Raw genomic sequence first — 72089 nt, 5'->3', positions numbered from 1 at the left:
TTTTCTTTAGTTTTATTTGTGTTTTTTAATTTTCACTACTGTAATTTGAAAAAGAACCGGTGTGCAAAATACCCTTGCCATAAGTTCACCAATCACTGGAAACAAGATGTCGTGGTTTAGCCCCAGCCGGCAACTAAGCACCACGCAGCCGCTCGCTCACTCCCCCCTGGTGGGATGGGGGAGAGAATCGGAAGAGCAAAAGTGAGAAAACTCATGGGTTGAGATAAAGACAGTTCAATAGGGAAAGCAAAAGCCGTGCACACAAGCAAAGCAAAACAAGGAATTCATTCACTCCTTCCCATGGGCAGGCAGGTGTTCAGCCATCTCCAGGAAAGCAGGGCTCCATCACGTGTAAGGGTTACTTGGGAAGACAAACACCATCACTCTGAATGTCCCCCCTTCCTTCTTCTTCCCCAGCTTTATATACTGAGCATGACGTCATGTGGTATGGAATAGCCCTTTGGTCAGTTTGGATCAACTATCCTGGCTGTGCCCCCTCCCAGCTTCTTCTGCACCTGGCAGAGCACAGGAAGCTGAAAAGTCCTTGACCAGTGCAGCAACAACTAAAGCATCAGTGTGTTATCAACACTGTTTTCAGCACAAATCCAAAACATAGCCCCATACCAGCCACTATAAAGAAAATTAACTCTATCTCAGCTGAAACCAGGACAAAGATATTTGAGAGAACTTAGTACATCAAGCTCAAGAAATTCAGCACTCATCAGTGCACTCATCTGAGAAGAAAATACCATTTTCTTCTTGTAAAAAGCTTTTTTTTTTCAACTGTAAATGAAGCAAAGGAAATTCCACTACTGAAAAATAGAGATGTGATTAACCTGCCGTGTACAGCAGCTGACTTTGGCAATATGGAAGGGGTGAATGCAACACTTTGAGCTCCACCTTTTCCCCATACCTCTGCCAAAACCAGATCAGTTTCTACAGCCATTTTTTACTATGCCTCATTCCACACATTAGAAAATCCTCACTGATTTTTACAGACTTTCTCACATCATATACATAAAGTTGGGTATAAGCACATCATCAGGATTAGATATGAATTGATGATGACTGTTCACTTTTATTTGATGGCCACAAGGCAAACTAAAGCAAAAGTCATCAAATACGAAAAACAGAGAGCAGAGCTAAAAAATGAAAGAAAAGGAATAGAAACTCATTGTTGTGGGTGATATGTGACTTTGGGCTTCCATCCAAAAAGCCAAACAGAGGGTATTTTTTTGCCCTGTTTACACGTCTAAAAAACTTTGTTCCTTTCCAATTATTGTTGCATAGCCCTTCAAAATATTACAGAAACAGAAAAAGTATAAATATATATAGATGCACTTGCTCCTCTGGAAAATAAAGCAGATAAAGCAGCAGTAAATCCAAACTGCCATCTAAAAATATGAACTTTTTCAAACCTTAAGAGGTTCGGGTGATAGGCTTGCTAATCTGTTTTGTTATTGCTGTGTATTTCTAAAATTCATTTCCTTCTTAGGTCTCATTGTAAAAATAACATGAAGACAGGTGTTCTCCAAAGGTTTTGCATGTCTGATTCTGAAGAGACAGACAAAAACCCCTTATTTATTGGCATATCTGATTTTAATATTTTTCCAGTTTGGTTTTAGTTTAAATCAGAAAATACAAAGATTTCATAATGCACAAGCCCTCTTGTTATTTTAGGTATTTATTCTCTGCTAATCACTATGGTATCCCATGTGCTTTTAACACTAAATATATCCCTCGGGTATTCTTTTCACACTAAATATATCCCTTGGGTATTCTAAACACGGGATTCTCTATCTCTTGCCCTTTACCAGGAAAAAACTAGGGACAAGTGGATACACTTCATAAGAGGTAAGGTAAAATGCAAGTGAACATAGTGCTTTTGTTCTCTGTCAAGAGTCCTGCAATAACTACCTGCAATATTCTAGCTTTTGATCTCATTCTGTCATAAATGTGGCCAATACTCTGAGATGTCCTGACTCCCAGCCCAGTGCTATAATCATGGTGCAATAACAACCTACTCTCACAGAGTATGTACATATATGTATATATGTGTGCATGTCTCTATGTATATAACGTACACATCCATCTCAAACATAGCCATTGATATGCCACTTGTAGCTCACTTATGACATACTAAAAAAGTAATGGTTCAGAAAAAAAGTTATGGGATTTACATTTTCATGACCATAGTCCTCAACTAGGATAAGTCAGCATATTTCTAAGTCAGAACGTCACTGATTTACACTGGCCAAAGACTACTCTAAATGCTTGTAAAAGGCAATCTATATGCCAACCAGCCTGGTTTATATCAGTACTATATTCCATCAATGAACTTTACAGTAATTTCTATTCTCCTAAGCACAATTACAGTCATTGATAAAACCACCATGACTTACATGGATTCTTAATAAATACAGCAGAGTCCTACAGTTAGATGCTTTGCTCTATGTGCAAACTGCTCCTTATATTGTCTAAGAGATTCATGCCTCGTGTAACTTAAGTAGGAGGTCAGATTATAGCTTTAATTTCTTCTTTCCTGTGTTCTCTGCATTGATGGATAGTTTTCTTGCTTAGCTGGGAAGTTGAAAAGGGAGTTTTCCTGTGAGGCCCAAGTAGGAACCAGTATTAATCCACTTAAGAAAAGCCAATGTGAGAGAAAGAAAAGATGAAAGGAGTTGTAACAGACAGTGACAATTTATGGGACAGGCCCAAGCCTTTGTCTTTTCCCCCTTCGGAAGTGAGGCAATTAATAGTCACCTCAGAGTATTACTTATAATGGTCTTCCTATGGTTGTGCATAAAGACAGTGGAAGAGGAATCTGATTCCTTTTGGACTGCCCCAGAACAGATCAGGTGTACATCCATTATCTGGACTTCCAATAATAGCGGAAAATCAATGAAGTTATTATGGAATATGACTTGGTCAAATTTTGACATTTTGTTAAGGAAACTATACTATATTCAAGTTTGTAAAGAAAGGTCCTTTTTGCTGAGACAGTTAAAAACACTTCTTCAGCCTAGGTATCCACCGCTGGGGATGTAGCAAGCTAACAGAAACACACATAACTCTATATGTAAAAGCTTAAAAAAATGACAATTTTAAACTACACAATGAAGTAGCAAGAAGAAATAATTGTCTGAACATGTTTCCAGGGTTTGTCCGTCTACTTTAGTTCAGAAGCAAGATATGACACTAAAGAGGAAAAGCATTAAAAAGGGAGGGATTAAACTTAAGTGTACATGGTCTAGATTCTAGTGCTAAAAAATATGGACTGTCATTAGCTCACCAATCAGCTAACACCAATGATCTTTGCAGACAGTGGCAGCTCTGATACACAAACAATTTTTAGGGAAAAGACACAAAGTTTATGAGCAACATGTAAGTTTACATGAAACCCGCCAAAAGAAAAACCTCTAACTTTCATCAATGGATAACAGGACCAGCAAATGCTGCTGTGATGATTTGTGCTGGAAAACACTAAGATAATATTTGTTTTTAAAAGTACCAATGTCTTGGCATTAAATTCACTGGCACTTTTAAATCCATACTATTAACTATGGAACAAAGTTCAGAGTTATAAGGATTTGATCACTGCTACCTGTTCAGTGTAGTTATTATTTACATATGCAAATACAGTTTCAAAGTTGTAATAAAAATTAAGCTTCTACTACGTAATTGACATATTACATCCAAATCACAAGTTTATTGTTAGTTTTGCAGTATTGGTTGTCACTTCCTCAGGCATGGAGTCAGCTAGGGGAGTCAAAGGAAGTGGTTAAACTCTTGTTTTTTCTTTAAGAATCAAGTTTATTTTAGCACATTTGTACCTTCACAGAAAAACCTTGAACATGTAAAGTCAGAATACTCAAGCAGCAGAAGACATAAAATCCCAGAAGGCATTTTATTGCATCTTATGATTTTTAAGTCATATATTTTAGTGAGGCAGAATTATGGTGTTTTGAGTGTCTGAAAGAATATTGTATATCTGATTGCTGCATGAATTGTGTCTGGGATAAGGAAACAGAAATCCAAGTGGAAAACCAGCTATGTTTTTGCCCCTCCGAAGTGAGTCAAACTCTTGCTAACAAAGCTGAAGGTGCAATATTGAAATGCATCTTCAGAGTCAGGGATGTGCTAGAATTCCAGGCATCCATATAACTGTTCTGTATTCCAAATGCCTTTTTCAAAGGAAAAGCAATAACCAGAACAAGCAAGAAAATGGAGATCTATGTTCCAGCCAAAGGCAATTTCCTTATAATTTTAAGAGTGAAATGCTAGGTTTCAAAGTTGTGTGATTGAAGACAGAAAGAGATTAACCTGCTTCAGAAGGAATTTAAAAACGGCCTTAATTTTCATGATCACACACAATCTGTGCATTCAGTAAATGACAAAACTGACAAAGGATAACACAATAGGAAGGATGATTACCTTGCATTCTGGCACTTGGGTGACCTGAACACAATTTCTAATTTAGACTTTCTACATAACCAAAGGCAATTATCTCACAACACACTTTGCCTCAATTTTCACAAAAAATGAGGCAATACCTCCAAATTTCATAGAAGCTTTCTGAGAATAAAATTCATTCACATGAAACATTCTGACACTACAAAATGGAGGGCTATGTACCTTATTTGCCATTACAGTGAAAGGATGCAAAGGTCATTTTTTTTGCGAGGGGCTGAAACAGTGGTTATGTATCAATAGTGTGTTGGCATGTCATGATGACAGGCCATTTTGTTTGATTAGCCTTCTAAAACAAGAGAGAAGTGACTAAAATAGGAGTCTCTAAAGTGATTCTTATGCCTTCAGCCATAAAAAAAATCCCTAACCCATAGTATCTTGTTAGAGCACAACACAAGTCTTAGAGCCAGAATCCTCTCTGAGCCTGCAGATTAGGTCCCTTTACAGTACTCCACTAAGAAAGAGCTGGTCTTGTTGGAAAGCTCAGAGAAGGATTATAATAATTCCTTTTAATGCCTTGTATCAACTTGTCTGGAATATCTTGACTTAATGATTTAGTATAAATAAAGCCTTGTCTTTCTAACCTGCTAGGCAAGTGCCAAAAAGTACAACCTATTCTAAATCAAAATGAAATAGGTAAAAGCAGCATGGTTTTAGAGCTATTTACTATTCCCTTGTATAGCTCACTTCCTCTCCCTTGCTCTTACCCTGTAGCTTCTTACAATCCAAAGATAAAATGAGCTATGCAAACTTTGAGGCTGCTCCATGTGTCAGAAAGTCTTCAGAAACAACTGAAATCTGCCCTGTGTCTGTGTTGGCAGGCATGGGATTGGAAAGACAAATGTTGTCGTAACCTCCACCCACTGGAATCTGGTTGTTGGTTTAGTTAACACATCTTCTGGCTATTTGAACTGGTCACTCGAGAAGTCAACAGTAAGTCAAGTTGTCATGCATTCCTTATTAGTCATTTCCTCCCACAGCTGGATCCTCTGCATTCATGTTTACAAATTAGCTGAAATCTTGTTTGTGCTTTGAGGATGAACTGAAGATATTAGAGGAGTATCTACTGCAAACTAAGTAGATTTAGGTTCCCCCATGCAAGCAAAATCCACCAATTTGCTGTTTGCCAGCTGTCTTGCTGCTGCTGAGTTGCATGGGTTTTTCATATCTGATTATTTCTTTTTCTGGGAGGGAATGACACAAACAACACATCCTCTGATCCCTTCTGCATAAAGTATCCAGGCAGGAATCTCAGCTATTTTCAGTGAAGGAAATGCTTGAGTTATTTAATGTAGTTTTTGCTTGACATGGTAGCACTGAGCGGTTATGTTTGTTCATAGAAAGAAAGATGTGCATATAATTACTTTTTCTGTCTTAATGCAAGAGCTATTCCTGGGCAATATTTCCAGCTTTCTGGGCAACTGTTGAGATTGTGAGTCAACACAAGTGCTTACTTTGCTTACTTTCACAGAAGAGGATAAAAATTCTACCTTTAGGCATTTCTTCAGATTACTCAATGCAGAACAGGCAGCATATGAAAGCAGGCAAAATGGACATGGACTCAAAATGGACTCTAAAGTGTTACCTAAAACATGCCCCCATCCTGCCATATCTGACTAGTATGTCAGTCTTTTCCACAAAGATCTTTGCTCATTAAACACAGTAGACTTCATCTATCAATTTTTTTTTTTCCTCAGGTATTCTCACTGGACCTATCTGTTTTTTTGACATCCAAAAAAAATTTAAGTCTGTTAAGAATTGCCTGGAGAAAAGCAGAATACACTTGCAGAATCAAATAAAAATGTCCCACATGTAAACTTTGTTAATCTATTCTGAAAGGCACACCGCTTATGCATTAGTCAGAATATTTTTATAAATGTGTCCTTTAAATATTTAAAGTCATTCTTTAGAAATAACTACTACCTAATCATCATCTTTTTGGAGAAGTGTTCATACTCTACTTTTATTTTTTATGACATCCCATTCCCAATAGGTGAATACATAGAATTCACCAGCTGTGAAGGTCAAACATGTCTACTGAGTTGGAACAACTGAATCTAAGACTCACACCTATTTTTTAGAATAGTTAGCCATATATTGCTCTTTGACTTTAGCTGCAGATAGGAATGCCAAGACTAACTGGTGCTACATTGGGTACCCAGAAACTGAGGAATCCAAACATATCATCCATGAGTGGAAAGTCTGACTTACGCTCAGACTCTACAGCACTTGCTTATACAAAAAGGAACTCTGTGGTAGAAGCAGGGATGGTTTTCCAGGGCAACATTCCAGTGCTTAAGCCGTACAACAATCTTTTTTCCCTACAGTCCCCCCCAGTCCCTTCATTAACTGATAATACACTTACTAACTCCAAGAGGTTCTATAAGGAAGCTAAAAGAGATGCACACTAACTCACATCACTACCCAACCATTATATATCTCCAAGGTCAGGACCCACCCACCAACAAATTGAAGATAAGGCTTCTCAAACTATCATGGGGAAATGTCATTGATTGCCTCCGCTTTAACATGAAAAGTGATATTTCATATTATTACTTTTGCTTAAGCTCCTTAAAAGGCTTCTTCCACAAGGCTCTAAAGTACTGTCAATTTTACAGGAGAGCCAATGGACAGTTATGGGCTGCAGAGATGGAAAATCTTCTATGGAAGAGTCTTATATAATGTTTAATGTATTTACTACCAGGCCTCTCTAGTCTTTTCTAATGAGTAAGAGTTTTGATGCAAAACAATTCCATTGCTTGCAATGACAGAGCTACAGCAAAATAGATGCCAGTTTCATTTGAGTATATTATGAGGAGGTAAGTACATTTTTAAAAAACATCTGTTTGCACTATAAGGACTACAACTTTTTTCTCAGAGTTCATCTCACAGCAACCATTTTCTTAGTTCCAGATGATACTTCTCTTGAACCAATCAAGTATACATTATACAGCTATTCCTCCACCTATATGAAGACAGATTAACTGCTTGACACTGAATGTTTTCTTGTGTGCTTTTTGCCAGTAACTAAATGTCACAGCAGAAAAATATGTCTATTGGCACAAAGAAGTTTTTTACCTTGACAATAGAGGATTACACTCACACACAGGAGATCCGTTTTGTTCAAATTCGCATTTGTGCTAATGATTTCACAACTGCTGCTGCTGCTGCTGTGCTTAAGCGGTTAGCTTTCTTGCGGTCCACTGCACTCTTAGGCTTATTTCCAGTAACTAATACAGACTGAGTCATGGGATGTACTTGGCCAGCAGATGGAAACAAGCAGAAGGAGGAGGGAGATATGGCTTCCAATGCTTTGTTTATGAGAACATCCTTCCTGTCATCAATATCTGCATTCCATTAACGTATGGTTTCAATTCTGCTTTGCGATGTGGTTCAAACACTATAGTCAAAGCATATATGCTCCAGTCAAGCACATTTCACTTTATATTTAATCAAGTAAGAAGGGATACTATAGCAGTTTCTGTGAAAGATCTAGCTGCATACTAACCTGCTGCTCCTAATCATTCTCAATGGTACTGCAAAACTTTTCCATTACGTAAGAGCAAATTCAACCTCTGATAAAATATTATGGATAGTATACACGAAAAATAAGATGTACTCCAAAATGGTTGTAGTTTTAGTTATTTATCTAGTTGTTTAAAATGTACATGATTTAAACTAACATTCTGTCAAAAAACTGTTTGAAAGAGCAAGAAATGAGAAAGCAAGCCTGAAAGCAAACTACTAATCATTAATAAAACAAACCCCCTATATATGTTCCTTTATTTCCATAGCATATACACTGTATCCAAGCTCATGGCCTGAGAAGAGCCATAAGAAAATGTTTGGAGCATGAACTGAAATTGCAAAGGAACTGAGGAATCTATTAAGAAGATATTTGAAGAGTATGAGCTATACTGTGTCTTGAATTGCTGAGGGTCAGCTAGGGTATGCTCTAGGTTAGCTAGAGCCCCATTGTTGTGATACAAGTGTAGATACACAATTTACATGCAGACACCTATATGTAACCACCTAAATGTAGGTGTGTCAATCTGCAAGATGAATTCCACATTAAAGGTCTGAAGACCCAACTTTCATTCACCTGGAGATGCATCAAATAGATATCTTCTATTTAAGTCAGCAAAGTGATGCCTGTATAATCCTAGTTACGTTTACAAGTTACATTTACATAGCCCGTCAGGAATACTGGCAAAGTTTACTGCTTATATTAATTCCCAAGATTAAGAAGGCACTCTCTGATCAAGCAGTCTTAGATATTTCTTCAGAGCACTGTATCATCACATGCAGATATAACTCTGACTGCAAATAAGAGCTGAATCAGAACCAGGGACTGGATCTGCTAGATTTTTTTCTGTGGCTTGAGTTTATGACATTGACACAACCTGTGGCAAAGGAAATAAAATCACCTTGATCTGCAGCTCTAACCTCTTTCTAACAGTTACACATTCTTGACCAATGTGCAAAATTTCCAGTAGACAATTAACCATAATAGGTATTATAACTGAGTGATTCCTGAACATTGCACTAAATCTGTAACTATGTGTGAATCCATTAGGCTGCCAAAAACCAACCTCTGGCAACAGATGCCATAGATTCCTCTGTGGAAAAAGGCTTGGTATGGTCTGAATAACAGACAATTTATTTTATGATGATGGGAATTACTGAAGACACAGGACAACTTTTATGTTGGGAAGGGATAGTAGCATGGCACCTGTACCAGGGGTCCATCTCTAATTCCTGTTATCTTTTCTGAGGCTACCTGTGACTTCTCCTGGATAATTTGTTTCTTGCTAGAGGGATATAAAACAGGATCAGACTATTGGTATTGCAGAACCAGTAGTCATAAGACAGAAACTGCACCTGGATTCTGCATTGCCATTTCTCTTGTTTACAGCAGATGCTGTGTCTAACTTAAATCTGCTTGCGGGAACGTCTTACATGTTTGTTAAAATGCCTTCTCTAGTCAATATTTAAGCCTGATCTATTACTCCTTCTCTAGAAATGAACAGAACCAAGGTAAAATCATCGGCTCCAGTGGAATTACTCCTGATTCACAAAGCTGAACCGCTCTACAGCACAGCTTCCTGATGAAGACCAGCCTAATGACTGCTGGAAAAGGATCTGAAATACTGCAACTTCCATATTCTTAAGAGCAAAATCTCAAAGTAATTTGAATAAACAGACATAAAAAAAGGGGAAAAATATGTTCCCATTTACTAAGTTCAGTTGTTCAAGAGAATCAAGCATTTTGGAATACAGACAAAACTGTTTTAAATAAACATATCATCTGAAAGTTTCTTGTGGGCAAAATAGCTATCATTTCCTGGAGTGGAGCCTAACTTCACTCTAATAAAAGTGACTCCAATACTATGAGAAAGAACTGGAGGCTGGAAATTAAAAAAACAAACATTTGACCACATGTCAATCTTGCAGTGCAGGAAGTGATGGGGAGACACAAAATTACCTGAAATCCTGCCAAAGCTTGCAGAGGATCTGTCGGTTCCTAAAGAACAGGGTGTGCCTCAAAACCATCGCATGGTTCTTGTAATCACCAAACAATGGACTTCATTAATATGAACAAGGTATTCAGGGGCGGGGGTGCTATTTCCACAGTTCAACTTCTTGGGATTATAGCAACTGACTCCTAAACAAAATTTTCCAGCAACATGCGTCACAACTAAGAATTTGTAATTGATACAATTTATGAGGATGTATCATTTTCTATTAATTCTTAGGCTTCTCTCTACATGGAGCTGAAAACACATATCTATTCCCCTGCAGGAATTCAGATGTTGTGACTCAAATTCCAAAGACAACACAAAGGAGCTGCATTCCCAAGTTGTTTCTATTACTTTGAATATTGATTATGTTCCCAGTGGTAGCAGCAGTTACAATGGCTCAAAACAGTTCATATTCATAGGTAAAAGAAAAAATGAGTTTCAACAAACGTATATTCATAATACTTTTACTGGAACAAATCTTGCTTCTGACTCTGTGAAATCTCCCTGACAGCACTGGAAGTGATGTAAGTCCATTTCATGGGAGCAGGGGGTTATGGGCACCAGGATACAGATGTCAGGACACAGAAATTAGGACTGCATAAACCAGAGTTTGTGGAGGGCTGGACAGTGAGTCACAGGGTTATGTATAATACTCATCATTAAAACCAGGGCAGGAAAATAGCTGTTGGAACTACTGCAGCTTCAGGGTTTCTTTTCACACAGCCTATTAGTTGGAAAGAACTAATTTGAGATAATAGAATACAACTGACCTCTGATGGATTTTGTAGGTTTGTAAATGATTGCTGTTTCATACTCATAACTAAAGTCCTTATTACTTGTAGTCCAGCAGGCTAGCTGAGAAAATCATACAGTAAGCAAGGCAAATTAAAGTGGACATGACCTTTACTACAATTTTTGCACTAAAAGAGAACTGTGGAATGAAAGGCTGAACCTGAACAAATGCTAATTCCCATAAAAGTTTTTTCTATTGATCTGGAATTCTAAGTCACAAAAAAATAAAAGATATGAACACTGGGAGGCACTGGTAGAAGGAAGAAGGCAAAAAATAGCACTAGGAGAAAAATGCAACCATTCACAAGAAGGTCCTGGACAACAGCATGATACCCAAGTAGTCATATGGGGTATGTATGTCACTCTAGTACCCATAAGAGCTGACCCAAAGAATCCACAATCAGATGTTATGCGGATAGGGATTTGCCAAAGTCACAGATACCTAAAGACGACCATATTAACAGATCTACAACTGATAATGAAAACATAGTTTGTGATTATAAATCACCAAAAGGGGACACTAATTAATGATCCTTCAAATAAGTCTTTCAGTCCTCACACTGAAAAAAGGAGCATAACACAGTTCAGACAATACAGTCAGTACCATTCACCATATGACACAACAGCTCTAGCCAGAGATTTAAAAAAAAAAAAAGAGTGAAAGAACATCATAAGTGTGTTCAAGGGGAGATTCAAACCAAAATCTAGGAGAACTATGACATATCCCATTGCTAATATTAAGCAAGGAACATCTCATTACTAATATTGAGCAATGAACTGAACAGGAACACTGCCCGTTTCCACTCAAAACTTCATTCATTTGCAGAGAACATGGATATTACCCATAGACAGCCAGGTCACTGGTCAACGATCACTGACTTTCATAGACAGCTTTGTTAGCGGTGACATATTCTTCTCTGCCATGTTCTAGCATGGTGGTGATTCTTACTCATCTCACCTGTTTCTGCCCTTCCTCAGGCAACATACTAATGGACATTGTCTTGAAGTATCTTTCAGACAGAGCCAGAGGGGTTAACATTTCATACTTTAACTACAGTTATGTCTCCTCCCTCCAACCACTTCTTTCTCCCTGCAGCAGCACATTTCATATATTTGGTCTGGGTTTTTTTTTTTTCATTTTTAAGCTCCCTGCCTCACCCCATTGGATGTGAGACATTTAATTTTGACAATTCACTCAAATTTAATGAGTACTGCATTTTTTTTTCCTTCCCACTTCTCTCCAAAGAAGGCTAACATAAACATCATCTTTTTTTCTAGCTCTGCAGTGTATTCAGTCTCTCAAACACTATAGCAATCCTGCAACTCAGTGCTCAATGTAATATCCCTTTCTCCACCTCATTAATTCTGGCTTCACTTGTCCCCTTCCCATCCTCAGCTCTGCTCTTCCTACAAGTTCTTCTAAGTACCTAGTGAGATGCTGCACAGGGGTCTGGCCCCTTTTACTTGAGGTGGGCAACTCCAGTTCTTCACATCCTCACCACCATTCCCATCAGCATGCGGGAAAAGCCATCTGGGTCTTTTTGATCTTTCCACTCTTCTACCCCCACCTACAAAAACATTTCAGTGGAGCAGCTTCCTGCAGCATCCAAGTTTGGCTACCAAAATCTTAGTGGTGGCCAGGCAGAGCTGAGGAACAATCTTCCCCAGCCTTGCAAACCCCTTCCCCCCAAAGCAGAAGAGGCAACACTGAGGGGGAGAGGGCTTTTTGCAGTGCTCTGGAGGCTGGTCACACACTAAGCCATCCTCCATCACTTGTGAAAAAAAACATCAACATTAGCAACCAGGACAAATGGCTTGGTCAGAAAAGCACTGAACTAAGAATCCAAAATTCTGAACAGAATTCACAAATCAATATGGGAATTCTGAGGAGATTAATTAATTGTATACTGTGGTTTCTATCCTGAATAGGTGTTTATTTTTCAAAGAGGCAACCATAAAGTTCTGATTTGTAGCTTTTGTTATGCCAGTGTAAGAAAGACAGGCACAATGTGGAGTTCTCATCAGGTACCCTCTTTCAATTTTGCTTAATTTTTCTGAAAAGATTACTTAACTGGTCTATATGAGAAGAGCAACCTTCAAATCACATAACTGTGTTTGGACAGTCAATACTGTCTATATCCTCAAAGGCTTTAAGAAAATTTCATTCAGTCGTTTTCCATGATAAATTTACCTACATGCAGATAAATCTCTTAACAAAGCAGAAACCACTATTAAAAGGTGCAGCTGAACTACTCAGATGAAATAGTGTACTCATAATTTTTGCCTGCTCAGATGCAGCCACATTACAGAGGGTAATGTGCAGTGATGGTTACTCATTATACATATTGCAAATAAAAATAGTCTCTGTAAAGCATACATTGACTCTAATTTATGGGGAAAGGAACTAAAGGGGGTCACTTTATTTGAAACCAGCAGCTGCAATTGAAAGCCAGGTGAAATCAATAAAGGTTTAGAGAAGAAAAATTCAGCTCTGTAAAAATTTTTATAGTCTTACAAAGAACAATACTCATTGAAAATTACTGATCTTTTTTTCCAGGGTCTCTAGACATATAATATGTAGAGAAGTACATCTCCAGGCTTTTACCAAGGGTCAGATTCATCTCACCTAAATTTAGATGTTTAATTGTTAAACTTCTAAAGTCATAGATAGTCAACATTTAGGCTCTTTCTCCAGTCAATGAAGAGTAATGAAGTATTCATAATACCATGCATAACACAGATGTGAGCTTGAGTTGCACTCACTTACTTGTGTGCAATTCATATCCTCCTGAGAGAGGGTGTCTAAAAATCACCTTCCCTGGAAAAAGCCATGGTACTTCACTGACTCTGAAGGAAGCCATGGAATGTCTATCTGTTAGATACCCAAATGGGACAAATTAATCCATCATTCAATTTCCTAAAACCCACTAATATTTAAAAGCCTTAGATACTTATTTATATGTTTTATGCTTAATTTTATTTAAACTAGGGCTCTTAAAACCTGGGTTTCATGCTACTTGCTTACTTCATGCAAGTGCAAGATCCTCCCTACTGTGCAGTCTTCTGCAATCTTAAATCTAATTACTAATACTCTGAAGGAAAACTGGGCTCCTGAGAAAAGGTGATTAACTTAATTTATTCAATTTTTTATTCTTTTTTTTTCCTTTAACATATGGTGACCTTCTCTAACTGCCAGGAATCCTCAAGCACGTGTTGACCTGTAACTAGTGATTTATTCCAGGGAAAGTGTGTAATAGTTTGACTCTCCACTTTATACTGGCTGACCTACAAGTTTTTTCCTAATGTTTCTACTCACAGCAAACTGGACTTTTCACCATAGGACAGTGACCTCAGAAGGCAACAGCATAATCTGCTACATAAACAATATGTTTTCAAGATAAACATAATGGTGGATCAAAGCATGATGAGTGTTTCCAAAAAGGGGCATGTTAGCTTCGTATTTGTTACACAATCATCCTGAGCTTGTTGCCTCGCTGATTTTCTTTTGCTTGCATATTAGTTTTCATCTGTATTTTATATACTGATTTTAAAACACCATATATTTACTCCAGCAGAGGATAAATGTCTCAAAGATGGATTTAAGTGCATAATCTCTCCTATTTCTATGTAATTACATTGCCTTCCATGTTCCAGTACTAGTCTCAAAATAACTCTTCAGTTCCCCACAATCAAAACTCCTGAGCTAGTTCAAGCTCCAGGAATTCAGCCTACAGAGAGCTCAAACTAAACAGACTCTGGTCTGATGGAAATCAGGCACTTTCCCAAAAGGTGATAATGGATAGGCACCAGATGGCTGACCGAGGACAAAACAAATGCTCCTAGTATATGCCAAAAAAAAGAAGAAAAAAAAAAGAAGAAAAAAAGAAAAAAAAAGAAGAAAAAAAAGAAGATAAAAAGATTGGCATCAAAGGAAAATAGTAAAACCAGCAGTAGCTCTTGTGTCTGCAATCTGAATTATCACAACACAGTAGAAAGCAGTTTCATGCACTGGATTCAGTTAAAACTTTTGTGCCATGCTTATTAATACATGTCAGTGAAGCAAATGAAGCACAAGTTATGCCTTAGCTCAGCCAGAAATTTTTGGGCACCATACAGGCATAAGTAGGTGAATTTGAAAGGCTTGTGAAGTGCAAGATGTCAGGCAGACAGGCCATTCCTTCCCAGCCTGAAACACCAGAGCTTGCGAGCCCCAACCCGCCCCTCAGATTTGGCTCTAATAACCACTTTCCTGCAGACCCTCATCTGGATCACCCATCCATTTCATCTGTTTGAGAAAGATATTTCATCCCCATAATACAGAGTTAATGATCTAAGTTTCATGTAATGTCTATATTATCATGACTCAATAAAATAAACTTTCATTACCTTTGCAGACTCCAAGGTTCTTCCACTCTCTTGTTGGCAAGGTACCTTGAACGTCAAAATGAACAGCTCCATGAATGATGGAGGCAGCGAGGCTCAGTTTCCAGGCTGCACAGGTTCCCATAAAGGCAGAAAGTCTCTTTTCCCTCCAGGGACAAGCAGCATTAACCTTCCTTCATCAGCTCCTCTGGGGATGGGAGTCCTACACCAGATTACAATAGGGCAGGTGCTCCTCACAGCAGCAGGACACAGCTCCTGCTTGCCCTCCATGCTGTGCTGGGGAGCTGGCTTCCCTTCCAGGACAGGCCGCGGACGCAGGGGAATCAGAGCATATGTGAGGTCAGGGGAGCAGTGAGGGTGAAGGGAGAGCCCAAAATCCTATTGATGGCTGTTTCTCAGAGCTCCCTGAAACCAGCCTTCCCAGGGAGCTGTGGGGCTGCCACTGCAAACCTGAATTCAGCGTCCTTGGGGCAGCAAAATGCAGCACTGTCTGTACAGGGAGCCTCAGCCCCAGCCACTGTTTCTGTGAGGCTCTCCCTAGGCTGGAGATGTCCTCCTCACTCAGTCCGTGGCTCCAAATGCTACAAGGATGGAGAGAGGCTTAGCCAAAGACAGAGGGGCTGGACACTCACGGTTTCCACAAGAATGCGAATGCAGTGAAATGCAAGGCGAGGGTGCTGCCTCGCAGGTGGAACAAGCCAGAAATGGAGGCAAAGGACAACAGGATGCAGGAGCTCTGGAGCCAGGCTGTGGGGACAGGGTCAGGTTTCAGCATCGGTATATAGCCCAGTGCACAGCTGAGAAGAGAAGCAGAAAATGCCCTGGTGGCCACGCCCTGGTGGTCCTGCTCTGGCAGCAGTGGCTCCAGGCTCCCTGGAACCTTCCAGAAGTAGGAGCCATGTTGGAGCTGCTGGGCAGCCTGGCCAGGCAACAGCTGCAGGCGCCCTGGGAGAACAGGGAGGGCTGTGCTGTGGGGAGGCCGAAGAGGAGCCGGGAGCCAGCACAAACCCAACCCTTAGCAGAGAAGGGCCTTTCCCAGGGGCGGGGGGGAGGCCGGGTGGCGGTTACTGCTGCCTGGGAAGCCACTGCAAATGTCTGAACAGGGAACAAGATAGTGGCAAGCTGTCCTTCCATCTTCTCCCCGCCATGCACCTGCAGCACCTGTGGGGAAGAGTTATTCCGTCTCCCCCAGCACAGCTGTGCTTTTTAAAAGTTTGCTGTTCTGCATTTTTTAAATTGCATGGGTTTAGTTTAAAATGCAGCTGTGGAGTTTAAAGGGCTCCATTGGTGTTTGCTCGCTTTCACAGAAACGTGACATGAACTACCTCAGAGCTCTGCTTGACTAAGATTTCATTGAGGAAGAGAGGAGGAATTATGTGGCGACAAGGTAATACCACTATTACAACAAACCAGATTGCTGGGAATATTATCCTTAGATTCACTCTAAATACCCCACCTACATCATTCAGAAAAGGCATAAAAAAACATGGGCTAAGCTCACTCCCAGTGCAACTACAGGTGAATTTACTGCATTCTGTGGCATTTCTGCAAAGGCAAATTATCTCCATTCCCACTTTAAATGTTCAAGAAAGTAAGTAGAGCATCTGTGGAGTTGGGGGAATTTATTATCCCACAAAATAACTGACTTGACCATACTTAAATATTCTGAATTAGATATACAACTGCAGATCCCTGTGCTGATTTGAAAATCAAATTCTGCAAAGATCAAGACAAGGCCACAGATGGCACAAGCCATTGCATATTTCACAGAGGATCTTCCTACTTCCATTCAGATTAAAGAGTTTTAGTAGAGTTAGTGGATTTTTAAAAGGAAAGGCAAATTAGTACAGTATTCCTTCTGCCATTATAGATTCTTAAATGTTCAGCTTAGAAGGAGCATTCCATGTACATTGGCTACCACCTTAAACAAAGAAGACTGTAAGTTTTCAAGACAAAGCTACCCTAAAAATTCATATGTATAACAGGCTTGTTCATTTAAATCAGTCAGTTTAAAATCTAAATATCATTAGACCTCAGAATTGAAAGGTGCCAAAATATGGAATTTCCACAGCTGTAAACAGTAAATACCTGAAATGGGGAGAGTAAGAATGCATGAAACTTCCAGTAGAGTGTGTTTTGCATTAATGTACACAAATTGAATGTTTTGTGAACAATTTGAGTAAGTGAATGAAACGTCAGGAATGAAGCAATATAATCCAGTAAAGCAAAGCATGCATACCCTGAGGCAGAACCTGAGTTTTTCGTTTTCTTGTCATAGCACAGCATTTTGTTGTGTATGTGTGTGTTCGTGGAATGAGGTAGGGGACACTCAAAACAAGGAGTTGAGCAAAATTCTAGAAGGTCTTTGCAGATATTTCTGGTGCTAAAGAGCTGGTCTCTGTTTAGGGTCACAAACCATACGCCAAAGTGCCTTGAAAAAGTTCTACTTTCCCTCACATAGGTTTTCACTTTTCACTTTCCTCTCTCTTCTAACCATCAAACTATTCTCCTGCCTTTTCCTGTATGCAAATATAATGCAGATTGCAGACAATGTATACTTCTAGCATTGCTTGTTTATTTTTTATTGCCACACTCAAAAATCAATTTTCTTTTGGAACCACTTTTTTTCTTTATTCTCATTTTCCCTAGCTCTGAGGCAAAGAATTTAGCAACTGAGGGCTGTGGTGTTCCAGGGCTGGGAGTTATCCGTAGGTCCAGCCTTGTCCTTCCCAAACAGGTAGTCCAGTGAGAATCCTAAGACCCTGAAGAGTTTTTTAACCCATGTCAAGATCAAACTTCCTTAAACAGAGAAAAAAATGCCTCTGTAAACACCCTGCCACCCACTGACTGAGCTTTGCAGAGTTCAGACATTTGCCACAAAGTGCTATCTTCAGAAGAACTGCTTTTAATTAAATCTTTACTTCCTATCTTTGTCTTTTGGATTATGTATCCATGTATCCATTCTTTTCACAAATCATCTCTGTGTTTCATTTCAGGTTCATACATTGTCTATTACTCTAATTACCAGTAGTAAAATAAGCAGCTTGAGTTATGTCTTTTTGAGGGAGTTTAAAGTCACTATGCATTATAGCATCTTTAGAAGTAGAAGGCTGGCCCTTTCCAAACCCTTGCTTGGGATGATCACCTCTGCACTAAAAGCTTGCACTTCAGATGCTGTGCATTAGTCCAAAACAATCTCCCATTTAATTAGAGAAGGAAAAAGCAGTGTGTTCTGTTAGTTTTCCTCGTAATTTTTTTCAGTTGTTCTGAGAGAGTATATATCAGGAAACAGCAGTTGTCTAAAGAACAAGCCCTCAAATATATTTTATTTTATTCTTTATATACTTTATGCTTTAATTTCATTAAATTAAATGTGAAGTGTACTTCATTAGTAGCCCATTGTGATGAGGAATAAATCATAAGAATCTTTTGTCTGTTTATGTAGTGATATTTCTAAAAGGAATAGGCATGTTTCTCTTATACTTTACCTTTCCCAGGTCACACAGTTTATCCACGACATTTTCATCCCTGCCACAGTACTGTGCCCTCCTGTCTTATGGACTGATGAGTGACTGCAAGCCTGGAAACAATTTTTCCACATTATTGGGGAGCAGGACAGGACCCCATGTGAATCTTCATGCAGGATTGCTTTGAGATGTGCTACCCAGTGTTGGGCTCGCCAGACGGTAACCCCTGGTGTTATGGTGCATGCTTTGCTGGTGAGTATACAGCACTTTCCATGCCATCATGGTGCTTTTCACACTTCAGTGTGATTCTGCTGAAAGACACTTAATCTTTGATCTCTCACAGCTCTGCCTTGCAATGGTATGTGTTTTCAGATAAGCCATTGACTTTTTTCTCCTTTTTTTGAAGAGGACTTCTCACATGTTGTTTACTCTCTTCCATCTCTTGTGGGCTTTAGTGGAGTGTTTCTTCTCTACTGAAAGGAACATGCTGTTCACGTGCACTCTCTCCTGCTCATGTTTGTGTTGCCTGGAAAAGACCAATTTTCCCTAACTGCATCATGCCATGCACTATAAATCACATTTGTGTCCCATTTAAAATATAAACCACAACAGACACAGAAGAACAAAAGGAACTGCACGCCCAGCTTTTCTGACAAAACTCCCACACATTGATAATTAGAAGCACATAAAACCATACACAGGCTAGGAGAGCTCGAGCGGCTGTCATGCCTCACGCTGTCTGTCTCAGCCTCCTCCACTTTCAATTCTGCCACAAAATTGCCTGGAACAGTAAAAAGGGCAGGAGAAGATTAACATAAACAATCTGTGAAACAATGGAGATTAAAAAAATAGTAAAGATTGCCTGACAAGTGTGCTTTCATGAGACTCTGGGAAATCTTTGCTTTAATTAATTATCTGCACTTGTCCATGGGATATCTGAAGCACTTAAACACTAAAAGGAGAACAATGCATTTTAAAAGCCATCTCTAACACAAATAATTGTTGAAAACCTTTTAAGTAACTTACTGCATAGGCAATGCAGATAGGGGATTCTGGCCGCATGTTTGTTTTATATTTTGCAATCAATCAGACTTACTGGCTCTACAGACTTGAACTATAATCCTGCAAACTCACATGTATAAGTATTCCCGCTAGACTCAACAGAACTATTTGAAGAACTGGATTGTCCAGGTTTTTATATATATACTACCAAATGTAACAAATAGTGCTCATTACATTCACTAATATTGTTGCTGCTGTTGCAAGGCTCCATATATTTGTACTTAAACTATGCAAGGCATGGTGAATCCCCATGCCTCATACACCCCATTGCCCTATTAGCAGTTTAAACACCTAAGAAGGAACTGAACACATTGGCAAAATGTGGGGAAAAAAAAAAATGGCTTGAAGGGCTAAAGGACTTTACCCAAGGATGTTGAATAGATCAAAGGCAAAGCTCAGTAGGAAAACTAGGGCTCTTCGTTCCTCACACAACGTCACATACTAGATGGCAATCCATACTTCACACTAGGATTTTCTCCAACTTTCAGAATCGGGCCCTTATTTAGGCATATTACAGCAAGTGTAACACATGGAAATGAAGTTAAGAACCTCACTGATCTCAGCAACCTAATGTCGTGGTTTAGCCCCAGCTGGCAACTAAGCACCACACAGCTGCTTGCTCACTCCCCCCTGGTGGGATGGGGGAGAGAATCGGAAGAGCAAAAGTAAGAAAACTCGAGGGTTGAGATAAAGACAGTTTAATAGGGAAAGCAAAAGCCGCGCACACAAGCAAAGCAAAGCAAGGAATTCATTCACTACTTCCCATGGGCAGGCAGGTGTTCAGCCATCTCCAGGAAAGCAGGGCTCCATCACGCGTAATGGTTACTTGGGAAGACAAACGCCATCACTCCTAATGTCCCCCCCTTCCTTCTTCTTCCCCAGCTTTATATACTGAGCATGACGTCATGTGGTATGGAATAGCCCTTTGGTCAGTTTGGATCAACTATCCTGGCTGTGTCCCCTCCCAGCTTCTTCTGCACCTGGCAGAGCACAGGAAGCTGAAAAGTCCTTGACTAGTGCAGCAACAACTAAAGCATCAGTGTGTTATCAACACTGTTTTCAGCACAAATCCAAAACATAGCCCCATACCAGCCACTATAAAGAAAATTAACTCTATCTCAGCTGAAACTAGGACACCTAATGATGAATATTTTTTTAGTGTAAAAAATGACCAGCTTTGAGCAGTCTCATTTCTCAACTTAGATCATTTTGGCACCAATTTTTTCACATTAAAATATATTTATCTTCCATTAATTTCACCCTCTAATTCAGATGAATAAGGATTGGTAAGACATAACCATCCTTAAGATGAAATATGCCCTTTTGTAAAAACCAGTTCTTTATATTCTTTCTCTTATTTTTAGATCTGTTAAGTATCTCCCATACAGGTATTTGGTACTATTCCTCTGTGCCAGTATATTATACATGTTTCACCCAAAGCAAGGGAGATGCACTTGGAGTACTTACTTACATAAAGTCACATGAGCTCCACACTTCCAGATCATCCTGCCACGTATTCTATCACACTTGCTCACTTTCAGCAGTGCCAGCCTTTAGTAGACCCTAATTTCCCCAGGACTACATCAAGACTATCTACTGAATGCAAGTGAATGACTCTGAATTTAGTGATCGTAAGAGTAATTACTCCCAGGACAAATTTACTCCTCTTGTATGTCTAGTCAGAAGCAATCAACAAGAACAATTATTTAGTTTAAGAGTCTAAATTAGTGCCTAGGTTCAAGTGGATGGACAGCAAGATGAAAGTTAATTAGCTCTGTTTGCTAAATTTTTAAATGCTAGTGAAAAAGACCTTCTCATCTTGAGGTAATTAATTGCCTTTTCGCCATTCAAGCTATTCATGATTGCAAGTCTGAAAGGGCTTGTTATGTCCCAAGCGAACAAACCAGCCTTATAAAACCCTGGAACATCCTACCACCAAGCCACCAGGAAATTTGAACAGCTCCTTGTTCAGGAATCAAAGAAAAAACTGAAAACACAAGGGGAAAAAAAAAGCTTTTGAACATGGAGTTCCAGGAAAGAAGAGTCTTGAAATATCTGTTATTCAATCAAAAGGAAGAAGAAATCAAACTTCCATGGACTATATGCTGATTTTCATGGGTATTTTGGTTAACCTTCATTCTCCATTAAAAGAAAATAAAAATCTAAAATAGATGACATATTTCAATTTATGCATTTATTGTATTATCTGAATTAATGATGCATTGATGTTTGATTTATTTTTAAAACTTGAAAATATACCTATATATCTTTGGCTTGCTGAAAAGAGTAATTTATTTTCTATGATCTGAAATGATTTTTTTTTTCTCTTCAGCTGTCTAAAAACCAAACAATGATTTATACTTTAGGTCCAGTACAACTGGACCTAACAACAACAAGAAGTCATAATGAGTTCTGCCACTTACTTCAATAGAACATTTTCTCCTTCGACTATTACCTTCTATTCCTCCTGTCTTTACTTCCAAATCTTAACAAAGTTGAAGATTATAAGGAGGTTATATAGAGTGTTGCTCAACATTTTACACGTTTTTAAAGTATACATAAAATATTTGTTTTATCTGATTTTTTCATGTTATTTCCAACAAAAGAGACTCTGTGTTTTAAATTTTCAGATTATGTGTTATCTTATACTGTCAGTCTAGAAATTTATCAGAAAACAATGATACTATATTAAAATCATTCTATAACTTTCTAATTAAACTTATACAAAACTGAGCCATGATATTTCCTCTCATATTTTTTTAATAATTCTTTGGGGAATAGAAAGAATTTTTAAAAAGGAAAGAAAAAGTGGAAAAATAATTGTTCTGTTTTTCCTTATCTTTTTCAGCTGGAAAAGGGGATGAGAGCTGTAACTCAGCATTTTAAGCTTTTCATAGTGGTCGTCTTTAAAATTGCAACAATTGAGCACAGTACCAAAAAATATTTTCAACCAAGTTTTTTATGAATTTTTTGGGGAAAAAAAATCTATGTCTGATTCTATCTTGCCACTCCTGTACATACGCTAATTTTGCTTAGCTTTTAATATTGAGTTTTCACTCTGTTGTTGCTTACTGTTTTTATTTCAGCCTTCCTATGAGCAGTACCTTTTTACATATTTAACTGTCAGCTTATTAACACAGATATCTTATTCTTTCTCCAGTTTATTGTTGCAATACAAAAGAATTAAGGCTATACTGAATTAGTCTAGTAAGTAAATATTGTATGTGGTATCTACCTTGACTTCTTACAATGCTTCACTATTTCTTGCACATTGCAAGGCAGCACCCAGGAGAGAATCTTGAATGACAAATCTAGGTTGCTTCATATAAGCCATTTCCAAAGAAGTACAGCAGTGCTGGCATATTTTGTTCTACTTTTTTCTTAAAAATTCCCCGTAGTAAGCAGAAGCTGGTGAAAGTAGCTGACTTCAAAATCACTGCAAATGACACAAGTTTTCTCAGTTCCTCAAAGAAATAGTTCACTTGCAACTGGAAAAAAAAATCCTCCCCAAATCATTAGAATTCTTGCATATTCTGAACTGAGAAAATCATAAATGTTTTTTCTGTGGGGGCTTAATTAGACCTGATACCTGGGGTCTTCTCATATGGAAGAAAGGAAACTTAAAATAGTCTTTCAGTAATTCCTCAGTGTCTCAGTAATTCCTGTTTATAAAACTTTATGTGAATGAATTTTTTCATGGAATTTCTTCCTAAACTCCAAAATGGACTGGCTCTTTCCATGTTTTGCTTAACACAGAATGAGACCTAGCCCAAGAAATGGTGACTTCGAGGTTCACCATTATGTGGTCAGTCAATGGTTTATGGAAAGAGAATTCAAAGGACATATAAATTACATATAAAGCAGACACTTCTACCCACTAAAATTGTTCGCCGAAGACAAAAACACACACATTAAATTCTACACATTTGCTACATTCAACCTAGAATCTTGTCTGAAAATAATGATGATATATTGATTTTTTTATAACTTTCCATTTAAATTTAATAGGAAGCTGAGCTGGGATATTTGGAACTGTGTTTTCTATAATTACTTTTGGGACAGAAGGGAGACGAAGATTTTGCACTTTTTACTTAAAAATGATGGGAAAGGGGGGAATTAAAAAGCCTAAGGAAATGGAGGTTATATACACTTAAAAAACAGAACCACTCATGTTGTTTGGCTTATGTCCAGGAAGACAAATCTAGTGAGACATCTTGAAGCCTTTAAAATCATAATTTTCAACTCTGAGGAATTCTTATATTATCCATGCTAAAAAAAAAATTAAAAAAAAAAGGAGCATAGGTCCTTTTTCTCCGTACATTTCCAGATCACAATTAAAATGTATTATACTCACTGTAGATGTTATTTTTAGGTCAGATTGCCTGGTACTGTATTCTAGGTACTTTATGTGTGGATCACAGAGAGTTCAGTAATAGACATACTCTGTTGCTCTGCTGCACGGATAGAATGTGTCTTTCCCAAGGCCTTTTACTCACAGAAACAACACTCAAACTTTATGAGACATTTTAAAGGGTTGTCGGTTTTGTTTGGTTTTTTGTTGGGTTTTTTTTGTTTCTTTTTTTAATTTGTAACACTCCCCTTAGGAAGGTTTTTGTTGTCCCTGTTTTGTTTGCTTGCTTTTGTAAGCTGAGAAGCCATGTTGGCTAGGAATTAATTAGCAAAACTTCCCAACTCAAAAGTAGTTGATCTTTGGAAACTAAGTTAAAAATACTAGTCCAGCAGAGAACCCATACATCAAGACTGTTTCAGTTTAAGTGTTTCTCACCCTTCACAAGCACAAAGACCACATGAGGCGATGGAAAGCCTCTACACGTTTCATAACCCTGCCAAATTATTCAGCTGAAAACTTGGTAATTACATGTAACTATTTTTGGCCATTTAAGCAGAGGCCTCACGCAAACAGTCAGAATTTCATTGTTTCTCAGCCTAGATGATTACCGATGACACATCCTCTTCACCAGAATTTTCCTTCTTCTCTGCACTTTCTATTAGACTCTTTGGCAAGATAAAGCATCTTTCTCAAATTCTGTCTTAATCAAAGCTGCTGTAAGCACAACAGAGAAATCAGCATGACTACCTGGTGTGGCTGCTGCTCCCTGAGCCCAAATATGCACCTTGTAGCTGCCTCCTCCTGCCCACCTATGCTATCTGTGAGTTTTGTTCATCAGTGTTAGAACCAGATTGATTAGAGCTCTTCAGCTGATGGACAGATTAGGAAAAGCATTAACTGCTCCATTTCAAGTGCCATGTCTTTTGAAAGCAGCCCAATCATTCCATCTAGGCAGGATTAAGAGCCAATCACAAGTAAGCCAAGCAAATGGTAGCCAAAGCGTAAATCATCATTACATGCTGGCAGCTGGCTGCAACTACATGACAACTATTCACAAACAGGATGCTTGGTGCCCTTTTATGTGGATCTTATGTTCTTTGCACATGTTTGTTCCACATGAATTGTTCCCTTGGAAATACAGGGAGAGAACTAAGGTGCTGAGAGAATAATAAAATACCTCATTGTCTCCTGCTGCCTTTTATTCTTGGACAAAAGACCTTTTTATTCATGTACAAAATAAGATTTGCAGAATTGATACAAAGATAGATAAGCAAAATCTGCAATGTGTCCTTTAGTTGTGATATGCAAAGCATATATGTTCTTGAGTCTTTGCTGCCGACATAAACTCTGACTTACGAAATTATACAAACTGCAACCCATTCACCAAGATTTCCATCCAGCCACAGCATTAGTACCTCTTCACCATTACCTGGAGCTCTCTAGCTACATGGTATTTCTGCCCCACACTATGGTCTCTTTAGTCAGAGAAACATAAAAAACATCAGCAAGAACGTAGGGTTCCTTTCCTCTTGGAGTGATCCTAGCAGTGTTATCACATGCATAAAGATCATCTCCCCTTCAGGAAGAAAATTGTATGTTTAAATGACTCCATTTTTAAAAGTCACAGTTTGGAATTCGATACAATTTAGTGGCTTGGGTGGCTGGGTGTTTTTTCTATATTTGTTTTACTGTCTTTTCACTACTTCTAATTGATTTTCATAAAGAACTCAAGGATACATATATTTCAGTCACATAGATACATAAAATTGTACAATTATACCAAGAAGAAAAAGCAAAAGGAAATCCCACTAACTTGCAGAATATATGTTTTCCCCTCATAATCAAAACCAAGCTTTGTGGCATGATTCCATGCTAAATATTATTCTTTATGGTATTATCTCACTTGGTCGAATACAAAGACCAAATATCCTTAATAAATACCTGTAATAAAGGGTGTTGGAACAATCACAAAAATCAACAGAATAGCTAAGTAACACACTTTTTTCTCTACCTGCACATTCACATAGCATGGGAAATACTTTTGAAAAGCATAATCATTATAAACTATCTCAAAGTAATACCAACATCTGCTATTTGATTGTTCTGCCATTCAGTTGTTCTGCCATTCAGTTGTTCTGCCATTCAGACTTAGAGGTCAATACCTTATCTGTAATAGTTGTAAATACCAGATGTAAATACCAAAGAAAGGTGTAAGAATTTCAGCATAGGCAAGTGTTGGATAATCATCTGTCATGTTAGCTTTCATCTTGAATCCTAATCTTTGACAATGGTTTATGCATCAAAACATGACACTGAGTCCTTTCAAAATGTGTTAGCTTTAGCAGGTGTAAGTCTGAAGTTCTTAAATCTCATGTAAATGTCCAGGACTTTTCCAGACCTTGCTGAGTGCTTCATCTCATTGACTTTCTCTGGAAAACTGCTGCATGGGTGTTTTGGTATTGCTGGTTATTGCTGAAGTCTGGGAGGGCTTACTAGAGTATATTACTGTGCTGCTGTTTTGTATATAATCCTCATTTAGCTAGACCAAGAAATATTTACAGAAATCCCGGATTTTGAATTTCACAAATCTTACAGCTGGAACAGACATAGTCATCTCATACAAGAAATCTATATCCACAAGGAAAATCAGAAGCCCACTGAAGTCTGTTTATAAACAGTGCTATGAAAAAGGCTTGAAATACTATGAAACCTCTTCCAAAAGTTAATGCAACTTTTCTGATGAAGACAGATCCTATGTGACTTTGTGAGACAGTGGTTGCTTTTCAGCACAGGAATGATCATCACTCTTATCTTCTTTGGATTACTTTATGTAAATAATAAATTCCCTCCAAATAGCCTTAGTTATTAAATGTGGCACCGGCACATTAATCCAGTGATTTCTTCTTGCCTAATATTTTGTTTTATCCATATATTACATCTAACAGACCAATTTAAATACCTGAATGCTAGATTCACTAATGTACATTGTCAGAATTGTCAGTAGCTTCATATCCTGATAACATATTAAGTAATATGAGAGTTGCTAATTATTCTAGAGCTGAAACCTATTAAAAATACCAGAAAGCTAAACCAGAGAAGGGTGCTTTCTATTAAATTCCCAGCAGGAGTGAAAAGTCTATGAATCCAATTAAGTGACCTCATAATTTCTGCTTGAAACCAAGGCCTTGCTGGGTCTACACACACATTTTGTCCTGAGATAGCTTTTCAGATGAATGGGATTATTTTAAGCAAAAGCTGTATTGATATCATGCTAATAGGGATCCTTTTATTTCAGTAAACTTATTTGCCTTCCTACAGGATATAAATTAATTGTAACACTTTTATATCTGCATAATTGAATGCACAGTATTAACTTTTATGTCACTGCAGAAGTGTCAGTAAGACAAAGTAACTTAAAATAAGCAGCTGGGAAAGGCTGGCAGAGGGTCACAGAAGCTTCATAAAATTCTTCAGGGAAAGATGGTGTCTACTGGCTCAGACCTTAGCACACAAGAGACCCTATGATTGTGTCTAAAAGCCACTGTAGTCAAAAGGCTTTAAAACACACGCTATTAGAATAAACTGAAGCACCATTTCTAAATCAAAATGTTTTCCTGAATCAGGGCCACAGACAGGCTCAGAGCTTCTCTCTGCGACCCAGCATCCCGTGTGGGTTTCTGTAAGTGTTGCCCTGAGGAACTGGAACTGGATATTCCACACGATGATTCAACAGTCAACATTTTTCCAATTTGTGCTGGTCCTTTATACTTCCAAGAATGGGTGGTCCCAACTGGCATTTCCCCAGTGTTAAATAAGGTAAAGGTGTGTTGAACAGCAAGCCTCAGGAAGACATTACCATTATACTTACTTGTATGGCTTGTAAAAGTAGTTTTCATGCCAGCAGCAACAAGAGTAGTAAGTAACTGGAATTGTTTTATTTCAGAGACTAATGGCAAATGCAAATAAAGACTTCTTTCCTCAGAAAACAACAGCCCTGTGAGTTAACAGAAAACAGAATAACTGGTAGCTTACCCTCTAAGTAACAAATCCAGTTTAACAATAACCCACATATATGTCTCAGAGGACTCTTTCTGCTACATATTTCTCCCTAGCTCAGTTACTATCTACAGGGATACTACCTTAGGTTTGCTATTCAGAACTGCTCCAGCAGTCCATTTGTTCGAGAGAAAAAAAATGTACATTACAGGGAACAACTAAGTTACCAGCTCTACTGAATCTGAACAAAATTGTTTCCTTCGATTGTAAGTAAGTGCACCGTTTTATGACAAGAACAGCTTTAATCACAGCCCTTCCTGCACCACAGAGTAAGGAACAAGGCTTAGCTGCTGATGCACTTTTTCTATGGCTGACGATCAGTCCAAGAAACTATTGCAAAATAGGTTTTAAAGTAAGTTTTGAAGCCTCCTTCAATCCAAGATCCTCGTTTTGGTGCACAGGAATGAGAAAATCAACCATAAGAGATGGAAAAAAATGAAGTTATGACTGGAAACTATGGAAAAAGGTATATTTTTTTTTCAAGGTGGAAAAACCCCATTATTACAAGCAGTCCACCCCCCTGTGGATTTTTAATAAGATACTATTATTTGGAAGTAACATGAAGGTTTTTCATGTATTGATGTCTACTCTCCTTCCTACTGGCACAAGTTTTTGTGATGCTTTCACTCTAAAGTAAAATTAATTTATTTTCTGTAAGATTCCTGTCATGAGACTGTAGTAAACAAATATTTCCATCTGTTTTGGGAGAGAAATGATTAAAGATTTGCCAACAATGGAAGTGAGTATGGATACAACCCAACCCAAACTCAACCCAGCCCAGTCCCCAGGCTTAATAGCAGTAAGCAGAGGGGCAATGGACAGAAAAAAGACGACAGAACACAAACTAAAACCCTGGATATAAATGATTCAGAACTGAGAAACAGATGAGCTAAAATATCATTCCAAACTAGTGACTTGATCTCATCCCAATGTGGACTGAAACTAGGCCCATGACTGCACTCCCTTGCTAAGTGGGAGCAGAGCTGTGCCACAGCCCTGTGTCTGGTTTGAGAATAAGAGGATTCATTGTTGCAGTCTCGATAACTTAAATATTAAATGCAGATTGAGCTAGTAAATTCAGGGTCTGAGTTTTGTGCAGTATGGTAGGTATATGAATCCAACACTGAGTCAGGCCTCAGGCTCTCTTGCTGTTAAGCCAAAGCTGTACGTCTGCCTAGCATGCATTTCCAAATTCTGTACGTAATGGTTCTCTCTCCTCCACATATTGCTTGTTCTGAAAACCTCCCCTTGCCCCCTGTCCCAGCTTCTGATTCTTTCCTTCTTCTTCCTTGGATTGTTTTTTATTTTTCTCCTGTTGTTTTGTTGGGTTTTTTCCCCCTGTTCTGCACTTTGATTTGCACTTTTCTTTATGGTCCCTTTATTGCTCATTCTTTTTTTCTGTTTACTATTTTCCTCCTCTTTTACATTGATTGACTGACCATAGCTGTGTGGGAAATTACTGGAAATATTCAGCAATCTAGCAAATGGCATAAAATGAGTGAGTCCTTATTATCAGAAACATGACGAATCCCTACATTTCCTTTTATATTCGTAGCAAAACAGGTGGTCAGCATCTTTAGGAATCAGCCAGAGATTTCTTCTCTCTATATCTTGCACTGCACTGACCTCACAAAGTGTGCTAATAATGATAGCAAGAATGGAAAAAGCAAACAAACAAACAGTTCTGGGTAAAACTTAAAGCAAAGAAAGCAGGCTCCACATCTTGGACACTGAAGTTCAACTTACAGATACAGGCATTTATGGAGTGAAGGGACATATGTCAAAGGCATTAGAAATAAAGAATGTGATGCTTTGATTATCTCTTCCACAATTGAAGATCTGAAGGTGGAAACAGCAAAACCTTTCAATTAGATTTTTAGGAGTATATTCCAGGAAAAAGCATTGACAATGATCTTATTCTCATTAACCAAAGTTGTTTTCCAGAAATTTCTAAGCTGTGTTACAGAAAAAAAGAATTTTCCAAATCTTTCATCTGAAGTCTTCAGTCCTTCATGCAATGCTCAGGTGTGGATCTACTTTGAAAAGGAAACCCATATAACATTTCATTTTCTCACACTGATTTTTGCCTAAATTACCAATTTTCTAGTACAATGAATCTGGAATTTTAAACATCCTGAGCTATTCATGAGCTTTTTCTTCCCAAATTGTCTCTTGGAGTCAATGAGACTAACGATGTCTCATTGTTTTTTCTTCTCATTATCTCTGAAAATGCTGTGTTTTGTTTTCTATAGCATCCACTCACACATTTTCTTGCTTATTTAGACTTCCAGTAGACTTTACATATTAGCTTTAGGGTTGTTAATTTATTTTTTAAGTCTAATAAACTGAGATGTATTCTCAATGGATGTAGATGGATATGTATCATATGCATACACATTGCACAGGCAGGCTATAGCACAACTTGCAAGGCGGGAAGTGAGATGAGCAAGCTCCTCCAGGCCTACTCTGATGACTCAAGACCTCTCAGACATTACCTTTTACTCACACCTCAGGACAGGTGTATTGGGCACCAGGATTTCCCTATTGGCCTCAGAGTCTCTCAGACTCTCCAGTGCTGCACAGTGCAGTCATACCACAGCAGGCTCCTTGGTCTCAGCTCCATTCTAGTTTGCCTCTCACAACAGGACTTCCAGAAGGATCCCCAAAGACATCTTTACAGCAGACTACCACAGTGCCTGCGTGATGGGAAATAAGTTTCTCAAGGGCGCCTTTAAAGCAGCTAGGTCACCAGTCAGATTCTGAGCCACTGCTTTCTGCAGAATATCTAAAGCATTAAATCATATAAGCTATTTTTCCACTGTCAGCTTATAATTAGCCTGTTTCCACTGCTCATCTGAAAAAATCCAAGGTCTCATCTTCCCACTAACTTGCTACTGTGTACAAATAACTTATTTTTTCTTCCTTTTTCTCAAGAAAACATAAGCAGTACCGTGTGTTTTTCATACAATGATTGCTAAAGTCACTTAAAGTGATATGATGCAATATGTCATCTACCAGCTGAAGCTCTAGTGGGAGAAGGTTTAGCTGCTAATCTAGACAGAATGTAAGGGCTCTGAGAATGCCCATACTGGATGTTTCACTGGAAAACTGTAAGAAAGCGCATTCCATACAGCTTCCAAAAAAATCCCACAGCCGCTACCAACAGGGAAATTGGGAGACTTTTAGAAATCAACCTCAAAATTCTTCCGTTGTCTGTCTCCCTGGACATTGTGTTCCAAGATTAGCACTAGAAAACAAAAATACCAACTTAAATAGCTTGACACAAATAGAATTAATATATAAATTGCTACCATTCAAGAAGACATTTTTTAAAATCGTATTTTTTAATAGATTTGTGAAAATCACAGTGTGCTAGAGCATGTGCTTTTGTATCAGAGCAATGGATTTGTAATCAGGAAGGGAGAAATTGTGCACTTGCAAATTTAACCTTCAAAAAGGCCAGGACATCATAGCTGTAGGAAGGACTCAAAGTCAGAGTGTTTTCAGGGAGAGGCATCATTCCCAAACTAGTCCTTTCTTGCTACAAGATAGCCAGTAGCTTAACCTAAGACCAGGCTGTTGTGGCACAGCTGTTTCAGCTGAAGAAGAGTGAGGCTATGTCTAGACTACAGGAACATGCTGTGGTTCCCCCGGCCTGTGTGCCTGGGTTTTCATCCTGGGCAATCCAGGACAGGAGAGAAATATACCTGCTTGGGCCTCAGGCTGAGTGCAAGCTGCCTAGAAGAAACAGTATGGAGGCAAGATGCCAGTCCTTGGGACATCTTGAAATTTGAAGTGCTACTGAGCATACTCTAGCAACTATATCTTTCTGAAGATTTTATTCTTCCTAGTTATCATTGCCTAAACTTCCACTGCTTTGGAACTTTGATTTTTGCCTTTCATGTGTGTATGCATATATTATCTAGAATCTAGAAAAAAAAAAATCTAAAATCTAAGTCTAAAATCTAAAAACTCTAAATCTCTAGAAAGAGATTTAGAGATTATTATTTACCCTACTTCATGATGAGCAATGTGCATAATTCTAGTTATTGTTCATGGTAATTGTGTGTACATAGTACTGTACCACAAAGGAAATGTAATTCTTCTTCAGTGGTGAAAAAATACTGCTGGTATACCAATAGGTATACCAATAGGTACCTATTGTAACTCCAATAGGTGCAAAGAAAACTTTTTTTTCACTGAACAGACAGTCACATTTAACTTTAGTGCAAATTCATAGAAAATGCATTTTTTAAAAATTCCTGAAGTGCTGTTCACAATATAGAGCAGTAGAAAATTTGACCAAATAGCTAAAACATTACAACCTGACATGTGCCCCACTATATCTATGTACCTATGCTTAGGAAACCACGAAAAGATCAAAATCAAACCACATTCATCCTGAAAAGGACGTATTCCAGACACAAACACTAACAGAGCCACCAAGTCTTCTAATTCAAATAAACTAGCACCTTTTGTAATGTATAAATCACTGGTATGAACACGTGTTAAAACTAAATACAGACAAACACACTACAATTATTTTTTCCAAGTGTAACTCTTGTAATCATGTAAGTCACTGTGGTTTCCAAAAAAGACAAATGGCCTGGAAAATGAAAAACAAATTAGTTCTCTGACTAATTGGAGTCAGAGACTGGAGGTCAGACTTGGTTCTGCAGTTGACCCTGGTGACCAGTAAAAGTCCAGCTTGGCTCACAGTACAACTTTCTGTAGTTAAGAGTTGTTTACAGTAGAGAAACACTGAAAGTGTACATTAGAAAACTTCCTCTAACAAATCTAAAACACATGTCAGTTCATAGGCAAGTAATAAACTTATAAGGGGCCATGCTGACAGTTTCAAAGCCTTTTGGTAGGACTCTGCAAATTAAGATTGGAAACATTATAATAAACATCTTTGCTTTTAAATTTTGCTGCTTGTCCTAAGATGCCTGAAAAATGTATCAATCAGCTTTATAAAGGGTTTTGTTTCCCCCAGTCTTTCTCATCACACAAGTAAAAATATCATTCAACTTTGAGCATATTTTGCTCACGTGTGAATCTCATGCAATTCTCTTAAGGTCAAGAGAGTTACACTAGTGAAATATTTAAATAAGTCGCTCCAGAATCAGGCCTCTTACTTTTCACACAGAGAACAATATGATGTTAATTTAGTGCATTGGCTTGGACTTGTAATGGCTGATATTTTCATTGTGTTGTTCAAAGTATTTTGCTCCTTTCAAAAGTGTTAAAACTGTTTATAAAACATATCTGTTTCCTTGCACCATGTAATCACTGAAGATAAACTCTGTTTATGAAGCACCACACATACAACAGGTTATAAAATTTCTCAAAGCTGTGATGAGCATGAGACTCTCTAATCAGAGAAAAGTCAAGCTCTTCATGCACATAGCATTATTATTATTACTACTTGAATCCACTTGTAGCCATAAGACAGGAAACCATTTCCCAGTGGGAAAAGTCTACTTAATTCATTAAGAACAAATCTTCCACTGCTCCCCAAAATCCCAAGTAAACAGGTGATGTGATAGATGGAAGAGCTGACTTGGAGGGAGCAACCTGACTTATGAGCTCGAGTAGGAGCAGATGCAACTCTGACTATATGGCAGGGGAGAGGAAGCTGCACGGTCACCAAGCTTGCATCACCTTGTAGGTATTAGGGTAGATCTGTGCTTGTCTTGATTGGCTGTACTCGCAATTTTAGATTTCTTGCTACTTTTCTAGTCTCATCTGGCCTATTCCATTTTCTTCCTCTACACCTTGCCCAACCTCTGTGCACTTCCCCCGCTACTCCCACGCCAGGTGCAAAAGAAAGCGGGGCACTGCCTTTTTTCTTAGCCTGCAGAAGGGAAGGCAACCACAGTAGCTCCCAAGTAGCAGGGCATTTCAGAAAACATTGGAAGTGCTATTTACAAATTGCCAACACTGATCTATGCTAGTTTGAATGCATTTGCTGGTCTTGCCTCCAGATAATTCTCAAAGCATTGTGAATTCCATTTTAAAGTCAATCATATTACAAAAATAGCCTTCCAGAAACTGTCTCCTCAAGAGCTGGAAGCTGGGATTTTTCCATGACTAATACATTCCATGTCTGTTTAATCTATTCTAATTACACTGATGCATCCATTTTTCCCCTTCCATTGTTAAGCATGCCACTACCAGTGCTTAAATGAGTACTTCTGTCCTTGTTTGCCTCTAGCTTGGGAATGTCAAGGGCAAGAACTCTTTACTTTCATTGCTTGGCCACAGACTAAAATAGCCTCTGACCTCCATTGTGAATCCTGGTGGTGGCCTTACCCATCGAATAACCCAGAAGTTATAAAAAAAAAAAGATTTTCAGCACAAAATACGTTTATTTCTTGGACACTACTATGGGCAGACCGCTCCTCTTTAAATTTGTGATAGTAGTATCATCTGATAAAGGGCCTATAAAAATTCCTCATACTGCATAAATTAGGAAACTAATTTATCTAAGCAAACATTCAGGGAAATATATGCACCCAGAGATTTTGTTTGTTTGTTTCATAGGCAGTGACATGGAAGATGCAGAGGGGCTTGCAGAAAAGATACAAATCCAGTATCTATGGATCAGAGATAATCCAGTCCTTATGAGTCAGAAAAGTTTCTTACAAGTCATCCAAGTTTCCAACCAAAAACCAGGCTCTGTTTATTTACAGAAGCCTGTGAAGGACCTACCAAAACCCAGTATATTTATAGCACATTATGTATGAAATTCAAAGGGATATTTGCCCAGCAGCACCATTGGAAGAAATAACATGAATTTACATACAAACAGATCTTAAGGTTATTGGTAAATTGACAGGGAAATAGTATGGATTGGCCATGTCCAAAGAAGTTTCCACTTCCACAGCAGCAAGACTAAAGACCCTACCGAATGCTAGATTGTATGACAGAGAGGAGACAGGCAGGAACTGAGAAGGTATTGAAGTTGTGTCTGCTAATTCTGCTATTCTAAAGCATCTTTACAGTTGTTATCTATGCCAGCAGATGGAGAGGACATAGAATGAAAGTGATCCCCATCTCCCGTGCCATGAATGAGACTCATGTGCCATGGCAGCTGCATGAATGTCCAGCCTGGCTGATCACAGCACAGGGCTGATGTCTTCAACATACTACCAAAACCCCAAAGCCCCTGCCTGTCCCCAGGCCTTTGAACAGTCCTGCTCTTACCTCCAGGTCTCCCTCCATCATGCAGAGTAGAGGAGATGGCCATCCCAGTCGAGAACTGAAAGAGCAATTCCCCTACCGACCAAGTCTGCTGTTCACTCACCCCAGGAAGAGCACAGCCACTAGCTAGCTGTTCTCTTGCACTTAGGACACAGAAACCAAAATGCTTACAGGATATTCAATAAATAGTTCAGCCTTTAGTAGGTCCCGGAAAAAAAAGACCTAATAAGAAAGAAAAATGGTTTGGTTTTTTTTTCATTTTCCTAGGTCCTTCTTGAGTCTCTATTACAAGACTTCAATTCTCCCCAGAGAAGTCACCACCTCAGTGTTCAAAAATGCTGATTTAAAGTAGGTGTCTCAGCTAACTCAGATAAACTCTGGATTAATAAACTGTGGATTAATAGCTCTCTCAGGTAATTTAAAAAACATACTGCTTTGGATTAAATTAAACAAGGATCTCATTTTAATAATAAGAGGAAATAGAAAAAAAAGTTTGGCATGCAAATGAAAAAGACGTAAGGTATCTTAATGTACCCACCGTAGGTGATTATATTAAAACACTAAGTTTAGCCTATGGCTTAAGACAATAATATTCCTGTCATCAGATATTCTCCACTTACATTTTATTAATGTTCTAAAATACTTTTGACTAGCAGTTGATGAGACATGAAAGGAAAACCCCCTACAAAATATGCAACATAAAAAGAGTTCAACTTACACACTGTTATTTTTTCCTAGTTATTAAAACTAAAACTTCCATTTATAAGTGTACCCAGAGTGCAGGTTTCCAATATCAATTAATTGTTAATAAAAACAAGTAATGAAACTACATTGCCAATAAATTGTGCAATGTTAATACAAGCATGGAAAGTTACAGAAACAGCAAGAAATAATATAATAGAAGGGAAACGGGTAAGACTATGTGTATGAAATTTGTGTCTTTTCTGCTTTCTAGTGTGAGTTCATCAGAGGTCATAAACTAAGTCCTGAACTCAGGCCAAATTAAAATTTAGGTAGAAATAGAACCTGGGAGTTACAGGAAGATGTATTTTCCTCTCTTGGCTAATGTCAACGTATTGCCAGAAGTAGAAATACAGGACTGCTGGAAGCACCATATTTCAATTGTCATATAATGCATACATAATGCTTATTTGTGTCAGGAAAAATGTCATACCACCATTCTAACTTAGAACATACATTAGTCCTGCTATGTTGGTCAGACTCGCTGCAGAGTTAAACACATTTTGCCTAGCTCAAAGATCTCCCCATACTTACACAGGCTAGAATCTTCTTACTTGTTTGAATTTAATTTGGATTTTTTTTGATTAAAATTATCTGTATACCAATTAAAAAAGCATATGTGCCCCAAGAAATTAAAAGCAAATGACTCTTAAAACATCCCTTTATTTGTGATTCTTTAACCTAAACTAGAAACAAATATTCTTAACAGTACTACATAACAAAAATGTGTTTGGTGTGTTTGGTGATCAGTAAATCCATGTTCTCATTCCCACAGTGGTGGATATTACCATGACAAAAGCAGAGTCAAGAGTCAATATCATTAAAAGTCAGACGCTACATGCTAGTTGTGGGATTCTGTGTTATCTGAGCCACTCATAAATTCTCCACATCTTGCTTTCCTGCTCTGTAATGTGGTGGTCATGTGGGAAGCTGAAATTTTTAATATCTGTTTGTGAGTCACTTGGTACCACAAAAGACTGTCTAGACCCCAACATATACATGCTAAAGGCTTGCAGTCAACAAAGACTTTAAGCTTGCAGTTAAGTTTAAGCCTTCCAACTTGAATTATGCTATGATCCTATGATCCTATGCTGAAATCCCACTGAAGCTGCAAGTAAGGCTTGTCAGCTATAAATGAAAACCATTGGCATTTCACTGTATTCGTTGCCTCTGAAAGTTTTCAGTCATAAGTGACATCAAGGAAAGAGCTGGATGAACAGGCAGATGCTGAGAGCTCTGCTGTGCTTATCACTGGAGCTTGCCAAAAATTTAATTTCTGTGAAATGAAAGGCATTTCAAAAGCTGTCAGTGAGATTCATTTGCCAAGCTGGCTTTAGGATTTGCATCACAGCATCGGCCAGTTAAAGCAGGAATGGTGAGAGTTGAACACAAAACTGAAATTCCTGCACTGAACACGGAGCTAAGTTAAGAAATGCAAAGAAATGCATTTCTAGGCTTCATCTTCCTCAAGAGGCCACACATTTAACCTCACAACCTGACTACATGTTCTCAGAAATTAACGGTTTCCTGGTGTGAGGCAGTTTAAATCAGATCAGGCTTTACTGTAAAAAGGAGCTAGTTCTCCACTTAGATACAAGGGCACCTGAGATGCAGGATAGTCCACTCCAAACCCTACCACTGCTCCGCTTGGAAAGATATTTCAGTGCTGGGTGTCTGTATCACCACAGTAAACAGAGTCACCACCACACTCCTTCTGGCCCAACTAATTCTTATGTAACTTCAGAGAAGTAAAACATCTTCACCAGGAGAGTCTAAACATTGTTTGTCAATTCAGAGATACAGACCACGTCTTCAAATATGGAAGGTCCAGGACCAAAATCTGTCTTCCAAGCCAGAGAGAGGATTTGAATGCATATCAGCAATATCATAAATGAGTGTGATAGATGAGTTGGTGTAGCTGTAACTCATGGGCTACTGCTGTAGTGACAGCAGTAACAATATCTTCAATTTGTATAATAACATATATTCCAACATACAGTACATGCTATTCATTGTCTGAAATCTTCTTTTTACTGAACTGAAAACACTTCTGGGATTTACAGCAACCGTCAAACTGAAAAGCAGCTTAAAAAAAATTCTTGAAAAGGAATTATTTTGATTCTTGTTTTATTTACTCTCCTGTAATGTTTTTTCTATTAGAACTGATCAACTAGACCTCATCAAAGCTTACAAAATTACTAAATTATACAACACACTTTAAAAATCTTTTTTCAACATTACATTTTTGCCTATATATAATATGAATAAATATGACTGAAACCCTGAATGCATAATTCTCTAAGAGCATATTAAAGACTGTTGTCTCCAGCACAATCTTTCCAAATGTATTTGCAGGAGGCAGGTATCTCAAATCATCACCTCTTACTATATCCTGATCTAGTATTTAAAAAATGGTGAGGTTTTAACTCAGCAATAGAAAAGACACTCCATTCACTCATGTATCACTCACAGGACTCAGACAGCTGGACACCACAGTTTTAGGCTGATATTTACTGGTGCCTTGGGACTTGTTGAGCACCAACCAGCTTGGCATGTACTGTCCCAGGTGGAACAGGCACATGGTTGCACGACCTCTGTGTGCAGAAGGACTGCATCTTCCCATTTCCATCACGCTTGATGAACGTTGTTCAAATTTTTAGTGTTCTTTTCATGGGAAAATGCCTACTTTGTTTATACTGTGAAACTACCTTCAATATGGAAACTATTAGTCCAATCGAATTTGGAATTTAGAAATTGAAAAGAATAAGTCATAAAATGAATAGACTATTTGACAATGAGATTAATACTTGAAATCCTGAAACAATTTGATTTGGTTCCCTGTACTATGCATATATAACTTATGAAAACAGTTCTTGGAAGCTCTCATTTAGACTTGACTTAGGAAGCATTTCTTTACCGAGAGGGTGGTCAAACACTGGAACAGGCTTCCTGGAGAGGTGGTCGATGCCCCATGCCTGTCAGTGTTTAAGAGGCATTGGGACAATGCCCTTAATAACATGCTTTAACTTTTGGTCAGCCCTGAAGTGGTCAGGCAGTTGGACTAGATGATCGTTGTAGGTCCCTTCCAACTGAACTATTCTATTCTATTCTATTCTATTCTATTCTATTCTATTCTATTCTATTCTATCCCATTCTATTCTATTCTCATGGCTGTTTATGTGTTTAGTCTAATTCTCCTGATATTGACGATTAGTTTTTTCAAATAACAGCTAGTAACAAAAGAGTTAAAAAACTGAATTTCTATTAAAAGATTGATACTATCCAGGTGTTCAGCTATCTTGGAAAAAGGCATTTGAGATATACCCTGTCAGCTGTAAATATCATTAGGAGACAGATTAGGCAGTGTTATACAAAACTTTAGTAAAACACAGGGATAATGAAAAAAACATTGCTCAAATTCAGTGGAATAAATTGCCAAACACATGATGTCCAGAGTACTGGAGTGTCCATATCACCGGCAGCAGGCTTGTAATGGCTCATGCAGAGACAAAGGCAATACTACGTTCATCGGTCATAGGCACACTAGAAACAGATTAACAGCTACTCTGATGCTATAAAAGATTTTGTGTTAGTCACATAAAAAGTATGTTTCACTTACTTCTTGAAGGTACAGGGTCCTTAAAATATCTTGGTAATTTTCTTCAAGTTACAGGATCAATGTGCTAACCCTGACTCATTGCATGACATAATTCTGATGCAGAAAACAATAGCAATCTGGTCTCCAACGGAAGAGAACTGGTGTATACCCACTATAGTTCTGGCCCTTGGGATCAAGCTGACTTGCATCCAGTTTGGTTTGTATAATATAACCACAGAGCTGTTTAAAAGCAAAACAAAACAGAAAAAATTGCCCCTTTTGGTGAACTACTAGGAGAAAACATAACCTCAGGGTTAAAGGATGCAATCATTCACAGGTGGGATTGTCTGGGGAGGTGTACATTTTCACAGGGGAATTTACATACAGCTGACAGAAGCCACTGCACAACAAATCAGGCAGGAGAGGGGGAGTTTTTAACTAAGCGGTAAAATAACTGTGTCTGTTTGTAGTTATTGGGACGTTGTGCTTTTTGCTTAGTAGGTCAACACACTGTCGTCTTATTAATTTGTGCCTGAGCCTATCACGCAAAGGCTGTTGCTTCACAGACGGTTTCAATCAGAGCAGTCAAACCAGCAAAATAGGACATCCTGGTCAGAATTACTTTCTCAACCTCATTTTGAACTGTTGCTTTTTCAATCAGTCTTGGCAGATTTCATTATAAGATATTTATTATAGCACACACATTTCACGTGACCTAACAGTTTTATGTAAGAAAAGTGCATATTCAGTCACAGAGTAAACCAGGATACAAAATACTATTAGTCGAAGAAATAACCTTAATCAAATGTCACACTCCATGAGATGAAAATAGCTGGTGTACTTCTACTATGGTCTTTATTATTATTATTATTATTATTATTATTGTTATTATTATTGTTATTATTATTATTATATCCCTTTTTATTATATTCTATAACAAGTACAAAACCCACTCCTGACCTCTCAGAGACAGAGCTGTGTGACAAGCTGCCTTTTCAGTTCCCTGGTCAAGCTGGACAAAATATTTCAAAGTAAATCTGAAGCAGCCCAAAATAGAAAAAAGTTTTCTTTTCCTTTAAGCAAACTCCCTCTCCAAGAAAGAAACCAAAGAACTTTTATTCTGTGTTTTTAGCTTTAAAATTTTACAATCAAATTTCAAAACAGAATGTCTTTCCAAAGAGAAACAGTAAAACATTTCATTCAGAAACTTTTGAAATTAAACATGTAGCTTTTCCAGAAAAAAAAGTAACAAACTTTTAACCAAAATTATTCCCTAACTGTTACATGATTTCTCAAGTAGTTCCAACTGAAACTGTATCTGTATTTTTCAGTGAATGAATATCCGTCAAAATTTTTTTTCCCAGCTCCTTCTTTTAGTCTTCCACTCTCTTCCTTTGGCTATTCTAGGCAAAGGATTCTTCTCATCTCAGCAACCCTTAATAGAGATTAATCCTCCCTTGATTTCAGCCTTTTATATAACTGTTTGTTTAGCCAAAGTCAAACTTATTCCTGCAAAAACTTAAGACTTCCTTTCAACTAAATAAGAATTATTACTTGCAATAATTCAATATCATAAATAATCAGCTTTTAAATCCTTAATAAGGCAAGTGTGTGAATGTATATGTCAGCCTGAAAAGGAAACAGGAACACCAAGATGGCTGAAGATAAATAAACTTGTTTCTAGTTCTGTTTGTGCTTAAGTGTTATTTTCAGTTGTTAACTAGGTTACTCAATATCGAATCTTAAAATCTAATAATAATAATGAGGACATATCGATGAGACACATTTTGACCTTGCTGTGTGATTTTACACCTTTCAAAATATGATCTTATACAATTCTATCTGAAATCATACCAGATGCAGTTTCTACTGTAGTATCCATACTGAGGACATGTCACTAAATGAGTGAATTATTCTTTTTAGCTATTGATCATAGAATATATTGAATGCATTATGTTTATTTGTAATTGAAGTAATTATGTGTTAATTTGTAATTATGCCATTCAAATATAAGAGGGGGAAAAAAGTTTAACTAACCATTTTCTCATAAATACATGAAATTGGACTTTAAGCACTAAAACCCACATTGTATTCCTATACACATGCAGTCCTGTATTTTACCCCAGGCTATATATGTTGTAGGCACCATTCCTTATTGGCTGAGGAACAACCTGGGTTTACACAGTTGTACTGTCAATACAGGTAACAGGCTATTTAAGAAATACCAAATCTCTCTGTTTTTCTTGTAGTTCATGTCAACAGGCAATCAAAAGACATCAGCACGACTGGAACTGAGACTGTTACTGGTGCTGCCTTGCTCACTAGCTACTGTGGATACTGTGGTTACGTAATTGGCATCATCTCGGCTCCTAGCTACTGTGGTTACATTTAATGATGTTGCCTTGATTGCTAGCTACTGGGCAGCTTTGGTGCCTTCTCGATTTACTACAAAGAGTTACTGCTTCTGCTGCACTTTGCTGAGCTACTGGCAAGATACTGCTGTGGTCCAAAGCTTGGTATTTCTTCTCGGCCAGATGCTTGTACTGCAAAGTTTTCCTTAATTTGGAATTTCAGGATTCAACCTGACATCAGTGCACTGTTGATGGATGTAACAGGAATACATAAGTTTTATGAAGGATAGATGGTATATAGGAGTTTCAAAGGTACACACAGGAGTTAGACACCCTTTTTGTGGTATTTCCTCAGGGAATGATCACTCTCTAATTCCTTGTGGCTTCTCTAAAGTCAAAGGAGTTCTACTATAACCATTTCTGGTTACAGTAGGAACAGAGCTTGCTGCTGTAACCTGTTTAACCCAAAACTTTCTGAATATTTAACTCTCTAGACTGGAGCTTTCATGCAGATTTAAGAAGCTGTTTCTTCTTTTTTGAATGCTCTGAATGCTCTGCAGCAATGCTGCCAAACAGTCAACGGCCACATCAGGGTGAAGCAAGGAACCAAGAGATGGCTCGAGAAAGCCATCTCTTTAGGACCCAAATTATGACAGGACATAATTCACTAGTTACTAACTCAGAGTTATTCTCAAACCATTTTTCCTTTGTAGGCACTTAGAGAAAAGAGAACAAAGATGGCCAGATCGGAGGCAAGCACTCAAGAATGCTTTTCAAAAGCAGAACTTTCTGACAGTGATGGTCACACAATTCCATAGTATCCCCACTTACTAGATATTTTCCCTATTTAGTCTTTGCTTTCATGTTAGAAACTTATACCTTATAAGAGATGCATCTGTGCTTCATTAGACTGTAAGTTTGGGTGGGGGGGAAGAGAAAAAATCTAAAGTGTTTCTCCAAATTTCTCTGGATTCTCCCAGTGGGACTGGCAAATGCAGAAGGCAAAAGACAGAAATGAAAGATTAACAAAGAACATCTCAAAGAAGGGACAAAAGAACACATGAACTATAAGGTCTACTACAAAACACTGCTACAGTCCAACATTACTCCTAAATTTTTGCTTTAGAAAGCATCTGTTTCATTTAAAAATTAAAAACTGTTTTATTAAATGTATAAATGAGGTTTAAAAACACATTAAAAAGACTAAAGACAAAAGAAAAGGACTGTTAATTCATATTCTAAAAGAATAAAGACAGATGAAGAGGACTGTTAATTCATAATCTAATTGTTCCTGTTACATGAAGACCATACTGTACCCTAAGTATTCTCTTCTTCCTAGTTCAGTCCTCCATCATGAGACTTCCCTTCAGAGACACACTGCTTACCCCTTTAATTTCTCTTTTTCTGCTCTGTCACATATCTTCCTACTCATCTGACTTTAGATTCTGATAACTGCTTCATGCCACATGTCCTTGCTTTTCCTCCACCAGGATTCATATTTGACAAATGTCCTTTTTTTCCATCCCAGTTATTTCTCGGCCCACTTTTCTTAGTTGCTGCAGTGCCAGCTAGCACTGCTTCTGTGTCCTCTTGCTCATTATGGACTTACTTTTTTCCATGTTCCCCTTGTGCTTCTCATTTTTAAAATTTAATATGGGGTTTATGAAATCACTAACACCACATGTCTTAGCACTTTCTTCATATTTTGTGCTGAGAACAAGAATCATAGTTTGTTTTTACAAAATGTAACCATGATTAGTATGTTTATAATTGACCAGTTGCCTCTTGATAATAATCTTTTCCAAATACCCATGTCACTTACTGTCCAGTTCTAAAATAAGGAACATAATGCTTTAAAAAAGAAAAAAAAAAAAAAAAGCTGACATCATCTCTAAAATAACAAGTCAGTTTTTATTTACAATTTTAGATAAATTCACAGGACAAGTATATTTCTAACTTCTTCCAGTTATTTGAGACATTTACTGCAATAAGCAAGTACTGTTTGTCATCTGCATATTTTAGAATAAAAGCTTCTTATGAAGCTTTCCACCCTTGTGGAGCAATGATAGACAAAAAGCAGTACATTCTGGCTATACATGCCATCAACCCAAACTCCACTATTGGCAGTGTCTCTGCTACATAAACTCAGTGTTAGTCCGCCTCCCACAGGAAAAGCAAATTTTATTTTTTTGTACGGTTACTTATATGGAAAATGACAAATGCCTGATTTGTCCTATTCAACATGCAGAAAGATTGCCAGCATACATGGTCCAGCATGTCACTGTCCGACAGCCCACTGGAATGAAACCTTATCTTGTACAAATACAATTAGAAGAAACTATTCATGCAGAAGTCAATCTGATTACAATGTACAAATAAAAATTAATCAAAACAGCAAACAGGAGTGAAAGATGTAACCAGGTTATAGGTACATGAATTTCATCCTTAAAAGCAAAATTTCATTTTGCCTTCTCCAGTTCAGCCATGAAACCTACCAGCTTTTATTTTTTAAAAAAGAGCCTTAGCTCTCCCCATGAATTAACAACCTTCTCTTGTCAAAGGTCATAATTCAGCCAGAGGTCTATCATCCATCCTGGATATTTGCCCACCCAAATGCAACACCCTGGCAATACTGGCCACAAAGAAAGAGTCTAATTCAAAAGGCGCTCACCAGCTACTGTCTCTAAGCTGGTTTGTGTTGTTCCCTGCCCTTCCCCATCCTCCTGTGATCTTTTCTGTTTCCATTAACTGTACATGGAACTTCATCTCTAGTAAGTCAAATGTCTGAAGTTGATTTCTCCTCCCCAACCCAAAGAAAAATGAAGAGAAGCAGAAGAAAGACAGGTACAAACAGCCAAAGGTGGAGTAATGCTAACTCACTGCTGGACATGAGCCTGGGCATCTCCGATGCAAGAGTTTTCTAGACTATCACAAAATCATGTGCAGATCTCAATGTCCAGGGATATAAGGACCTAAGAAAGAATAAGTAGATACCTAAATATGAAGTTAGCCACGCATGCCAAATTCTTCTTTTAAAAATACTGTTTTGGCTCTTTAATCACTTAATGGCATTGTACCCATGTGCTCTTGCACACAAGTAACAGTGAAGGCCACTCTGAGCTCTAGTCAGGGAACTGGATAGTGAAAAGCTGGTTCAGCTATCCTGACAGTAAACTGCTATAACTGTAGTTACATGCAGCCAAGGCATCCCTCTCCAGAAGCAGGAGTAAATCCAGTGACATTCATGGGGTTACTGAGATGTTAAAGGCAGCTCTGTAGGTGGCTATGAAACTCTACTGCTTGATGCAGCCTTGACAAAGCCCAAACTTTGGCCCAAGCTTCAGCTAAGAGCAGTAAAAAAATGCAGAAGGAAAGAGCTTTCTTCACATGCTCTGTTTCTTATGCTCTTTTTAAACATGAAGTACTGGTCACTATCAGAGATGAAGCTTTGCTAGTTTGACTTTTGCTGTGATCCTCTGCAACAGTTCTTATGTTATAAAGTGTAAGCAAGAGGAAAAATCTGGTCCAGTGAGTCCACAGCTTTTAGCCTTGCGACTTTAAACAGGAGTACAGAGCAGTGATATTGTTTTCATTAACTCCAGCAATAAGCTGGCTTCTGGGTCCAATCTAAAGCTGCTATGAAAAGAATTAATTATTTTACCAAGCTCTCAGTTTTGAGGAATGAAGATTACATAATTCCAGCTTGGCCCCCTTAATTAATTTAATACAGGAATGTTACTTGCCCACAGTCTGTCTCCCATTGTCCAGTAATGTTACACAAACTAAAAAGTAATCAGCAAAAATAAAAGCTTATGTTTATTATCTAATTACCAAGAAAAACTAAGCGGTGAAGATTGGACTTTTCCCATGTTAAGCTATATTGGCACCCAAAAGTTAATCTAGGTATTTATTTAGGCTAGTGAATTTTTTGGTACTTCCCTTCACTGGCACCAGAAGATAGAGGACGGGAGGACACTATGCCTCCTATCTGCAGACCCTGCCAGCTAGAGGAGATTCCTTCAGGCGGAGAGAAGGATGCCCAGTGAGCCCCTGCTGCTGCTCCAGGGAAAACCTCTTGCTAGCATGACACCAGGGCACAGGCATGACTTGGTCAGCAGGGACACGGCCACTTTTCTGCACTGGCAGACAGCTGCCCCAGCAGGCAAATGGATAGGCATGCCCAGCACACTTGTGCCCAAACCACTAAGCCACTGAAGTGTATGCCGGCCTCTCCACCTGCACTGAGGTGTACATCTAATACTTGCTGAGCTGGTGGATCCTTCCCACCCTCAGCAGGACTTAGACAAGGCCCCTTAGTCTAGTAGCAGCCCCTGAGATTCAAGCCATTGCCTTTAACTAAGGGGAGGTGGGTTTAAACTCAGCTGTAAAGCTGAGCACTGTGAATTGGGCCCAATCCTGCACCTAGGAAACACCTCTTGCCAGCTGTAGGGACATTTGCATAGGCCTCAGCCGTGATCTGCTCAAGAGCTGTTCAGAGGGACACTCCCAGCACAGCCAACCCACCCACCAGGCAGAAACCATGGCAGCGGCCTGAACAAACATCCTTTCCCCCAAACAAGGTTATTGGGAAAACACGGACATTTCTGAGCAGTTTATTCTCTTGATTTGCAGATTGCTCAAGAAGAAAACATTTCTGATCCTACACAATCCGCATTCCAAAAAAATTGAGGGGGGAAAAGAAGTATGGAAATAATGGCATAAAAACTTTTACGCTACTAAGCCTCCAAAACAAATTTAAAACACATGTATTTTTTAAAGTAATTTTTTTCTACAAATTAGACCATATTCAAGTCGTTGCTTAATTTTTGCCAAACCAGAAAAAATTATGCCAAATACAGAGCTTTGATGAATGTGCAGGTGATGTCATTTCAAAAAGTCCAGGGACATTTAAGGGGGGAAAACAATTTATGATTTCACCTCTGAATGAGAACAGTCTGCTGTTTATTCAGATGTGATGCTTGAAAACAATATTAATCTGGCTTACAGAAAATGAGATATTTTTATTTATTTCAACAAAAAAACTGTTTATACCTAAACAAAGCTGTAACATTTTTTCCTTTCATATTGACTGTGAAATATGAAAATATCCTGGTAGTAACCCCTCAAAACGATCCTTCTTAAGCCATTGCAACATTCTGCTCTTTGCTGGCCTTCTAGATTACTCTTCAGTACGTGACCTCCATATTTACGGTAATCTTCCCATGTATACATAGAGAGCAGAATGTCAAAATGGAGATGGGATAAGCAGATCTTAGGGCAGAGTTTTGTCCTCAGGAAAATGAAAAAGATGTGAACAAGACAAGAAGTTGCCTGTCTTTCTGCTGCCTCAGTGATCATTAGTTCCAACTTTCCTCCTTTTTGGTTGGTATACAGCAGAGCATATGAAAACTAAGCCTGTCCTTCACTGTGTTCCTAAATGGCCATAACTTGTATGGACAGTGACTTGATGGACGTGGACTCTGCCACTCACTGTTTTCTCTACAGAGTGGGCATAACATAGTGTGCGTATTAGGAAGGATCGCCCAGCCACACCATGCCTAACCTCTAGGCACGCCACCTTCCAGGTGAACAGGAGGAGGGTAGTTTCCTCTGCCGTATTCTTCTGAGATGTTTGCTTCAACAGCCGCCATCTAGTTTTGCAACACTGAAAGGAAAATCTAAAACTATGACATAGTTGGTGGCATTTAATGAAAATAGCTGTCCTGGTTTCATCTGGGATAGAGTTAATTTTCTTCCTAGTAGCTGGTATAGTGCTGTGTTTTGGATTTAGCATGAGAATAATGTTGATAACACACTGATGTTTTAGTTGTTGCTAAGTAATTTTTACACTAGTCAAGGACTTTTCAGCTTCCCATGCTCCCAGGTGCACAAGAAGCTGGGAGGGGGCACAGCCAAGATAGCTGACCCAAACTGGCCAAAGGGCTATTCCATACCAGATGACATCATGCTCAGTACAGAAACTGGGGGGAGTTGGCAAGGGAGTAGAAATCGCTGCTCGGGAACTGGCTGGGCATCGGTTGGCAGGTGGTGAGTGGTTGTATCACTGTTTTTTTTTCCCTGGGTTTTGTTCCTCTCTCTCTCTCTTGCTGATTTCCATTTCATTACAATTTTTTTTTCCTTTCTCCCAGTTATTAAACTGTTCTTATCTCAACGCATGAGTTTTCTTACTTTTGCTCTTCCGATTCTCTCCCCCATCCCACTGGGGGAGGAGGCTGAGCAAGTGGCTGTGTGGTGCTTAGTTGCTGACTGAAGCTAAACCACAACAGTCCTTTTTGGTGCCCAACGTGGGGCTCGAAGGGTTTGAGATAACAACAGATTAACCAGAGCGTATTAAGGAATTTAGATCTGTTAATACTTACGAGTCACGATATCGATTAATCTGTTCTCGATATTGGTTTACCTGATCTGCACCATGCTCATTTGATTGCTGTACATGTTAAAGATCGGTGTTGGTTTTTGCAGTTTGCTGTGCTCTGCAGTGACTAGTGATGTTTTGCCTGGGAGATTTGTTATTAAAACAGTGGCCTTGAGCTTAATTCGGTATCTGAGTTTCATACTGAAGCCATTACTGTACTTCAGGTACCACCTCGTGGAGACAATTAACAATTATACCTCTGAGAGGTTTTTTCTGGAGGAAATACAGAATGGCACCTTCGCTACCTTCTTCTATGATGTTTCCTCCTTCATTACAATAACTTTTCAGTATCTTCAACATCCTTGGGTAGTTAAGCTACTTTTATTGGTATTGCTTGGGAATATTGTTTCAGTTTTGTCCAAGGTTAGTAAGCAATTTAAGAATATCATCCAGAGATCTGCCCCAAGGCCGGATAGTTATGAGTGGCAGGGTGTGTGGGATAGCATGGGCAAGTACCTAGGACAGTGGGCACCTCCAATGTTTTGGAACTTCACCCCTGAACAAGGGCAGAATCCTGAAAAATTAGTAGAATATTTGGGAAAACTATGTTGTCACCCTGGCAATTCTAGGGAGACACAAATCACTGCAATGTGCTGGGGCCTGGCCCATGCCTACCGAGCCCTGTTCAACACTATTCAGAACCCTCAAGGGGAAGAGAAGGTCTCTGGATCTGGTGACAAAATGACAGACACCGTGGCCACACCAGCCCCCCTGCAACAGGCACCGCAGCTACTCCAGCCCCCACTGCGACAGATAATGTGGTTGAACCAGGGAACCAACCCGTGTCAGTATCAGTCGCCCCTATACACAAGACGAAATCTTGGAAGCGAAAGTCAGCTCGTTTAAAAAGGAAAGATGCAAAAGCAGGGCCATCACAAGGAGAGGAAGAGGAAGAACTCGTAAATGAGACAGAAACCACCAGAAACTCCCTGAGTGAGCTGCGAGATATGCAAAAAGATTTCAGCCGTCGTCCAGGGGAGCACATTGTCACCTGGCTGCTCCAATGCTGGGATAATGGGGCCAGTAGCCTGGAATTGGAGGGTAAGGAAGCCAAACAGCTGGGATCCCTTTCTAGGGAAGGGGGCATTGACAAAGCGATTGGAAAAGGGGCACAAGTCCTCAGCCTCTGGAGGCGACTCCTGTCAGCTATGAAGGAAAGATATCCCTTCAAGGAAGATGTTGTATATCGCCCCAGGAAATGGACCACCATGGAGAAAGGTATCCAGTACCTGAGGGAATTAGCCATGCTGGAGGTGGTTTATGGTGACCTGAACAACGAGCAGTTATCCAAAGATCCAGATGAAGTCAAGTGCACACGACCCATGTGGCGGAAGTTGGTACGGAGCACACCAGCATCGTGTGCCAGCTCATTGGCAGTAATGACCTGGAAAGATGGAGAGGGTCCAACGGTGGATGAAGCGGCTAGCCAATTGCAGGAATATGAAGAAAGTATCTCTTCCTCCCTTGTCTCGGCTGTGGAGAAACTGGTCCAGCAACATGAAGAAGATATGTCCTACTCCCCACCTGTACGGACCAGTATCTCAGCTATTAGGAGTCAGCGTCCCTCTGCTCAAGAGAGAGGATATAGAGGGTACACACCACGGGGCACCCTATGGTTTTACCTGTGTGACCACGGAGAGGACATGAAGAAATGGGATGGAAAACCTACCTTGAACCTAGAGGCACGGGTACGTGAGTTGCAAGGAAAAACAATCACCAAAGGGGGTTCCTCCAGGAAAATTGCTGCTCCAGTTTCCACAGAATCACAGAATCGTATAGGTTGGAAAAGACCTTTAAGATCATCAAGTCCAACCGTAAACCTAACACTACCAAGTCCACCACTACACCATGTCCCTAAGCACCTCATCCAAACGTCTTTTAAATACCTCCAGGGATGGGGACTCAACCACTTCCCTGGGCAGCCTGTTCCAATGCTGGACAACCCTTTCAGTGAAGTAAAATTTCCTAATATCCAGTCTAAACCTCCCCTGGCGCAACTTGAGGCCATTTCCTCTCGTCCTATCACTTGTTACATGGGAGAAGAGACCGACCCCCACCTCTCTACAGCCTCCTTTCAGGTAGTTGTAGAGAGCAATAAGGTCTCCCCTCAGCCTCCTTTCCTCCAGGCTAAACAACCCCAGTTCCCTCAGCCGCTCCTCATAAGACTTGTGCTCCAGACCCTTCACCAGCTTCGTTGCTCTTCTTTGGACACGCTCCAGCACCTCAGTGTCTTTCTTGGAGTGAGGGGCCCAAAACGGAACACAGTATTTGAGGTGCAGCCTCACCAGTGCCAAGTACAGGGGCACAATCACTTCCCTAGTCCTGCTGGCCACACTATTCCTGATACAAGCCAGGATGCTACTGGCCTTCTTGGCCACCTGGGCACACTGCCGGCTCATATTCAGGCGGCTGTCAACCAACACCCCCAGGTCCTTCTCTGCCAGGCAGCTTTCCAGCCACTCTTCCCCAAGCCTGTAGCGTTGCATGGGGTTGTTGTGGCCCAACTGCAGGACCTTGCACTTAGCCTTGTTGAACCTCATACAATTGGCCCCAGCCCATTGATCCAGCCTGTCCAGGTCCCTCTGCAGAGCCTTCCTACCCTCAAGCAGATCAACACTCCCGCACAACTTGGTGTCGTCTGCAAACTTCCTGAGGGTGCACTCGATCCCCTCGTCCAGATCATTGATAAAGATATTAAACAGGACTGGCCCCAACACAGAGCCCTGGGGGACACCACTTGTGACCGGCCACCAACTGGAGTAAACTCCATTCACCACCACTCTTTGGGCCCGGCCAGCCAGCCAGTTCTTTACCCAGCAAAGACTACACCCGTCCAAGCCATGAGCAGCCAGTTTCTCCAGGAGAATGCTGTGGGAAACCATGTCAAAGGCTTTACTGAAGTCTAGGTAGACAACATCCACAGCTTTTCCCTCATCCATTAGGCGGGTCACCTTGTCATAGAAGGAGATCAGGTTGGTCAAGCAGGACCTGCCTTTCCTAAACCCATGCTGGCTGGGCTTGATCCCTTGGTTATCCTCTACATGCCATGTGATGGCACTCAGGATGATCTGCTCCATCAGCTTTCCCGGTACCAAGGTCAGGCTGACAGGCCTGTAGTTCCCCGGGTCCTCCTTCCGGCCCTTCTTGTAGATGGGTGTCACATTTGCTACTCTCCAGTCAACTGGGACCTCCCCAGGTAGCCAGGACTGCTGGTAAATGATGGAAAGGGGCTTGGTGAGCACTTCTGCCAGTTCCTTCAGTACTCTCGGGTGGATCTCATCAGGCCCCATAGACTTGTGAGTGTCTAAGTGGTGCAGCAGGTCACTAACCATTTCCCCCGGGATTATGGGGGCTCCATTCTGGTCCCCATCCCTATCTTCTGACTCAGGGGGCTGGGTACCCAGAGAACAACTGGCCCTGCTATTAAAGACTGAGGCAAAGAAGGCATTAAGTACCTCAGCCTTTTCCTCATCCTTGGTCACTGTGTTACATCCCACATCTACTAGGGGCTGGAGATTCTCTTAGCTGTCCTTTTGCTGCTAATGTATTTGAAGAAGTATTTTTTGTTGTCTTTTACGGCAGTAGCCAGACTGAGCTCTAGCTCGGCTTTGGCCCTTCTAATTTTCTCCCTGCACAACCTCACTACACATTTGTAGTCCTCCTGAGTTGCCTGCCCCTTCTGCCAGAGGTCGTAGACTCTCCTCTTTTTCCTGAGTTCCAGCCAAAGCTCTCTATTCAGCCAGGCCGGTCTTCTTCCCTGCCAGCTCGTCTTTCGGCACCTGGGGAGAGCCTGCTCTTGTGCCTTTAGGACTTCCTCTCCTTAAAGAATGTCCAGCCTTCCTGGACTCCTTTGCCCTTTAGGGCTGCCTCCCAGGGGACTCTGTCGACCAGTCTCCTAAACAGGCCAAAGTCTGCCCTCCAGAAGTCTAAGGTGGCAGTTTTGCTGACCCCCCTCGCCGCTTCTCCAAGTATCAAAAACTCTTATCATTTCATGATCACTCTGCCCAAGACGGCCTCCAACCATCACATCGCTCACAAGTCCTTCTCTGTTCGTGAACAAGAGGTCCAGCGGGGCATCTTCCCTAGTTGGCTCCCTCACCAGCTGTGTCAGGAAGTTATCTGCCACACACTCCAGGAACCTCCTAGACTGTTTCCTCTCTGCTGAATTGTATTTCCAGCAGACATCTGATAGGTTGAAGTCCCCCACAAGAACAAGGGTAGCGATCGTGAGGCTTCTCCCAGCTGCTTATAGAATAGTTCGCCTGTCTCCTCATCCTGGTTGGGTGGTCTGTAACAGGCTCCCACCACAATATCTGCCTTGTTGGCCTTCCCCCTGATTCTTACCCATAGACACTCCACACTATCGTCACCATCATTAAGCTCTAAACTATCCAGACACTCCCTAACATACAGGGCTACCCCACCACCTCTCCTGCCTTGCCTATCCCTCCTGAAGAGTTTATAGCCATCCATTGCCACACTCCAGTTGTGTGAGTCATCCCACCATGTTTCTGTGATGGCAACCATATCATAGTTTTCCTGGTGTACAATGGCTTCCAGCTCCTCCTGCTTGTTGCCCATGCTGCGTGCATTGGTGTAGAGGCACTTCAGCTGGGCTGTCGTCCACGTCTCCTTCATAGAGGAACGCCCCTTGTGTGCTTTGAGGTGTTTCACTGGTGTTTCCCTCTTGGCTCCTATTACCTCAGTATCCCCTAGCTCAGACACAGGCTGAGTGCCCTCGCTAGCACCCGCTCCCTCTAACCGTGGCACGTTGTCCCTCAGCTTCTCTCGGGCAAGCCTGATATTATCCCCCTCCCCCTTCGAGTCTAGTTTAAAGCCCTGTCAATGAGCCCTGCAAGCTCCTGAGCAAAGATTCTCTTTCCCCTTTGAGAAAGATGAATCCCATCAGATGCCAGCAAACCTGGTGCTGTGTAGGCCATCCCGTTATCAAAAAAACCCCAAAATTGTAGCGATGACACCAGCCATGGAGCCATGTGTTAATAGATTGGGTACCTCTGTTCCTTCTAGTGTCACTGCTCACAACTGGAAGGAGAGAGGAGAAAATAACCTGTGCTCCAGAGTCCCTTACTAGCTGTCCCAAGGCCCTGAAGTCTCTTTTGATTGCCCTAGGACTATGTGTTGCGGCTTCATCACCCCCCACATGGAAGAGCTGTAGAGGGTAATGGTCCAAGGGCCGTACCAGGCTAGGGAGTATCCTAGTATCCACCCCTTATTCTATACCATTTACGTCATGCCCAGGTTCTACACTTTCTAATACAATTAATCACCACCATTTTTCCTGTCTCTTGATATATATATATATATATATATATGTACACACAATTATCATTCCCTTGGTCTATGAGTCATCCTTCTAAAATGTTTATTAAGTTCATTTAGTTCATGACTTTGGGCTCCATCTGTCATAATAGTCCTTCAGGGCAGAAGAGATGGTGCGTGGTGCTGGATTGTTCTGAATCTGGATTGTTCTGGATTGTTCTGGATGCTGAAGCCAGTTCTGGTTCCATCACTGCTGCACTTTGCTTGCTTTCATCGAAGTTCATTCTTCACTAATCTGGGTGATCCGTATTGAAATACCATTGATATGGTGTATAGTAACCATAAAAGTGATGACACACAGTATTATATAGCAATTAACATCATACCATTCAGTTCATTGGCTATTCTCACCCAAAATCAAATCCCCTTGAGGAACACAGCAGACTTCCCCATCCTTTCGCATTACCCACCAAGTACACCCGGGTCCTTGAGCAAAAGCAATCCCATGAATGGGCTTGCCTTTGCCTGAGGCAGGAGTAACCCAGACTGTCTTCCCCAGCATGTTTGTATGTGCACTACAGGGACCTTATCCCCTTCTACAGTGTGTAAAAGTTTTGATTGGGCAGGGCCAGCTCGATTGACAGATCCCCTAGTGTTGACTAACCAGGTGGCCTTTGCTAAATGTGTATCCCAATGTTTAAATGTCCCACCACCCAATGCTCGCAGTGTAGTCTTTAACAGTCCATTGTATCGCTCAATTTTCCCAGAGGCTGGTGCATGATAGGGGATGTGATATACCCACTCAATGCCATGCCCTTTGGCCCAGGTGTCTATGAGACTGTTTCGAAAATGAGTCCCGTTGTCTGACTCAATTCTTTCTGGGGTGCCATGTTGCCACGGGACTTGCTTTTCAAGGCCCAGGATAGTGTTCCGGGTGGTGGCATGGGGCACAGGATATGTTTCCAGCCATCCGGTGGTTGCTTCCACCATTGTAAGCACATGGCGCTTGCCCTGGTGGGTTTGTGGGAGTGTGATATAATCGATCTGCCAGGCCTCCCCATATTTATATTTCAGCCATCGCCCTCCATACCACAGAGGCTTTAACCACTTGGCTTGTTTAATTGCAGCGCATGTTTCACATTCATGGATAACCTGTGCAATAGTGTCCATGGTCAAGTCCACCCCTCGATCACGAGCCCATCTATATGTTGCATCTCTTCCTCGATGGCCTGAGGGGTCATGGGCCCACCAAGCTATAAATAATTCACCCTTCTGTTGCCAGTCCAGATCCACCTGAGCCACTTCAATCTTAGCAGCCTGATCCACCTGCTGGTTGTTTTGATGTTCCTCAGTGGCCTGACTCTTGGGTACGTGAGCATCTACGTGACGTATTTTTACAACCAGGTTCTGTACCCTGGCAGCAATATCTTGCCACAATGCGGCAGCCCAGAGGGGTTTGCCTCTGCGCTGCCAATTGTTCTGCTTCCATTGCTGGAACCACCCCCACAGGGCATTGGCCACCATCCATGAGTCAGTAGAGAGATAGAGCACTGGCCACTTTTCTCGTTCAGCAATGTCTAAAGCCAGCTGGATGGCCTTCACTTCTGCAAATTGGCTCGATTCACCATCTCCTTCAGCAGTTTCTACCACTTGTCGTATAGGACTCCATACAGCACCTTTCCATCTCCCATACTTTCCTACAATACGACAGGACCCATCAGTGAACAGTGCATATTGCTTCTAATTTTCTGGCAATTTATTGTACAGTGGGGACTCCTCAGCACGCGTCACCTCCTCCTCTGGCGATATTCCGAAATATTTGCTTTCTGGCCAGTCCATAATTACTTCCAAGATTCCTGGGTGATTGGGGTTTCCTATCCGAGCCCGTTGTGTGATCAGTGCAACCCACTTACTCCACGTAGCATCAGTTGCATGATGTGTAGAGGGGACCCTCCCTTTGAACATCCAGCCCAGCACCTGCAGCCAGGGTGCCAAGAGGATTTGTGCTTCAGTACCAACCACTTCTGAAGCAGCTCGAACCCCTTCATAGGCTGCTAATATCTCTTTTTCAGTTGGAGTATAGCGGGCCTCGGATCCTCTGTATCCCCAACTCCAAAACCCTAGGGGTCGACCTCGAGTCTCCCCTGGTGCTTTCTGCCAGAGGCTCCAGGTAGGGCCATTCTCCCCGGCTGCCGTGTAGAGCATATTTTTTACGTCTTGCCCTGCCCGGACTGGCCTAAGGGCTACTGCATGAACTATCTCCCGCTTAATTTGTTCAAAAGCTTGTCGTTGCTCAGGGCCCCATTTGAAATCATTCTTCTTCCGGGTCACTTGGTAGAGAGGGCTTACGATCAGACTGTAATTTGGAATATGCATCCTCCAAAAACCCACAACGCCTGAGAAAGCTTGTGTTTCCTTTTTGCTAGTTGGTGGAGACATGGCTGTTATTTTGTTAATCACATCCATTGGGATCTGACGACGTCCGTCTTGCCATTTTATTCCTAAAAACTGGATCTCCTGTGCAGGTCCCTTGACCTTATTTTGTTTTATGGTAAAACCGGCTTTCAGGAGGATCTGGACTATTTTCTTCCCTTTCTCAAAAACTTCCTCTGCTGTATTGCCCCACACAATAATGTCATCAATGTATTGCAGATGTTCTGGAGCTTCACCCTGTTCCAGTGCAGTCTGGTTCAGTCCATGGCAACTGGTGGGGCTGTGTTTCCACCCCTGGGGCAATCGATTCCAAGTGCACTGAACGCCCCTCCAAGTGAAAGCAAACTGTGGCCTGCACTCTGCTGCCAAAGGGCTTGAGAAAAACACATTAGCAATATCAATTGTAGCATACCATTTGGCTGCTTTTGACTCCAGTTCGTATTGAAGTTCCAGCATGTCCGGCACAGCAGCACTCAGTGGTGGTGTGACTTCATTCAGGCCACGATAGTCTACTGTTAGTCTCCACTCTCCATTAGACTTTCTCACTGGCCATATAGAACTGTTAAAAGGTGAACGAGTCTTACTGATCACTCCTTGGCTCTCCAGTCGACGAATCAGCTCATGGATGGGAATCAGGGAGTCTCGGTTGGTATGATATTTTCTCCGGTGCACCATTGTGGTAGCAATTGGCACCTGTTGTTCTTCAACCCTCAGCAACCCCACAACAGAAGGGTCCTCCAAAGACCAGGCAAGGTAGACAGCTGTTTAATTTCCTCCGTCTCCAAGGCAGCTATACCAAAAGCCCACCGGTACCCTTTTGGGTCCTTGAAATACCCTCTCCTGAGGTAGTCTATGCCAAGGATGCACGGAGCCTCTGGGCCAGGCACAATGGGGTGCTTTTGCCACTTATTCCCAGTTAGGCTCACTTCAGCCTCCAAGACAGTCAGCTGTTGGGATCCCCCTGTCAGTCCACAAATACAGATGGGTTCTGCCCCTATGTAGCTTGATGGCATTAGGGTACACTGTGCACCGGTGTCTACTAGAGCCTTATACTCCTGTGGGTCTGATGTGCCAGGCCATCGAATCCACACAGTCCAGTAAACCCGGTTGTCCCTTTCCTCCACCTGGCTGGAGGCAGGGCCCCCCTAGTCCTGGTCATAGTATTCATTACTCATTTCTTGTATATACGAGTCAGGAGTTTCTTCATTAAAATCAGAAGTAAGATCAGCCCTTTTACTCTGTCTGGGGAATTGTCCACTGGAAACCGGAGCAGCAATTTTCCTGGAAGAACCCCCTTTGGTGATTGTTTTTCCTTGCAACTCACGTACCCGTGCCTCTAGGGTTGAGGTAGATTTTCCGTCCCACTTCCTCATGTCCTCTCCGTGGTCACGCAGGAAAAACCATAGGGTGCCCCGTGGTGTGTACCCTCTATATCCTCTCTCTTGAGCAGAAGAACGCTGACTCCTAATAGCTGAGACACTGGTCCGTACAGGTGGGGAGTAGGACATATCTTCTTTGAACCGTTGGAACTCCTGGGATAGTTTCTCCACAGCTGAGACAAGGGAGGAAGAGATACTTTCTTCATATTCCCAGAGGTTACTAGCAGCTTCATTCACTGTTGGACCGTCTCCGTCTTTCCAGGTCAGTATTGCCAATGAGTTGGCACACGACAGTGGTGCGTTTCGTACCAACTTCCGCCACATGGGTCGTGTGCACTGGACCTCATCTGGATCTGTGGGTGACCGCACATCATCCAGGTCACCATAAATCACTTCCAGCACAGCTAATTCCCTCAGGTACTGGATACCTTTCTCCATGGTGGTCCATTTCCCAGGGCGATATACAACATCTTCCTTGAAGGGATATCTTTCTTTTATAGCTGACAGGAGTCACCTCCAGAGGCTGCGGGCTGGTTCCCCTTTTCCAATCGCTTTGTCAATGCCCCCTTCCCTAGAAAGGGATCCCAGCTGCTTGGCTTCCTTACCCTCCAATTCCAGGCTACTGGCCCTGCTATCCCAGCATTGGAGCAGCCAGGTGACAATGTGCTCCCCTGGACGACGGCTGAAATCTTTTTGCATATCTTGCAGCTCACTCAGGGATAGGGATCGGGTGGTTTCTGTCTCATTTACGAGTTCTTCCTCTTCCTCTTCCTCTCCCTGTGATGGCCCTGCTCTTTCATCTTCCCTTTCTAAACGAGCTGACTTTCGCTTCCAGGATTTCTTTTTATGTATAGGGGCGACTGATACTGACACGGGTTCGTTCCGTTTGAACCGCAATGCTTGTAATGGAGTTGTCCGGAGCAGCTGCAGCTGCAGTGCCTGTTGCAGGCGGGGCTGGAGCAGCCACAGTGCCTGTCGCAGGGGTAATCGGAACAGCCGCAGTGCCTGTCGCAGGGGGGGCTGGAGCAGCCGTAGTGCCTGTCGCAGGGGTAACCGGGACAGCCGCAGCGCCTGTCACAGGGGTAGTCGGAACAGCCGCAGTGCCTGTCGCAGGGGAGCTGGAGCAGCTGCAGTGCCTGTCATTTTGTCACCGGATCCTTGAGGGTTCTGAATAGTGTTGAACAGGGCTCGGTAGGCATGGGCCAGGCCCCAGCACATTGCAGTGATTTGTGTCTCCCTAGAATTGCCAGGGTGACAACATAGTTTTCCCAAATATTCTACTAATTTTTCAGGATTCTGCCCTTGTTCAGGGGTGAAGTTCCAAAACAATGGAGGTGCCCACTGTCCTAGGTACTTGCCCATGCTATCCCACACACCCTGCCACTCATAACTATCTGGCCTTGGGGCAGATCTCTGGATGATATTCTTAAATTGCTTACTAACCTTGGACAAAACTGAAACAATATTCCCAAGCAATACCAATAAAAGTAGCTTAACTACCCAAGGATGTTGAAGATACTGAAAAGTTATTGTAATGAAGGAGGAAACATCATAGAAGAAGGTAGTGAAGGTGCCATTCTGTATTTCCTCCAGAAAAAACCTCTCAGAGGCAGAGGTATAATTGCGAATTGTCTCCATAAGCTGATACCTGACATACAGTAACGGTTTCAGTACAGCACTTAGATACCAAAGTAAACCCAAGGTCACTGTTTTAATAACAAATCTCACAGGCAAAACATCACCAATTAATGCAGAGCACAGCAAACTGCAAAAACCAACACCAATCTTTAACATGTACAGCAAAAAAATGAGCATGGTGCAGATCAGGTAAACCAATGCTAGGAACAGATGGATCAATATCACGTCCCACAACTGTTAACAGATCTGAATTCCTTAATACACTCTGGTTAATCTGTTATTATCTCAAACCCTTCATGCCCCACATTGGGCGCCAAAAAGGACTGTCCTGGTTTAGCCCCAGCTGGCAACTAAGCACCACACAGCTGCTGTCTCACTCCGCCCCGGTGGGATGGGGGAGAGAATCGGAAGAGCAAAAGTAGGAAAACTCGTGGGTTGAGATAAGAACAGTTTAATAATTGGAACAGAATAATAATAATAATAATGAATTATAATGAGAAGGAATACAAAGAGAGAGAGAAAGAGGAACAAAACCCAAGGGAGGGAAAAAAAGGGGGGGAAAAAAATTAATAAAATAAAATAAAAAAATTATACAACTGCTCACCACCCGCCGACCGACGCCCAGCCAGTCCCCGAGCAGCGATCGCAACCCCCCGGCCAGCTCCCCAGTTTATATACTGGGCATGACATCATATGGTATGGAATAGCCCTTTGGTCAGTTTGGATCCACTATCCTGGCTGTGCCCCCTCCCATTTCTTGGGCACCTGGCAGAGCATGGGAAGCTGGGGAAAAAAAAAGGTCCTTGACCAATGTAAATACCGCTTAGCGACAGCCAAAACATCAGCGTGTTATCAATATTATTCTCATACTAAAATCCAAAGCACAGCACTATACCAGCTACTAGGAAGAAAATTAACTCTATCCCAGCCGAAACCAGGACACCTAGTGATATCCTTCACCCGGGCCCCAGGGAGGCAGCAGACTTCCCTAAGAGGAGGGTCCGTCCGGCATATCAGACCCTCGGTTCCCCTCAGAAGGGAGTCGCCCACAACTATAACCCGTCTTCTCTTCCTTGGGGAGGTGGTGTTGATATGAGACATTTGCCTTTCTGACCTAGGCGACAGCTCTGGTGTAGATGGACTGTCATCCCCATCCTCCATTGACTGGCCTTCCACCTCCAGGGCCTCATACCTGTTGTACAGAGGCACCTGGGAAGGCTAGGTGGGCAAGGAGGGCGTTCGCCTGCCGCCACGAGCGTGGACTTGCCTCCGTTCACTCTTTTCCTTTGAGCTGCTGCCTTCAGCCCGGTGGTGGGGGGGATACAGGATCCCCTTGATCGTGGGTTCTTACTGGTGGCTGCTGCTGCTGCTCCTGTTCCTGTCTCGGGGGGGAAGAGCATGGCACCACCAGTCTATCTCTTTCTCAGCCTCCCTGATGCTCCTTCACCTTTCTACCTCCTCCTGTAGCTCTGCCACCATGCAGAGCAAATCATCCACCTGGTCGCACCTCACACAGCTGTCCTCATGGCTGCCACCCGTGAACAGTGGAGGCCCTGGCACTCCCTGCAGCCTGAGACCTGGGTGGCTGCATGTTTTTGTGGGAGCTCCATCTGGGTAGCCACATCCACTCTGGCGAGCACAGAGGACATCGCTTTCTGACGAGTGAATACCATAGCTAAGTTTCTTCTGAAAGGATGAGGACTACCGAATGAAGTCACCTCTTGAGCTGGTAGGGTGCCTTCGCCTTCCCTACACGCCCTGCCTGCGCGAACTGCCGCGCCACTCCCTTCTGCCGCGCCACGCCCTGTTTGCCGTGCTCCCTGGGGGCTGCTCTTGTACGGGAGGGGAATTGGCCCCGTCACTCTTGTCCTCGCCCACGCTGAGTCAGAGCCGGGCCCTCGTCAGGAGCTCCCTCCTTCCTGCTCGGGACGGGGGGTGGCTGCGGTAGCCCTCTCTCTCCGTGCCCTTTTTTTCCCTTCCCTGGGCGGTTTTGCCACGGTTTAGCAGTTTCAGCAACGGTCCCCCAACGCGGTCCTCTGTCCCAGAGCCCCTCGCCTCAGAGGCTTCGCTGAAATGGCCAGTGGACAGTTCCCCAGACACAGTAGAAGGGCTGATCTTACTCCCAACTTTAATGAAGGAACTCCTGACTCGTATTTACAAGAAGTGGGTAATGAATACTATGACCAGGACTAGGGGGGCCCTGCCTCCAGCCAGGTGGAGGAAAGGGACAACCGGGTTTACTGGACTGTGTGGATTCGATGGCCTGGCACATCACACCCACAGGAGTATAAGGCTCTAGTAGACACCGGTGCACAGTGTACCCTAATGCCATCAAGCTATACAGGGGCAGAACCCATCTGTATTTGTGGAGTGACAGGGGGATCCCAACAGCTGACTGTATTGGAGGCCAAAGTGAGCTTTACCGGGAATGAGTGGCAGAAGCACCCCATTGTGACTGGCCCAGAGGCTCCGTGCATCCTTGGCACAGACTACCTCAGGAGAGGGTATTTCAAGGACCCAAAAGGGTACCGGAGGGATTTTGGTATAGCTGCCTTGGAGACGGAGGAAATTAAACAGCTGTCTACCTTGCCTGGTCTCTCAGAGGACCCTTCTGTTGTGGGGTTGCTGAGGGCTGAAGAACAACAGGTGCCAGTTGCCTCCACAAAAGTGCACCGGAGGCAATATCGCACCAACCGAGACACCCTGATTCCCATCCATGAGCTGATTCGTCGACTGGAGAGCCAAGGAGTCATCAGTAAGACTCGTTCACCTTTTAACAGTCCTGTATGGCCAGTGCGACAGTCTAACAGAGAGTGGAGACTAACAGTAGACCATCGTGGCCTGAATGAAGTCACACCACCCCTGAGTGCTGCCGTGCCGGACATGCTGGAACTTCAATACGAACTGGAGTCAAAAGCAGCCAAATGGTATGCTACAACTGATATCGCTAATGTGTTTTTCTCAAGCCCTTTGGCAGCAGAGTGCAGGCCACAGTTTGCTTTCACTTGGAGGGGCGTCCAGTACACTTGGAATCGACTGCCCCAGGGGTGGAAACACAGCCCCACCAGTTGCCATGGACTGAACCAGACTGCACTGGAACAGGGTGAAGCTCCAGAACATCTGCAATACATTGATGACATTATCATGTGGGGCAATACAGCAGAAGAGGTTTTGAGAAAGGGAAGAAAATAGTCCAGATCCTCCTGAAAGCTGGTTTTGCCATAAAACAAAGTAAGGTCAAGGGACCTGCACAGGAGATCCAGTTTTTAGGAATAAAATGGCAAGATGGATGTCGTCAGATCCCAATGCATGTGATCAACAAAATAACAGCCATGTCTCCACCAACTAGCAAAAAGGAAACACAAGCTTTCTCAGGCGTTGTGGGTTTTTGGAGGATACGTATTCCAAATTACAGTCTGATCGTAAGCCCTCTCTACCAAGTGACCCGGAAGAAGAATGATTTCAAATGGGGCCCTGAGCAATGACAAGCCTTTGAACAAATTAAACGGGAGATAGTTCATGCAGTAGCCCTTGGGCCAGTCCGGGCAGGGCAAGATGTAAAGAATGTGCTCTACACGGCAGCCGGGGAGAATGGCCCTACCTGGAGCCTCTGGCAGAAAGCACCAGGGGAGACTTGAGGTCAACCCCTAGGGTTTTGGAGTCGGGGATACAGAGGATCCAAGGCCTGCTATTCCCCAACTGAAAAAGAGATACTGGCAGCATATGAAGGGGTTTGAGCTGCTTTGGAATTGGTTGGTACTGAAGCACAGCTCCTGCTGGCACCCCGACTGCCGGTGCTGGGCTGGATGTTCAAAGGGAGGGTCCCCTCTACACATCATGCAACTGATGCTACGTGGAGTAAGTGGGTCGCACTGATCACACAATGGGCTCGGATAGGAAACCCTAGTCGCCCAGGAATCTTGGAAGTAATCATGGACTGGCCAGAAGGCAAAGATTTTGGAATATCACCAGAGGAGGTTGTGATGTGTGCTGAGGAGGCCCCACTGTACAATAAACTACCAGAAAATGAGAAGCAATATGCCCTGTTCACTGATGGGTGCTGTTGTCTTGTAGGAAAGGATCGGAGATGGAAAGCTGCTGTATGGAGTCCTATACGACAAGTGGTAGAAACTGCTGAAGGAGATGGTGAACCAAGCCAATTTGCAGAAGTAAAGGCCATCCAGCTGGCTTTAGACATTGCTGAACGAGAAAAGTGGCCAGTGCTCTATCTCTCTACTGACTCATGGATGGTGGCAAATGCCCTGTGGGGTGGTTACAGCAATGGAAGCAGAGCAACTGGCAGGGCAGAGGCAAACCCCTCTGGGCTGCAGCATTGTGGCAAGATATTGCTGCCAGGGTACAGAACCTGGTTGTAAAAGTACGTCACGTAGATGCTCATGTACCCATGGGTTGAGCCACTGAACAACATCAAAACAACCAGCAGGTGGATCAGGCTGCTAAGATTGAAGTGGCTCAGGTGGATCTGGACTGGCAACAGAAGGGTGAATTATTTATAGCTTGGTGGGCCCATGACCCCTCAGGCCATCGAGGAAGAGATGCAAGATATAGATGGGCTCGTGATCGAGGGGTGGACTTGACCATGGACACTATTGCACAGGTTATCCAGGAATGTGAAACATGCACTGCAATTAAACAAGCCAAGTGGTTAAAGCCTCTGTGGTATGGAGGGCGATGGCTGAAATATAAATATGGGGAGGCCTGGCAGATCGATTATATCACACTCCCACAAACCCACCAAGGCAAGCGCCATGTGCTTACAATGGTGGAAGCAACCACCGGATGGCTGGAAACATATCCTGTGCCCCATGCCACCACCCGGAACACTATCCTGGGCCTTGAAAAGCAAGTCCCGTGGCGACATGGCACCCCAGAAAGAATTGAGTCAGACAACGGGACTCATTTTCGAAACAGTCTCATAGACACCTGGGCCAAAGAGCATGGCATTGAGTGGGTATATCACATCCCCTATCATGCACCAGCTTCCAGGAAAATTGAACGATACAATGGACTGTTAAAGACTACACTGCGAGCAATGGGTGCTGGGACATTCAAACACTGGGATACACATTTAGCAAAGGCCACCTGGTTAGTCAACACTAGGGGATCTGCCAATCGAGCTGGCCCTGCCCAATCAAAACTTTTACATACTGTAGAAGGGGGATAAAGTCCCTGTAGTGCACATAAAAAACATGCTGGGGAAGACAGTCTGGGTTACTCCTGCCTCAGGCAAAGGCAAGCCCATTCGTGGGATTGCTTTTGCTCAAGGACCCGGGTGCACTTGGTGGGTAATGCGAAAGGATGGGGAAGTCCGCTGTGTTCCTCAAGGGGATTTGATTTTGGGTGAGAATAGCCAATGAACTGAATGGTATGATGTTAATTGCTATATAATACTGTATGTCATCACTTGTATGGTTGCTATATGCCATATCAACAGTATTTCAGTAAGAATCAGCCAGATTAATGAAGAATGAGCTTTGATGAAACCAAGCAAAGTACAGCAGTGATGGAACCAGAACTGGCTTCAGCATGCAACAATCCAACACCACACACCATCTCTCCTGCCCTGAAGGACTGTTATGACAGATGGAGCCCAAAGTCATGGACTAAATGAACTCAACAGACATTTTAGAGGGATGGCCCATAGACTAAGGGAAAGATATCTGTGTGTCTATATCAAAAGACAGGGAAAGTGGTGGTGATTAATTGGAATGTATTGGAAAGGGTAGGACCTGGGCATGACATAGATGGTATAGAATAAGGGGTGTATAGTGTCCTGGTTTCGGCTGGGATAGAGTTAATTTTCTTCCTAGTAGCTGGTATAGTGCTGTGGTTTGAATTTTAATATGAGAATAATGTTGATAACCCGCTGATGTTTTGGCTGTTGCTAAGCAGTGCTTACACTAGTCAAGGACTTTTCAGCTTCCCCTGCTCTGCCAGGTGCACAAGAAGCTGGGAGGGGGTACAGCCAGGACAGTTGATCCAAACTGGCCAAAGGGCTATTCCATACCATATGGTGTCATGCCCAGTATAGAAAGTGGGGGGAGTTGGCAGGGGGTAGCGATCGCTGCTCGGGAACTGGCTGGCCATCAGTTGGTGGGTGGTGAGCGGTTGCATCACTTCTTTTTTTTTCCTGGGTTTTGTTCCTCTCTTGCTCTCTTGTTGTTTTCCTTTTCATTACAGTTTTTATTATTTTTATTATATTTTTTTATTGTTATTAAACTGTCTTTATCTCAACCCACAAGTTTTCTTACTTTTGCTCTTCAGATTCTCTCCCCCATCCCTCTGGGAGGGGGGAGGGTGAGCGAGCGGCTGTGTGGTGCTTAGTTGCGAACTTAAGCTAAACCACGACAATAGCATAGCCAGAAATGAACTCCTGATCATTTTTTCAAACTTGAGCAGTTACCTGCCCACACATCCAAGCACAAAGGCCAGTCATCTATCTTTCGTCTCACTGAACTCATATAGCTCTATATTTAATAATCTCTATATTATCATATTTAGTATCTAAACAGGCACTCTCTGTTTCACCATGGGGTGAAGCTTGTCACCAGTGGAAGAAGTTTGTCCTTCTTCCACTGTTCCTAGTGTGCCTCCACTCCTGTCCCCACAGCAGCTCCACTTTTGCGGACTATTTGCCAGATTTCCCACACACATACTTTCAAGGCAATGCTAAATGTAGCCTGCCTACTGCTTCCAAGTCTCTTCTTGGGAGCCTGTGATATCTTGGGGAGCTTGTGATATTCTTTGCACTTATTTTATCTTCTTAGCTACTTCTGTTTATATAAAATTAAGTTCAAGTATATCCCCAGTGGATTTCTCTGTACAAGGAATACATATATTTACTTCTTTCTGCTGATATTGTTGCATTCGGCTCTATGCCAGTTATCTGAGAACCATAACACTAGGAAGACTTCCCAGGTCAGCAAATCTTGGCCTCTGAGACTACTGTCAACATATTTATATCTTTATATTCTTTAATGTGATTATGTAAGAGGATAAGGAAGAAAAACCTAAGAACACCTATATTCCAGACAGAGCTGAGACAATATCGGTAACCTCAAAGTGCTGGAATTTAACAGTTTTGAGTGGGCTCGAGAACCTACCAGATGCTTGAGAAAGCAGATACCAAGAGAGCACTTTAGGAATACTCTCCCACCAGCTTTCCTGGGATGATTTCTTTAAACAGCAAAGGAAAATCCTAGATAACAGGACTGAAAGAGAGGTCATTTAGTCTGTTCCTATAGGAGCATCAGCTATACCTAAACTGTACTTAAACCAAGAAGGATGTGGAGGATCCTGTAAGCTCATGGCACACATTAAATCTAATATATTTCTGTCTGAGGCTTTCACTCAAGAGCTCACCTACTGATGGTCCCAAAGTGTGTGTATCTGAGTTTTAAGAGCCCAGAGCTTGTTTGGTCTAACACTGAATACAGTGAACTCCTGGATCTGTTAGTTTACATAGCAGTTCACCCAGGCATTCCCTGACAAAAAGGTCTAAAGACAGTTAATTTTTTCTCTTCATTTTGAGGGGAAGGAGGAGAATGAAGATGTTGGTGATGGGGAGATGGAAGGAGATTTAGTTTTGCACTACAAGGGAGCTGATGACCAGCTGGATAGCTCTGTGTTTGCGACTGTGCATCTAGCAGTTTAGAAGAAATTTAATTTTCATAGCGCCCAGCACCAGAGCAGCTGGGATCCTGTTTACAAAATTAACCACCCTAAAAGGTAACATCAGGCAGCTGTTGCTACCTGAAGAAACACTCACTACCATCTTGTCATTTTGTCAGACAAAATGACCAAGTAAAACAAATCAAGAAAATAACCAGCCTTAAAATAAACAAACAGCCTAACATTGCACCCCAGACATTGCCTCCAGCAGACTGTCAAGAAGAAAAACATATACAAGCAGAGCCACTTGGCTGAGAGAGTCATGCTGCCAGGCTTGAAGGTTCAGCCCTACAAAACCTCCTCTGCCCTCACGGTGGGGCAGAGCAGCGGAGAGGGACCTTCAGAAAACTAGGTTGAAGAGACTAGTCAGGAGTCTAAAAATAGACCAAGTGCTGCTGTAAGTTTTAGCTAAAATGTAAGACTAGTGTTACAGCAACTCAGCTTGCTTGTGGAAGAGAAAGACTTTGTATCAGATATGCCTCCCGAGAGACAGGAGCTGCTAGCAGAAAAGAGCACAGTAAAGGCTGAGATGGCCACTGTGAAGCTGGCATTAAAAAGACATAGTTTAGTACGCAGGGAGGCACAGAAAATAAAAGGCTGCAGTGCAGTCCAAGAGGAGCTGTTTCTCCTGTAGGATACAAAAAAATATTTAAAGACTTTGGCCATTTTTCCACTATTAATTACTGTTTATTACTCAATGTTAAAACATACGTGAATTGTTGATGACATATCTTTTGCTTATTAAGTAATGGCCATGCTCAGTGTCTTGAACTTACACTCTGCAGAATTCAGTGCACTTGGTTTTACCATCATCCTTCCTTTGACTGCATGATCCTCAAACAAGTGAAGAGCTTTCAAAATGGGTTTGCATATACTTCCTATATGACTGCATAGGTAAATCTACCACACGATGGATTCCTTCTCCAAGGATACTTCTGCAAATAAGGTTTCACTCATAAAATGCTTGCAAGAGAGAAAAGGGAATGAGTCAGCATGAAGTTTGCACCTTTGAGTCAAATAAATAAATATTTATAAGCAACATTCACCCAGCTCTGTCCAGCCACATCCCCATTTCAGTGAAAGGCTTCCATGCTCTCCCCGTGCCCACAAGTCCTTTCTGCAGTTCTCCAAGAGCTTCTGCCATTTATTTCACATACAGCTTCTGTCTCGTTCAGATCGAATAAAGCCTGCTCTGTTTTATCCTCTTGGCCAGTCCCACTCCCTAGAGCTTGTTTATGTCCTAGATGGCATGTTATTATGATGGAAGTTTCTCCTGTTCTCCTTCAGAAGAATCTCTGTAGACATTTCAGGCTAGATTTTCAACATAATAAGTAACTTCTGCATGAAAACCAGTCTTGTTAAAACTGTCACAATGCAACTTTAATGAAAAGTTATAGAAATCAGATGTAAACATACGAATAAATAAAACTTTTTTCTAGATAACTTGATTCAAAAATCACTACATAATGCCTCTCTTGAAACAGGAGGACAAACTGTCCTTTAAAAGGTTAGTGTATCAATTTAAATAAAGAAGTTTGAGGTAACCTCTGAGCTCTGCTGTTCTAGTGTAGCTACAAAAAGCTGCTGTAGAATGTGGTTAAATGTAAAGATGAGCTGACAAAGACACAAAAGTCTGGTACGTACAGTGGTAGCTGTTGTGGAGGAAAAATAAAGGGAACCCCTACCTCTGTGCAACTGCTATGTTGCAACACTCATCAGCCTCCGAAGCCAATCAGTCTGTAGCCAAGAAAAAATACTTTCCTGATTTGTTACTTTTGTTGCGTTTGTCTTTCCTACCTCATTTAAAATTCTAGCTTTTAGAAACAAACTTGTAAATATTTATGAAATGAATCATAGTAAACAGCAAAAGAGATTAGAGAAATGCTTTGGTATTAAAACAATGTGTTTCACGTAACCTGATTGTATAATTCAATTTTATATTTGAGGGAGATATGTAAATACAAATGGTGAAATGTGACCCAATTTTACAAGATCATATTTCAGACAATACAAATGAAATCCAAATTAAGTTCTAGTTGCTATGTTTACTGTGGTGAAACTAAATTTAATAAATATATTAGCACCTGGAGATATTTGGTGATTTCTGAATAACAATGTTAAAACATTCATAAATCAAAATCTTTGAGTGTGGACAAAAAGTATATATTTGGCTTTTGGGGAGTTTTGCTACTGAGATTTATTTTGTTTGATCATTCATAACACCTACTTCTTTTCACATAAACACATGTAAAACTTGTGTTAACTATTAAAAAAACAGTGCTCCTTTGTTTCTTAATGGTTTATCAATACTGCAGTAATAACGAAAACCATAAGAAACAAGACTGCACCACATTTGTAGGTAATTAGGCTGTGGTTTATTTCTGTATAAACCACATTTGCAATTTATTGAAAAGCAATGTGGTTTATAAACAAAAATTACTCATATTGTATGCCATCATCGTAACACCAGAACAAAGGCGTGCAGACCATTTTGCTCATTAAAAAAGCATTGACATTGAAAGTATATCATTTCTAGGGAGAGCTGAAAGATAAGTAGAAAACAGGAAGAGTTTCTCCTGTGCAAAGCACTTAGTACAGCTAAAGAGATTAAATATTTTACATTAAAAAGATGCAATGTTCCTTGTGCTAAATCACATCAGATGGTATCACAGATAAATCATTTTCAGGAGGACAATAAAAGGACAAAGGAGCCTAATGAAATTGCAATTTGTAGAACATCCAACTTAGCATAACAGGAAGTCTAAATGGTTCCCTGTCCATGGAAATAATAGCAAAAAAAGGGGAACAGGCACAGGTCACCTGCCTGTGCAGAGGATGTCCAGCAGCCGCCCGACAAAGATAAGAACAAAGACAAGCTGTACAGGAAACTAGGAATGGAAACCTCTCGAATCTGGTACAATGGCCACACCGGACTTCTGATCCTAACCTTTTCCAGAAATCCAGTCTACTTACTTCTTTGTTGGTACTTCTCAGAGAAAAATTATCCCTGTCTCATCTCATTCATCCTAAAAATTATTTTTTTCCTAGAGTTATGTAGCTATTGCAGCAGACTGAGAGGGAAATTCTGGTAATAAGGCTCCAGGCTTAGTTATGTCCCCATGATATGAAAGTCTGCATCTTTTTCCCCAGCTGCAACATGGGAGTAGTCACATATTTATCGTATTTCATCAGACTCTTGTGAGGGAATTAGTTTAGGTCACTTTTCAGAACACTCAGTATTTATTAAGTCTGCTCCCACCAACAGGTATTAATTATTATTTTATTTTGTAAATAATTTGTATTTTGTAAATAATTGTAGAGTTCTTTTTCAGCTGCACTTAAGGTTTTCCAAAGAAAGGAGCCTGTTAGTAGCTTCAGAAATGTCTCACTAAGCCTCCAGTTATTTGTGTCTGTCAACTTCTCCAAGTTGGAAATGGAAGAGTTGTGTTAAACATCCCTATTAACTTTCCAACATGTGACTCAAAGCAATTCCTCTGTCTTTGATTAGTTAGAAGTACATCTGCAAAGTTGAGTTTACAATACACCACATAATCTCAAATGCAGATCTTATTCTGTCATCTGGACCATACGTGTTAGTGTCAACAACAGCAATAAACAATACAAGATACAGCTCACATAAACATTTCAGAAATCATAAGCTTAATCATTGTTCAGAAGTTGGACCAAGCTATGACTAACCTCTTCAGCACTATAAGCCCTTGGCTTACTGGCTTTGAAAGATATCCAGAAGAAAGTGTATCCAAAACCTGAACCTAGAGATGAAAGAAAATTCATGTAGCGTAACAATGATGTGAACAGCAATAAGCAACTTTAAAAGTTGGTCAACTATGAAACTGAAGTTGTGTTGAATTGCAAGCCTTGCTGAATGGCAAGCTTGTCTAGCACTGCGAACACAGGATAAGATCATTTCTTAATTCATTTTATTAGCTACTTCTTTTCCAGTTCACTGAAATCTGCTGAACTGGCTATGCTGCTGTCCCTCTAATCTTTGGCTTTCCAAAAGGATTCTGGCAACAGCATCAGTGGATAAAATTGATTAAGAGTTGAACTGGGGAAAAAACACCTGAAGCAACGATCAATGGAAAACATTTGCAGAAAGCAGAGCCTAGAAAATGCCTTTAAAGCTGGTCTGTACACACAAATGTGAGGTTTTCACACACAAGTGCCAGTGTGACTCATGACAGCATGAGTCAGAGCCAGAGCACTTCCAGCTCCCAAGGTCAGGTGGATTCTCAGTGCATTCCTACTTGTGCCACTTCCCCCCATTCTATGATTTCCAAGCAAGAAAACCTGGATGCATTGAAAAAGGAAGAACCACAGCATGTTCTCTGGTCTGGCAGCAGTCTAGACACATCCTTCAATTATTCTTAGGTTTTTGGTAAAAGACAGGAATTAAGAGGATGTTCCAGTGTTTCAAATAATAGACTGAACTAATGAAAATGGTTTTCTTCTTATTTGCATACATAGACATTAGGTCAGAGATGACTAAATTCTAATGTTTCAGGTCCAGCCTGTACGAGAGTGAAAAGGTTCTTACATGATATTTTAGACAAAACCCATGCCAAGCAGGTATTTCTGTAGCCTCATTCCTCAGTCAGAAGTGTGACAGTCAGCAAAGAGCTATACCCTACTAGCACCATATATAACACTGCATGTACTTGGAACAATCATCATCTACCAGAAATAGCTGTCAGTATTTGGAATGGCAGAGAGGAAACAACTCTTATGAAAAAGAGAAAGAAAAACTATCTTTTTAGACTACTTGATTTGGGAGTGAAATAATGATCATTGACTCAGGGAATGATTGCTGGTACAGAAAATACTGCCTGGTTTTCCTTAAGAAAGTAGCAAGTATGAATTGTCTAAAATAACTCCCAGAAGAATGCCATTTTGTAATCTATGGCCTGAGTCCTAAAATCCAGTCCTACAAGACCTCGTTAGTGTAAGGAGGGAAAGGTAGCTCTCAATTATTTTGTTATCTGATCCCTGAACCAGTGAATGTCAAAATGCCCTCCAAAATCCCTTAGATAGGCTGATATTTTGCACCAGTATCCAGGCACTGGTAAATGAGCACAGTTTCCCCAGGTAATTTGTTAGTGCAAGTCTCTCACTGCTTTGAGAGACACTAAATAGAAGAGCCAAAACCAAGAGCTAAATTAGCTGTCATATGTTGACTTATATTTCAGTAATCATGGTTTGATAGCCTAACAG

Source organism: Ciconia boyciana, chromosome 4, assembly GCF_034638445.1.
Source record: "Ciconia boyciana chromosome 4, ASM3463844v1, whole genome shotgun sequence".
NCBI lineage: Eukaryota > Metazoa > Chordata > Aves > Ciconiiformes > Ciconiidae > Ciconia > Ciconia boyciana.
This window is presented reverse-complemented; position numbering follows the sequence as displayed.